Here is a 72,089-nt window from a genome sequence, read left to right as displayed (position 1 = left end):
AAATGCTTATTAATTAATTTTTTAGGCAAATTGCAACTGTTTGGTTGTCGATTATCATTTTCTAAGAGTAGAAATTACTTCTATCCATTAAAAACAAATTTTGTGTTTGGTATTCATCACAGAACCGTACAGTAATAATCCAAAATCAGCACATCAAGAAATCCAAAATCGGAATTTTTACCTCTTCATATAAGCTAAAACAAGACTGAGAAAATTATTTTTCAAAGAAAAATAATTTCTTCCTAAAAGTTTCCAGGCTAGAGATACCAATCTTAGATAACATCCTGTTAAACATGTATTTGAAAAATAGAATTCATCTATCTCCCACTGTTAAAATTTCTGTAGAACTTAATGCATACACAGATAATTCAAAAATGAAAGATAATGCATGTAGTACTTTCAAGGCTTTTTAAGACAACATAAAGCTGCATAAATGCATTGCCAAATTTCAACAAGAGAAATGTATTCTATCTAGTTGAAACATGACTATTAAAAAAAAGTGTCCAGCAAAAAAAAAAAAAATAAAAAAAAAATAAATAAATAAAATAAAAAATAAAAAAAAAATCAGATGAAACATCAAACCCTTACAAATGAGGCTTTTTAACTTTGGTCATTTTATGATAAATAATTCTCCCAGTATATTATATAATATCTTTTTTATTTCATATGCAGTTTTGTGATAAATTAACGTTTCTATGCTCTTCATAAAATTTCTGGAATACATACGTATATTACTAATTTATGTGCGGTTGCTTTATTATGTATTATAATAAATATTTTTCTCTAGTGATGAAAATTTTTGTTGCTTTAAATTGATGCTGTTTATATCATGTTAACTTTTATTTATGAATTTAAGCCTATTTTTCAGTTTATTTTCACGGTTTTTCTTGTTTTTTTTTTGTTTGGATTTAGAAATCTGATCCTCCATTTTAGAAGTCACAATATTCTAGGAAACATATTAAACCAGTATGTGAATTTTTTTAACTTGTATAGATTTTTACATATCTGGATCCTCTTCCTCCTTTTATTCTGTAAATATTTCATGTGTGAGGTTACAGCTGAAAGTTCGATGGCCACTCTTCGTCACCAATTAAAAATAATTAAACAAACTAGATGATGTAAAATGCTAGAAATACTATTTCAGTAATAATTTTGTTATTGAAATTTTAAGAACTACTATGTTGTAAAAAGAATATAACGTTAAAATTTCTTTTCATGAAATTTTAGAATTTTTCTCCCTTTCTGCTAATATTTTTTTGAAAAAAAATATTAGCAGAAAGATTTTATCCATATCTTTTCTTTCTTCACACACCAACCTTAAACTGGTGACATTCTATCTATACATTGAAAAGCGGATGGGACCGGGTATAATCGAAGTATTTTGATTAAAAAGAATGTATTTTCACTAAGATAAATATTTGATCACTTTAATTAAATTTAAGATTTTATTTGAAATATGAAATCAATTTATAATAGCTAACAGCTTTAAGAACAGTTATTGTATCTTAGAATATATCACAGTTGCCCTAATATGTAGTCGATTAAAAAATTTTTTTAGAAAAGTTGAAATAAATATTTTATTATGATATTTAAACGAAAATTCGAATGAAAGCATTTAATATGTTCTTATGATACATCAATTTTAGTAATAAAATTTTAATAAATTAATTTTTATTAAACTCCCCACAGCGAAATAAAGTGTATCAATGTCTCCTAATTCCACTATTAATAATGATAAATTTCCTTATTATTTTCCATAATTATCTTTTATATTTCTATTCTTGGACGCAGGCGTATTTTTATTACCAAATTTGTGGATTATTCACAAAACTTATTTAAAATTTTCTTATATTATATTTTAGAAGTTTAAATTAATATTTTTGAAATGGCGAAATAGACATTAAATTCTTTTATTATTCTTTCAGCATTTTAATTTAGCTTTAGAAATTTTTAAATAAAGTACCTAAAGAAAGTCAAATTTTAAAAGTGGTTATATCTGAATTTTATTTGTGATTTTATACCTAAATATGTCTTCTAGTTATTCAAAACTTTTAAAGACCTCTTAATTTATTTATTGCGTCGTTTTGATTTTTCAGTTTTAGCTTTCATAATATGAAAAATTCTTTAAAACATATAAAAAATTCAGATCTTTCATTTAGATAGAAAGATACTATTACTTCAAAGCTAATTAATCAGATAGTTTTATTCATTATTATTAACATATAGAACAATTATGGATACATTAAATAACTAACAAGAGTAAAATGCTCACAGAATTTGGGTGAAAAAAATAACTAAAAATTAAACTTATAAATTCCATAAAAATTGGCATGACTATTGACTCTGATTGTATATACCGAAGAGTGGAACGGCTTCTTTCATTTGAAAGTAAATTAAAAAAAAAATATTAATAAAATATGGAATTGTAAACTAAATGTTTCTCTTAATAAACATTATAGTTAATGAAATAGTCTTACCTATTTATTAATATTATAATGACTTTCTAAATTTCCACTTATTATAGATCTTAGTTAAAGTTGTCTGCATATAAAATGAAATAATGTCATATATACTTTCTCTGTAATAAAATATGAAAGGATTTTAACCCTTGTAATTTATAAAAGATTATTTTTTAGCAATTTTGAAGTATTAGAAAGTTTTTGATATAGGTTTATAAAGTGATTCAGAAAGTTCAAGTAAAGAAAATGCAAATAAAAAAATCTGCATAATAAAAGAAATCATATTCCATGTTGCAGTGCTGCAGTTTAAATAATTATTCTATTTTTAACCAAAGATTTCTATAATAGTTTAATGAATGTGTTAAATATTCATAAGATTCTGAACGAAAATTTTTTAAATCATGAACCAAATATTGTACTTTTCTGCACTTTAATTTCCAAATTACAGATTTAGCATAGAATCAAAAACATTTTAGTGATTACTCCTTTTTAAAATAACTCAAAGAGTGGTTCTAAAATATGAGATATATTTTTCAAGGTTCATCAAAGAAAAATGATTATTTTTGCAATAAAATATTAATTAATTATTTTGTAAACTTTAGGAAAAATATTTAGCACATATATTTAATAATCATTTAATTTTTTAGCTGCATATGTAATGTTTACATCTGTTTATTCTAAATGGAATATTAATATTGCGAATAAAATTATTTTATTTATTTTTGACATACTTCTCTTTCAATTAAAAGTGCCGATTTCTAAGATAAAATTGTTTAATGGCCTTTAATACGTTCTTCGTTCTGAGCAGTCTTCTTTATATAATCGTTTAATTTTTATTTCCCAGCTTGTACTTAAGAATTTGCATTATTTTTTGTATTTCTATAATATATGTTTTAATACTGTTTTATATCATTAAATGTAATTATTTCAAATTCTGAATTTTAATTTTTTTTTTATAAAAAACATTACAAGTTCAAATCTAATGCATATTCTTTACTCAAATTTGGTATGAGAGTTTCTAATTATATTCTTAAATTCTCTGAAAAGTGAATAATAAATACAATTGGGTTGTTTATTAGTCAAACCCTAATATGTATACAAAGTAAGCTTTTGTTTTAGTTAACTAAGAAATATATTTATTATCCACAAGTGTTTGAGCAAATCATTAAACAAACTTTTAAAGTTCAAGAGTTTTACTTTATATCTTTTTTTAAAACATAAACAAAACCAAATTTGTTTCCAATTTTTTTTCAATGACATTTAGTGGAATATTTTTAATACTTTTGGTTCAATTTATTTTCTGCAAACTTTTTTAAAAAAAATTACAGTTTGTTGATTAATAATAATAATAATAATAAAAATCATTTCCTCGAACGTAGTCACTTGCCGTATACCCAATTTTTAAGCAAGATTTTGAATATACCTTCGGAATTTGGTTGAAAGGGAGTTTTAATCACATATTTGTTCACCGATATAATCAAACAAGTGATATTTGATAGTAACCGAAGTGATTTCATTTTTGGTCCCCTGGGCTTTAGTTAAAACTAGAATTCTTTAGAATATTTAACTTGCTTTATAACTTAAGTTATATCTTTCAGAAATTTCTTTTTCAAATTATTTCATCTCGTGTATTTAATTGCAAAGTAAAGCATGTAATTATAAATATTCAAAAAATTTGCAAATTTTTAATACTTAAAACAAATAAAAATTATCGTACAGATTAAATATATTAAATATTATCTGATACATTTAATCTATAAATACATTTTATAATGAAAATAAGTTTTTGTTTATTGTTAAGTTTCGCCTCACTGCAGATCAGATTATTTGATCTAGACTGGCCCATACATACTTCAGTGAGTTCAAAGTTCTGTTTAAAATTTTGATTAGAATTTTAATGAAAAACAAAATAAAATTTTTGTTCTTTTCATGATCATTTACAAAATTATTACTGTGCAAAGCGGATTTTTGTAACATTTGATTAGAATTCTGATCGAAAATAAAATATTATTTTTACGTTTCCAGAGATAAATTACAAATTCATTACAGTGAAAAAATGATTTTTACAGCATCTTAAAATTCAATATATATATATATCTTTTCGTTAATACCAAATTGTTTTCCACATAATTTTTTTTAATTACTTATAACTATATATTAAGCGTATTTTGCAACAAGATATATCATTGTTAAAATGACACGTTAAGTCATGCGTTTGGATTGTTGCTATTAATATTTCATCAGGCCTTTTTTTAAAGACATGAAAACTCGGTTTATTTTTCCGTGTTGAAAAGGTTTCAGTGTAAGGCAAGATTTTAATTTTTTGCTTTGATTTTCATGCTTTGTTAATTTTTTCCATTACTCCATTGATGTTAAAGATTTTTAATTTTGATACAGAAATATGTAAATAATTAAAAAGGATTATTTCCGAAGAAAAGATTGTTAGTAAAGTTTGTTTCATTTTTAAGTAGGATTTTCAAATAATATTAAGATTTGGTGAAAGCTTAGAATTGCTAGAAAAGGAAAGAGCAAATTTTTTTAATTCATTAATAGATGATCAAAAAATTGTCTCTATTTAATACAGTAGACTCCCGATTATCCGCGCCTACCACACTAAGTTTTTTTTTTTTTTTTTGCTTCCAAGCAAAGAGAAAATGCTTTCAAAGCAAGAAGCAAACACAAATGACTGATTTCTTCAAAAAGATGTAGTTTTACAGTTATGCATTTGTAATTACATAATACATTACAGTATTAAACAGTACATATGTATTTATTTTTCTGTGCATCCTTGACGCATCTCGTAAGTTCAAAGAACTTTTCCGTTTTCATTAACAAAATGCATTTTAGGTTAGTTTTGAGTGATATACTAAAATATTAAGCGTTAGTTAAACATTTCCTGCTGTTTATTTTACGTTTTATTGTACATAATACGATTTTTCAAAGTTGGAATGACTGTTTTCTCTTTTGCTATACCCGTTTTTAACTTTTTAAGGATTATCCACGATTTTTGATAGCCGCAGCGGCAGCGCCACCCAATTCCGCGGATAATCGGGACTGTACTGTACAATTAATTGCTAAACCATCTATTAACTCTTATTTTCAATGAAGTAAATGAAAACGTTTAAGTGAAGATTCTGTTAAGAATGTTCATCAAATTGTTGTAAAAATTAATTTAACAAAAAAAAAAAATGTGAATGAAATGTTTATAATTTTTTTTATGTTACACTGAATGATTTTTCTAATATTCTTGAAATTTTAGAAACATATTCCATAAAATCTTTTGAATTGAATTTCAGCAAAAAGAAATGCAAGACTGCAAAGCAGAAACAAATTTTATTTCAAGAAATCCAGAATTGATCCAGCTTTATCTCATACTTAGCCGAGAAATCCATTAATGGTGCTAGCAGCTCTATCAAAGATACCTGAATAAATATATAAAAATGTTTAAAATGTGAAATAATTAAAGCTGTTTACTCTGCTCTAAGAAATTAGAAAAAATACAAAAACATAGCAGTATCTAAAAAATTCATATACATAACAAAAATTGAAAAAGTTTTACTCTTTCATTGCAAAATAATTGTAGTAGCTAAATAAAAGAAATATTTCTTCAAGATTTGAATATATATATATATATACATATATATATATATATATATATATATATATATATATATATGCAATTGATTTAGCATCTATTTATCATGTTGATGGTCAACTTTATTTAAAACATTAATTTATTAAAAATTAATATCTTGACTGGATTATGTTTCTTTCTATATCAATAATAAGGGAAGGTTTTCGAATTTACATTGCATGAACAGTTATTTTTAATGCTAAGTGGTGCTGAAATATTAAAAAAAAAAAATAGCAATTGGAGTTTTTATTGCAGTTTATTTAGTTTTTAAAACAATATAATTAATTATGTAAATAAATATATTCTAAAGTAGAAAGCATAGAACGAAATCCTGTCATATGACTTATTGAGAACAATTATTTCTAGAATAAGCAAGCCAAAATAATATCTTTGATTCTTGGGTTCATGTTGGCATATATTGTATAATCAAACAAAATATGTAATATAAAGTTTTATGCACTGTATTATTTCCTTTATTTCTCGATCATGATAAAAAGCTTTGTAGTTTCAAATTTAATTTTTACTAAACTAGATGACGATGTTAAAATTTACTTAAATTTTTATCATTATTTTCTTTGACTAATTCCGCTTCTAATAAATGAAGACCATTAGTATCTATAACGCCTTATTAATCATTTTGTTTCTTCAAAACGATAACACCATTGCCTTACACAGTCGTATTTAAACAGCTGCTCTATGAGCATTTAATCAACAACTACAATTAACTTTATTATTAAGGCATTACAATAAAATAATGATTGTTATTTGCCAAGAAAACAGTCTCATCTTTTAATTTTAATTTTACTGACTGTTTCATAAAATCACATGCACTAAAAGTCTTTTGTCTAAATATTTTAATCATGATGCATAAATATTCACATCTAACATCTTACTGCAACTAAAAAATATTTATTCTAAAATGATTGTAAAAGCCACATTTGTATTGTTGCAAAATATACTGTCCAGTTTACAGCCCAAATATTTAATAAAGTCCTAGATTCCTAGTCCTATGCTATTTTTCTTCTGTAGGAATAGTTGTGTTTTTGGATTTCTCATGCTTTCATTTAGAAAACTGTTTGTCAGTCATACAGGCAAATAACAAACTATCTTTTAAAAAGATTTGAATATCGAAATTAGTCAAACAGTTCTGAAAATTGAAAGCGAATACACACAGTCATTATTTAATTATCATTGTATCCTAATCAAATACTGATTAAATTTAAGAGTTCAGAGTAAGGTTGTTCAGAAAAATGAAGAGGTAAATATATAAGAGAAATTCTTACTTCCATGATGGCCAGACTCTGATATTGTAGAAAGAAAGAAAGAAAAAAAAATATATAAATGGAGCAAATAAAAATGATCATAGAAAAAAGCATGAAAGTACATAAAAGCAAAAGAAAGCATAGTGGCCAAAAATAAATGAAATCATCAATCATTATTTATAAAATAATATATATTTCAAAAAAAAAAATTAACTGCAAAATCTTTTTTATCCTTTTTTGTGTTTCGATATACATTAATTTAGAATCAATGATAATATATTTATTTCATATAAAACAAATTTATTGTACTAGAATTCCGATTTTGAGATGATTTAAAATCAGATAACGTTTTTAAAAATTATTGTTTCAATTAGACATTAGTAACGCATCATTACTTAGGAATTCAATTTTAAATTATAACCTCAATTGAACTAATATTTTAAATATCATTAGGAAATTGTTAGGGTCTAGTAAAAATTTATTTATTCTTTTAATTTTAAATAATATGTAAATATTTAAATATCTTAAATTTTAAGGCGATTTCATTTTTCACATTTATTGCATACATTTGATATTCAGAATGATCAAAGTGGAGCTTTAATAGACAAAGATTTGTTTCCTGATCAATCAATGGGTTTCAACGATCTGGACTTTGTAGGAGATTAAAATATAACGATAATTTGTTATAATTCAAACACATTCATTTGCTTTTCAACATTTTTAATAATATTTTGTTATGTATAAATGATTTTATCATCTAAATCATTAAAACGAAATACGAATAAATGAAAACACTCACCATATTCAGGAGCTGTTATAACGAAGCAAATATTTTGAAATATTATTGCAGAATTTCTGTTATTAATAAATGAATATGCTAACTATTATAAAACTGCACATGCTGTTAAAATTAAAGCTTTCAATAGTTATTATTCTTAAAAGCATCATGAAAAATAATTATGTTTTCATTCAATAATTAGAAAATTACAAACATATAAAATTACTAAAATAAATCTATTTCTTATTCTGAAGCGAAAATTAAAAAGGAAGAGATTATTTCAATTATCTTTAAAAAGGTTGCACTTCGTAAACAGCATGAACAAAAATATGCTCATCGTAATTGCTAACCAAATTCTTATTATGTTTCTCAAGATACAAAATCAAGCTGTATAAACATCATTTAGACAAAATAAAAATAATTTTTCTTTCCTGTTTCCTTTAACACAATTTTCTTACTATGAAAATTAATGCTTTTAAAAATATATTCAATCATTAATCACTAGCCTCTTATATTATATAAAATATATTATGCAAGGTGCATCGAACCATATCTATGTATATTAATGATATTTTGGGCACATTTCAAAGTGCTTTAACTTTGAAACATAGCTGCATTTATTAAATTCTACAATGCAATATTCACACATTGGAATATTAGTCACATAATTATGAAAAAATATTAATCCATTTTACTCATTTTTATTTCCGTTTCTACATAGATTAATGATTAAAAATTAATAACTTTGGGATTTTCTTTTCTTTCCACAAATTTCAAAAAATAGATGTCAAACATAAAGGAAACACATCACAACGTTCACTTTTCAATTTATTTTTCTTTATGCGTGTAATATCCCTTATAGAAGTAAGCGGTTGAAATGCTTTCGCTTATTTCGTATTTTCTAACTGATGTAATTTTATTAAAGCATCAGTTGTTTAAAACAGAGAGACAATAAGAAAATTTATAATTTGTGTTAAATATTCATTTAAATAAACTATTGTTTCCTGTGTCGAATTTTGCCTTGCATTTTTAATTTTTAAAATTATACACAATTAATTAATAAAAATATTTATATGATTTTCAAGATACAAACATAATATCTTTATACTTCAAATATTGTGTTCTTTATCTTAATAACTAAATGAATATTTTTGCATGTCTGCTCTTAATTTTCTGTTTTTACTACCAATCCAAGGGAACTGATTAAAAAATTGGGGGAAAAATCTTATTATAAAAATATGTTAAATAATTTTTTTTATGCTTATGAGTCTTCAATATAATATGTTTCTTTTAGAATTTCTTGTGCTGAAATTATAATTTAATTTATTTCGCTTAATTTTATTTTGATGAAAATATTTACTTCTCTGTTCTTTGTAAGAGAATTTTTTCAAAATTTGGAATTTCTTATGAAAGAAATAATGTTGCGATGTACTTATTCATAAAACAACACTCTTACTCAAGCAAGTCTTAAGGATTTATACAATTAAATGATCTTACCATGAGTAACTTTGTAATCTGCAAAAGAAATGATAGACAGTAAATATAAATTTATAATGCGAATATTAGTTTAAAAAAGTAGTAAAAAAAGAGTATTGCTTTATTTTCCCCTTTCTTTTCTGGAAAATTACTCTTTCATTTGGCTAATTATCGGCTATAGATCACAAGATATTTAAATCTTATAAAATGGAAACAGTCTATACACTTTTTATATCAAGACCTACTTTCCTTTCTGACATTTTTCAAATCTATATTTTTGTATATTATTGCTATTCAAATGCATTCCACATTTTTTGAAAAATGTAAATATTTACCACTTATAATTATTTCTTTATAACTTTATTAAATGTTATTAGCAACAATGTAACTAATGAAAAAATAAAAATTTCTCTATTTTTTTATTTTTATTTGCAATTTTTTAAACCTTTCTTTCTTATTTCTGAAAAATTTTAAAAATTAAAAAATATTTCTTTGACAACTGTTAAATTTATTTTTGAATTCAAAATAATTGAAACTTCGAAATTTCGGGGAAGTAGTAACATTAAAAAAAATTGTGTCAATATACGTGTAAAATGGCTCTTTTTTGTTCTTCGATATGCCATTCCTGAGACAAAGAAGCATGGTAATAATAATATTAATAATAATGGATTTCTGAATATCATTAAAATCTATATATATAAAAAGCTAATGTACGTGGCACAGAAATTGCTCTTATTACTTATAGTCGAATGGCAATAGTCAAATGTGAACAAAAATTGCTTCATAGAAAGTTTTTTAGCTGTACTGATTTCAAAGCTTCGTTTAAATAATTAATGGAAGTGAAAAATACTATTAAAGTTTCTCGAGTGTAGTCTTGCCTTGTCACTAAAAACTCCATTCAATGAGAGGAACAAACATGCAAAAGAAGTCTTGATGATAGAAGAATATGCCAAAGTTTAATTGAACGTGAAAGGGGATTTAACAGTCGCCAGATGGAAAATCGGTGTAACTGTTGTTCTTATCTAACAAAACTATTATCACACAAAATAAATTTGGTAATCGCAAAATTTAATTATTTTGCTGATATTAATTTTGTTTCAATACATTTTCCAACTCATATATATAGCTTTTAATTTTCTTTGGTATCAGTTTGAATCAATACTATAATGAAATTCAAATTCATCTATCAAAACACTCAATCGTATGCTTTTGACAGTTAATAAACTAAAAATTTAAAAGTTGTCTTCTTTTGATATTACCTTGAAGTGGGATTTTATTTGGTAGCATGTAAATGTTTTTTTTTTTTTTTTTTTTTAATTTTGCACACCAGTAATTTATAGCAGACCGATTTAATAAAATTCATTTCTTTTAGTTGCATCAAGTAACTAAAAAAAACTTAAAAAAATACATTCAATATTATTTGCTTCACTGACTAAAAATTCGAAAGTCAAGGCGAACAAGCGGGCCCCCAAAGTCGGCTAGTTTTATATATTTCAGTTTTTAGAATACATATTGGAGTACATAAAAATGTGCTTTCTAATTGAGTATTTCTTTCTAATTTAGAAAAATACAGACTTCAATATAATGCAACATTTTTTTTTAAATATGCAACATCAGATATACACATGAGTCAAAATTTGATGATTCAACATATTATTTGCTTAGATATGTATATTAAAAAATAAATGACGAAATCAGAATTAGTTTATAAATGACATAGAACTGAAACATGATAATGGAACTTACGGTGAACGCCACCCATTGCTGTAAATAAAAGAGTAATATTAAGAGTGGTATAAAAACACATGCAACTTTTAAATCAATTTTATATTTACTAATGATTCGTTTAATGCAATGATTCGTTTATTGCAATAATATAAATTTGATGTATAGTCAAATAATTTATTACGTTGAAATTTCTTACTTCCAAATTTTAAAATTTATTTTAAGTTTTATATAATCTCTTCGATTCTTGGTAAATACAACGTTTCTAAGATAGTTTAATGATATTTTCTCATCTTTTCAAATTCATATACCCTTTACTGAATTTTTTATTTCCTAAAATAATAAGAAATTAAAGTATAAAATTTACAGAAATTTTAATAGATATTTTAAAAATCATAAACCGATGAATTTCAACACCTTAAAATGAAATTAATATATAAATAAATAAAAAAATGATATGATTCATTTCAAAATGTTAATTTTGAATAAAAATATCAAGCAAAGTCGCCATTAAAAAAATAAACACATTTGTACTTTGATATTTATTTACGCTTCTTCAAAACATAACGATGCAAATTTATCGATGGAAAACATGTTGATCGGCTTGTTTAGATCTAAAAATGGAATTACCGAGTTAATTAAAAATGATTAATCGATATACTAATTAATTCATAGAATTGATTCATTAGTATCTCGAAATTTTTCAATTATAGAAATCGAGATTTTTTTTTGATAATTCGATCTAGAATGTCTTTATATGTGTATCAAATTTCACTCAAAATTTCCAGTAGTTTTTTAGATATAATTAATTTAGTTGACTTAACACCATGAAAGAGTAAATCTTTTAAGGATCATATATTAAGTGAATCTAAAATTACTAAAAGCAACAAATGCATTTCTTTTTTTTTATTATTTCTCAGATATTCCTAAGAGTTAATCAGGCATGATTCAGACTGATTTTTAACATAAGACCACGAAACATTTTTTTCAGGCTGAAATTTTATATGAGTGGGATGGTTATCTTCAGTTGATAAGTTTATAAATATGTTTTAGGTTTAATATTTGATTGGTATAAGTTGTCAACCTTGGCTCATGTGCCAAGGTTGACTGCAACCCACATATTGAATTTTCACAGGCATTACAACTTACCCTTGCCCCCCCCCCCCGTAAATAAATACATAAAAAATAAATAAAACATGAAAGGCATTTACTTTTGTAATATTTTAATCTACAACATTTACAATTTATATAATTTGAGGATTTTCATAATAAAGAATAAGTTTTTTTTAACAAGAGAAATGTTCGGCTAGAGAGCTTTTAGTAACATTTCATTTTATAAAAATATAATTCTGTTTATATTCTTTTAAAAAAAACGTGAAAAAGTTTAAATAATTATGTTTTTTTTAAAAAGTTTAACATTATTATTTTAACTTTTATTAAACAAAATATTTCTTTAAAATTTCGATATAAATACTGAATGCCAACTCACATAGAGGTCCAATTTAAGTAGGCAAGCAATTCCAAATGGATAAATACTTTTAATGACATAAAGGATCAAAATCTGTGCTTATTCAGACAACAAATGTAAGGCTGAAAAGATTACGGAACCTAAATACCCCCAAATTTTATCTTATATAAAGCATTCTTTCCTATGTTAATACTCCAAAAGTTCGTTTAAATAAAAATCACAATTTATCATCTTGTTTTATTAATTATACTGAAAAAAGAAGAAAAAACTTGATACATGTACATTTAAATACAGAGTAAAAAAACTCCTCTTTTCTGAACTGATCCAGTCAAAAAAGTGTTCAATTTCTTTATTTCAGATCAGTCAACAACATTATTGAGAAACAAGAGTTTGTTGATAATTTTATCTATCTCGAGGCAGCAATTGAAATATTGAGAGCTATTTTAAGAGTTTTAATTGATCATTTGATGTATTTCAATCAAATGATAAATTTAAAATCTCTTAAAATAGCTTCATTCAAAGCTTCATAATTTAATCAGATATAGAGGAATACTTAAATTTTCTATTTTGAAATATATGTTTAACAAATATATTTCACTAAATATGATTAATTGGCTTGTGAGAATAATAAATTCATATTTTTTTTTAATTTATTCCAACGAAACTTTTTTGACAGTGTTAAAACAAAATAAAATTATTTACAACATTTGCCTGTTAAGGTTATAAGATTATTCTCTAATTATTTTGAAATTAATTATTGTCCCGCAATTATAAAGGGCTTGGTTTGGTTTTAGTTGTATTAACGTCCCCTTTTTTAAAGCAAAACTAGGGCTATTTTGGGAAGGATCTCGCAATATTGAACAGTAATAACACATAAGCAGGTACACCCTCTCCGCACCACCGCAGCTGGAAGACGTTTGGCCTGGATGGAGTAAGGGTGCACCAGACACGCTTTCACAACGATTCTTCGGTGATATAGTTGGGTCTCGAACTTGAAACCCTCGGGTTCCGAAGCGGAGACATTATCACCAGGCCACGATGGCCCTCGAAAGTATAAATAGTATCTTGCTCCTTAGTACATGTAGGAATATGCAAATATAATAGTTCAAAAATTATAGAGTTTTTTTAAAACTGTCATCAAAATTTTTAAATGTATATATATATATATATATATATATATATATATATATATATATATATATATATATATATATATATATATATATATATATGTTAAAAATTTAAAATTGAAGGAAAAAAATATTAAAAAAATGTTCCTAAATGCAATTTTACGAAATAAATTTATAGAATTTGTATGAAAAGATATATTTCAATATTTACCCATTGCGATGATGGCGATAATCAAGCAGAGAGCAAAAATGGTTCTCATTGTAAAGCTTTGTTTTGTTCAGATAAAACGTAGATAGATAGAATATTGTACTACTTATATAGGAAGATTTCGATAAAAAATGACAGCTGCATTTTATCAAATACTATAAAACTTCAAGTTTTTTACATCAATTACAATTTATGTAATAGAAAAAAGGCCATAAATGGATCAATTAATATTAATGTCCTTTTTTTTTGTGTTTGATATTAGAAGACACAGATCATATTTATAACTCGCAGTACTATGTTACATCTCAAATAAAATAAAAATTGTTCATTGAAAATATTTGCTAACGTTATCGAAAAATTTTAGCAACCAAAGGAGTTTTTTTTTATAAAATTCTTATATTCAGGTATTATGAAAAATCAATTAGAGCAGTTTCTAAATGATATATTTAATGAAACAAATCTTGGAGGAGCCTGTTTAATGCATATTGATGCACATCTTTATAAAATTTGCATTTTTTTTAGTTTAAATTTTATGTTTGGAGGAAAAACAAAATACAGATCCCAGAATGCAGATTACTACATATAAAATAAATACCTCGTAAATGATTTTGCATTTGACTTCATTATTTTCTGATTATTAATAAATATTTGTAATATTAATTCTATTATAAAGTATGTCCTTCTGTTTTAATTTTAATTTTTCAGTTTTGATGGGTTTTTTTTAAAGTTTTTACGAATATATCTTTTTGAAACGTTTACTGATCACTTCATCATATCCACGCATATGAAAGTACTGTAAAAGAAAATTAAATCGTTAGTCCAGACTATGGCCTTCAAAGTCAACAATTAATCGGCCACCATGCTACATAATTTTGTACAAATCGTGACAAACTAACGAAATTATGATGAAGCCATATCGATCATTTATAGGAAATTGCCACTGATGATGGAATTCTTAAATGAAAAATGAATTTTAATACTCCCTAACTCGTCATTTTCACTGAGGCTTCCATCAAAATTACAACAAAATGTATTTGGCCAGTAATTTTTAAACTATTTAAATATTTTCTTTTATAAATGTAATACCAGAATATCAAAACTCTATATAAAAATTAAAAAGCAGCAAAATTGAAAACATAATTGATTTTATTATGTTATATAATTTTTTTCTCTTACATCAGTGTTTCTCAATCTTTCAGTATTTGCGGAGCTGTTTTCAATCATAATTTCATCTTGCCCCCCGCTTACAATAAAATGTATATAACAATAATGTATATTGAGTATTTTGGATTCTGTTTTTAAATTATTTTTAACTAACTGCCAAAATAATAGCAAAAGCGAGTCAACGTTAGCGAGAAACCACATTTTTCATTTTGGACAAGCCGGCAGTAAAAAGATAAAACGAATGAAAGCGGGAAAAATTTAAATATTATATTTGAAATGAAAGACAAACAGGGAGATAACGTTAAAAGAATATGAAAGTAAAAAAAAAAAAAAAAAAAAAAAAAAAAAAAAAAAAAAAAAAACGTTAATGAAAGTTACCCTAGAAGGGATGAGATAAATTTAGAAACTAGGAATACATTTCTTCAAATAATAAAAGAAATAAAACAGAACCGTGACTAAACAAAAGTGAAAAAAATAAGCAATGTTTGTGGAAGGGAATCCACAGGACCTATGCCGTCTCGAGCATGCGGGGAGCAAATGTTTTCTCATAGGAAGAAGGAAAATGTTCGATAACGCAAGTTTTAATTCCAGCCAGTCTCATTCGAGTCGATCCTTTTATCGCTATGGAATCTATAGTGAATGTGTATGTTATATATGTTTTCGTGTTAATTGCAATTCACCATATTAAATATTCACGCACTAGATTTATGCAGACTCATGGATAAATTTTTAAACGGAAGTAAGCAAGCACTAGACGACAATCAAGCATCAACAAGTACACAGACGAGGGTGGTTCCGAAAATTAAATGAAGAAAATATTTTCAAGAATACTTAAATTATGGGTTTACTAGTGCTGAAGTAAATGAAGAAGAAAGGCTCCTGTGTATCTTTTACACAAAAATGTTGGCCGCAGATAGCATGAAACCTAATAAACTTAAACGACATTTGGAAACACTTCATATTGAGTAAGGTTTGGGATTAATCCTGTGGCTTAGATAAAAATTGAACTTTCCTTGCATATTAGATCACTCAATAGATGGAACTGCGAGTCTACATTTGTTTACATAATTTACCGTTAGTATTTTAAAAAGCAGGAATCACAATCGATAGCTTAAAATTTCCTTGACTGTTGAAGGTATGTTCCTGGCCTTTACCTTTTTTTCTTTAGTGCTATTTTTTGTTTTTATTGTTATTTTTGTTATTGTATTTTCACTTTGTAGTGGTTATTTTCTTCTAATTTGTTTTTTTGTATTTTCCTTTCTGTTAAAATGGTATATCTCTTGTACATAATTTCAGGGGATTTTCGGGTCACGAGGAATCATTATTAGACAAATGTCTGCATTTCCTCACAGAAAAAATCCCTTTCTTTGAAACCCTGTCTGAGGGTGACCCTTGAAAAAGTCTTCAGGCCGGATTCTTTTATAATTTTTTTGGTTTAATTTTTATTTGATTTTTTTTGATTTTTCTATTAACTTGATTCTAATACTTTTGTATATATATATATATATATATATATATATATATTATTTATTCATATATATATATATATATATATAACTTTTTCCATACTCGCTTTTGAGTTTAACTTTACAAATACTAACTAATACATTGGTTAAAAATTTGATAAAAATTATTTATAACGCCTGTTCTTAAACAAATTATAAATTTTATTATAAAATTAAATAATTTAATAATAAGTAATGGGTGGTTTTTATTACTGTTGGAAGCGTGAACGCAATGGATTCTAAATTTGAAGCAATGCCATTCATATTAAGTTTCCATTATATTTAAAAGAAGAAATAAGGCGGCCTCCTGAACTAGAGGTAGTGCGTCTTCGTGATCTGAATGTCCCGGATTCGAGACTTGGTTCGGCATGTTGTTCTTTACGCTTTGTTCTATCTGCGAAGTGTGTGAAATATATATTTGTACTAAAATTGGGCCCTTCTTTCGTCCCATATTTTTTAATTTTACCACTAATTTTGTTTTAGAATATACCACTAAATGCGTGTTAAAGGTTTAAAGTATATTTTAAGATAATCAAAGAATAAAAACGTTTTTCTTGGGGGGGGGGATTCTGTGATTTTCTTCGCGAAGTAGCAATGATGGGTGCATCATATGTTTAACTATGAAACAACTGAACATTATTAGAAAGAATGCGTTATTTTTAAATCTTTATATAATTTTGGATCATATACTCATGTACAATATATAGTATTTTAATAGTTAGAACTGAAAAAATTAACTTTAATAAAGTACGAATTACAAAAAAAATTGATGAAACTGCAATACTTTATAGAAAGAATTTTAGATTAGAAAAAATTTAAAAGCTCCATTTTATGATTGAAATGCCTATAAAAGAAATCGAGATAATGCTGTTAATATGAAATTCAAAGTTATTGATACTCTTAAAGAGAGATATGGAACACATAAGTTAACAATTCTGATAATAATGGTAATCCAGATGTGAACAGTCATATTTTAACGTTTTACTAAGATTATCAATGCCAGAAGGTAGGTATCAAAGGATCTATCAAAACGGTATCCTCTTTACATTTCAATTTTGAACTTTACAGCTACAGAGTGTAGAATTAAATGTAATAATTACTTTTTTCCTACTCTTTTTTAACTTTATTTTGTCATTAGTATGCTTCTTAATGTAAGGAGAAAAGGAATTATCAATTTTATAATTTTAATTACATGTGGTTTTATATCATGTCCGAGTGTTTTAGTTATTACACATGTATTAATTTTTTTAAATGCTTATTAATTAATTTTGTAGGCAAATTGCAACTGTTTGGTTGTCGATTATCATTTTCTAAGAGTATAAATTACTTCTATCCATTAAAAACAAATTTTGTGTTTGGTATTCATCACAGAACCGTACAGTAATAATCCAAAATCAGCACTTCAAGAAATCCAAAATCGGAATTTTTACCTCTTCATATAAACTAAAACAAGACTGAGAAAATTATTTTTCAAAGAAAAATAATTTCTTCCTAAAAGTTTCCAGGCTAGAGATACCAATCTTAGATAACATCCTGTTAAACATGTATTTGAAAAATAGAATTCATCTATCTCCCACTGTTAAAATTTCTGTAGAACTTAATGCATACACAGATAATTCAAAAATGAAAGATAATGCATGTAGTACTTTCAAGGCTTTTTAAGACAAGATAAAGCTGCATAAATGCATTGCCAAATTTCAACAAGAGAAATGTATTCTATCTAGTTGAAACATGACTATTAAAAAAAGTGTCCAGCAAAAAAAAATAAATAAATAAATAAATAAATAAAATAAAAAATAAAAAAAAAATCAGATGAAACATCAAACCCTTACAAATGAGGCTTTTTAACTTTGGTCATTTTATGATAAATAATTCTCCCAGTATATTATATAATATCTTTTTTATTTCATATGCAGTTTTGTGATAAATTAACGCCTCTATGCTCTTCATAAAATTTCTGGAATACATACGTATATTACTAATTTATGTGCGGTTGCTTTTTCATGTATTGTAATAAATATTTTTCTCTAGTGATGAAAATTTTTGTTGCTTTAAATTGATGCTGTATATATCATGTTAACTTTTATTTATGAATTTAAGCCTATTTTTCAGTTTATTTTCACGGTTTTTCTTGTTTTTTTTTGTTTGGATTTAGAAATCTGATCCTCCATTTTAGAAGTCACAATATTCTAGGAAACATATTAAACCAGTATGTGAATTTTTTTAACTTGTATAGATTTTTACATATCTGGATCCTCTTCCTCCTTTTATTCTGTAAATATTTCATGTGTGAGGTTACAGCTGAAAGTTCGATGGCCACTCTTCGTCACCAATTAAAAATAATTAAACAAACTAGATGATGTAAAATGCTAGAAATACTATTTCAGTAATAATTTTGTTATTGAAATTTTAAGAACTACTATGTTGTAAAAAGAATATAACGTTAAAATTTCTTTCATGAAATTTTAGAATTTTTCTCCCTTTCTGCTAATATTTTTTTGAAAAAAAATATTAGCAGAAAGATTATATCCATATCTTTTCTTTCTTCACACACCAACCTTAAACTGGTGACATTCTATCTATACATTGAAAAGCGGATGGGACCGGGTATAATCGAAGTATTTTGATTAAAAAGAATGTATTTTCACTAAGATAAATATTTGATCACTTTAATTAAATTTAAGATTTTATTTGAAATATGAAATCAATTGATAATAGTTAACAGCTTTAAGAACCGTTATTGTATCTTAGAATATATCAATGTTGCCCTAATATGTAGCCGATTTAAAATTTTTTTTAGAAAAGTTGAAATAAATATTTTATTATGATATTTAAACGAAAATTCGAATGAAAGCATTTAATATGTTCTTATGATACATCAATTTTAGTAATAAAATTTTTATAAATTAATTTTTATTAAACTCCCCACAGCGAAATAAAGTGTATCAATGTCTCCTAATTCCACTATTAAAAATGATAAATTTCCTTATTATTTTCCATAATTATCTTTTATATTTCTATTATTGGACGCAGGCGTATTTTTATTACCAAATTTGTGGATTATTCACAAAATTTATTTAAAATTTTCTTATATTATATTTTAGAAGTTTAAATTAATATTTTTGAAATGGCGAAATAGACATTAAATTCTTTTATTATTTTTTCAGCATTTTAATTTAGCTTTAGAAATTTTTAAATAAAATACCTAAAGAAGGTCAAATTTTAAAAGTGGTTATATCTGAATTTTATTTGTGATTTTATACCTAAATATGTCTTCTAGTTATTCAAAACTTTTAAAGACCTCTTAATTTATTTATTGCGTCGTTTTGATTTTTCAGTTTTAGCTTTCATAATATGAAAAATTCTTTAAAACATATAAAAAATTCAGATCTTTCATTTAGATAGAAAGATACTATTACTTCAAAGCTAATTAATCAGATAGTTTTATTCATTATTATTAACATATAGAAAAATTATGGATACATTAAATAACTAACAAGTGTGAAATGCTCACAGAATTTGGGTGAAAAAAATAACTAAAAATTAAACTTATAAATTCCATAAAAATTGGCATGACTATTGACTCTGATTGTATATACCGAAGAGTGGAACGGCTTCTTTCATTTGAAAGTAAATTAAAAAAAAATATTAATAAAATATTCAATTGTAAACTAAATGTTTCTCTTAATAAACATTATAGTTAATGAAATAGTCTTACTTATTTATTAATATTATAATGACTTTCTAAATTTCCACTTATTATAGATCTTAGTTAAAGTTGTCTGCATATAAAATGAAATAATGTCATATATACTTTCTCTGTAATAAAATATGAAAGGATTTTAACCCTTGTAATTTATAAAAATTTATTTTTTAGCAATTTTGAAGTATCAGACAGTTTTTGATATAGGTTTATAAAGTGATTCAGAAAGTTCAAGTAAAGAAAATGCAAATAAAAAAATCTGCATAATAAAAGAAATCATATTCCATGTTGCAGTGCTGCAGTTTAAATAATTATTCTATTTTTAACCAAAGATTTCTATAATAGTTTAATGAACGTGTTAAATATTCATAAGATTCTGAGCGAAAATTTTTTAAGTAATGAACCAAATATTGTACTTTTCTGCACTTTAATTTCCAAATTACAGATTTAGCATAGAATCAAAAACATTTTAGTGATTACTCCTTTTTAAAATAACTCAAAGAGTGGTTCTAAAATATGAGATATATTTTTCAAGGTTCATCAAAGAAAAATGATTATTTTTGCAATAAAATATTAATTAATTATTTTGTAAACTTTAGGAAAAATATTCAGCACATATATTGAATAATCGTTTAATTTTTTAGCTGCATATGTAGTGTTTACATCTGTTTATTCTAAATGGAATATTAATATTGCGCATAAAATTATTTTATTTATTTTTGACATACTTCTCTTTCAATTAAAAGTGCCGATTTCTAAGATAAAATTGTTTAATGGCCTTTAATACGTTCTTCGTTCTGAGCAGTCTTCTTTATATAATCGTTTAATTTTTATTTCCCAGCTTGTACTTAAGAATTTGCATTATTTTTTGTATTTCTATAATATATGTTTTAATACTGTTTTATATCATTAAATGTAATTATTTCAAATTCTGAATTTTAATTTTTTTTTATAAAAAACATTACAAGTTCAAATCTAATGCATATTCTTGGCTCAAATTTGGTATGAGAGTTTCTAATTATATTCTTAAATTCTCTGAAAAGTGAATAATAAATACAATTGGGTTGTTTATTAGTCAAACCCTAATATGTATACAAAGTAAGCTTTTGTTTTAGTTAACTAAGAAATATATTTATTATCCACAAGTGTTTGAGCAAATCATTAAACAAACTTTTAAAGTTCAAGAGTTTTACTTTATATCTTTTTTTAAAACATAAACAAAACCAAATTTGTTTCCAATTTTTTTTCAATGACATTTAGTGGAATATTTTTAATACTTTTGGTTCAATTTATTTTCTGCAAACTTTTTTTAAAAAAATTACAGTTTGTTGATTAATAATAATAATAATAATAAAAATCGTTTCCTCTAACGTAGTCACTTGCCGTATACCCAATTTTTAAGCAAGATTTTGAATATACCTTCGGAATTTGGTTGAAAGGGAGTTTTAATCACATATTTGTTCACCGATATAATCAAACAAGTGACATTTGATAGTAACCGAAGTGATTTCATTTTTGGTCCCCTGGGCTTTAGTTAAAACTAGAATTCTTTAGAATATTTAACTTGCTTTATAACTTAAGTTATATCTTTCAGAAATTTCTTTTTCAAATTATTTCATCTCGTGTATTTAATTGCAAAGTAAAGCATGTAATTATAAATATTCAAAAAATTTGCAAATTTTTAATACTTAAAACAAATAAAAATTATCGTACAGATTAAATATATTAAATATTATCTGATACATTTAATCTATAAATACATTTTATAATGAAAATAAGTTTTTGTTTATTGTTAAGTTTCGCCTCACTGCAGATCAGATTATTTGATCTAGACTGGCCCATACATACTTCAGTGAGTTCAAAGTTCTGTTTAAAATTTTGATTAGAATTTTAATGAAAAACAAAATAAAATTTTTGTTCTTTTCATGATCATTTACAAAATTATTACTGTGCAAAGCGGATTTTTGTAACATTTGATTAGAATTCTGATCGAAAATAAAATATTATTTTTACGTTTCCAGAGATAAATTACAAATTCATTACAGTGAAAAAATGATTTTTACAGCATCTTAAAATTCAATATATATATATATCTTTTCGTTAATACCAAATTGTTTTCCACATAATTTTTTTTAATTACTTATAACTATATATTAAGCGTATTTTGCAACAAGATATATCATTGTTAAAATGACACGTTAAGTCATGCGTTTGGATTGTTGCTATTAATATTTCATCAGGCCTTTTTTTTAAAGACATGAAAACTCGGTTTATTTTTCCGTGTTGAAAAGGTTTCAGTGTAAGGCAAGATTTTAATTTTTTGCTTTGATTTTCATGCTTTGTTAATTTTTTCCATTACTCCATTGATGTTAAAGATTTTTAATTTTGATACAGAAATATGTAAGTAATTAAAAAGGATTATTTCCGAAGAAAAGATTGTTAGTAAAGTTTGTTTCATTTTTAAGTAGGATTTTCAAATAATATTAAGATTTGGTGAAAGCTTAGAATTGCTAGAAAAGGAAAGAGCAAATTTTTTTAATTCATTAATAGATGATCAAAAAATTGTCTCTATTTAATACAGTAGACTCCCGATTATCCGCGCCTACCACACTAAGTTTTTTTTTTTTTTTTTTGCTTCCAAGCAAAGAGAAAATGCTTTCAAAGCAAGAAGCAAACTCAAATGACTGATTTCTTCAAAAAGATGAAGTTTTACAGTTATGCATTTGTAATTACATAATACATTACAGTATTAAACAGTACATATGCATTTATTTTTCTGTGCATCCTTGACGCATCTCGTAAGTTCAAAGCACTTTTCCGTTTTCATTAACAAAATGCATTTTAGGTTAGTTTTGAGTGATATACTAAAATATTAAGCGTTAGTTAAACATTTCCTGCTGTTTATTTTACGTTTTATTGTACATAATACGATTTTTCAAAGTTGGAATGACTGTTTTCTCTTTTGCTATACCCGTTTTTAACTTTTTAAGGATTATCCACGATTTTTGATAGCCGCAGCGGCAGCGCCACCCAATTCCGCGGATAATCGGGACTGTACTGTACAATTAATTGCTAAACCATCTATTAACTCTTATTTTCAATGAAGTAAATGAAAACGTTTAAGTGAAGATTCTGTTAAGAATGTTCATCAAATTGTTGTAAAAATTAATTTAACAAAAAAAAAATGTGAATGAAATGCTTATAATTTTTTTTTTATGTTACACTGAATGATTTTTCTAATATTCTTGAAATTTTAGAAACATATTCCATAAAATCTTTTGAATTGAATTTCAGCAAAAAGAAATGCAAGACTGCAAAGCAGAAACAAATTTTATTTCAAGAAATCCAGAATTGATCCAGCTTTATCTCATACTTAGCCGAGAAATCCATTAATGGTGCTAGCAGCTCTATCAAAGATACCTGAATAAATATATAAAAATGTTTAAAATGTGAAATAATTAACGCTGTTTACTCTGCTCTAAGAAATTAGACAATACAAAAACATAGCAGTATCTAAAAAATTCATATACATAACAAAAATTGAAAAAGTTTTACTCTTTCATTGCAAAATAATTGTAGTAGCTAAATAAAAGAAATATTTCTTCAAGATTTGAATATATATATATATATATATATATGCAATTGATTTAGCATCTATTTATCATGTTGATGGTCAACTTTATTTAAAACATTAATTTATTAAAAATTAATATCTTGACTGGATTATGTTTCTTTCTATATCAATAATAAGGGAAGGTTTTCGAATTTACATTGCATGAACAGTTATTTTTAATGCTAAGTGGTGCTGAAATATTAAAAAAAAAAAATAGCAATTGGAGTTTTTATTGCAGTTTATTTAGTTTTTAAAACAATATAATTAATTATGTAAATAAATATATTCTAAAGTAGAAAGCATAGAACGAAATCCTGTCATATGACTTATTGAGAACAATTATTTCTAGAATAAGCAAGCCAAAATAATATCTTTGATTCTTGGGTTCATGTTGGCATATATTGTATAATCAAACAAAATATGTAATATAAAGTTTTATGCACTGTATTATTTCCTTTATTTCTCGATCATGATAAAAAGCTTTGTAGTTTCAAATTTAATTTTTACTAAACTAGATGACGATGTTAAAATTTACTTAAATTTTTATCATTATTTTCTTTGACTAATTCCGCTTCTAATAAATGAAGACCATTAGTATCTATAACGCCTTATTAATCATTTTGTTTCTTCAAAACGATAACACCATTGCCTTACACAGTCGTATTTAAACAGCTGCTCTATGAGCATTTAATCAACAACTACAATTAACTTTATTATTAAGGCATTACAATAAAATAATGATTGTTATTTGCCAAGAAAACAGTCTCATCTTTTAATTTTAATTTTACTGACTGTTTCATAAAATCACATGCACTAAAAGTCTTTTGTCTAAATATTTTAATCATGATGCATAAATATTCACATCTAACATCTTACTGCAACTAAAAAATATTTATTCTAAAATGATTGTAAAAGCCACATTTGTATTGTTGCAAAATATACTGCCCAGTTTACAGCCCAAATATTTAATAAACTCCTAGATTCCTAGTCCTATGCTATTTTTCTTCTGTAGGAATAGTTGTGTTTTTGGATTTCTCATGCTTTCATTTAGAAAACTGTTTGTCAGTCATACAGGCAAATAACAAACTATCTTTTAAAAAGATTTGAATATCGAAATTAGTCAAACAGTTCTGAAAATTGAAAGCGAATACACACAGTCATTATTTAATTATCATTGTATCCTAATCAAATACTGATTAAATTTAAGAGTTCAGAGTAAGGTTGTTCAGAAAAATGAAGAGGTAAATATATAAGAGAAATTCTTACTTCCATGATGGCCAGACTCTGATATTGTAGAAAGAAAGAAAGAAAAAAAAATATATAAATGGAGCAAATAAAAATGATCATAGAAAAAAGCATGAAAGTACATAAAAGCAAAAGAAAGCATAGTGGCCAAAAATAAATGAAATCATCAATCATTATTTATAAAATAATATATATTTAAAAAAAAATTAACTGCAAAATCTTTTTTATCCTTTTTTGTGTTTCGATATACATTAATTTAGAATCAATGATAATATATTTATTTCATATAAAACAAATTTATTGTACTAGAATTCCGATTTTGAGATGATTTAAAATCAGATAACGTTTTTAAAAATTATTGTTTCAATTAGACATTAGTAACGCATCATTACTTAGGAATTCAATTTTAAATTATAACCTCAATTGAACTAATAATTTAAATATCATTAGGAAATTGTTAGGGTCTAGTAAAAATTTATTTATTCTTTTAATTATAAATAATATGTAAATATTTAAATATCTTAAATTTTAAGGCGATTTCATTTATCACATTTATTTCATACATTTGATATTCAGAATGATCAAAGTGGAGCTTTAATAGACAAAGATTTGTTTCCTGATCAATCAATGGGTTTCAACGATCTGGACTTTGTAGGAGATTAAAATATAACGATAATTTGTTATAATTCAAACACATTCATTTGCTTTTCAACATTTTTAATAATATTTTGTTATGTATAAATGATTTTATCATCTAAATCATTAAAACGAAATACGAATAAATGAAAACACTCACCATATTCAGGAGCTGTTATAACGAAGCAAATATTTTGAAATATTATTGCAGAATTTCTGTTATTAATAAATGAATATGCTAACTATTATAAAACTGCACATGCTGTTAAAATTAAAGCTTTCAATGGTTATTATTCTTAAAAGCATCATGAAAAATAATTATGTTTTCATTCAATAATTAGAAAATTACAAACATATAAAATTACTAAAATAAATCTATTTCTTATTCTGAAGCGAAAATTAAAAAGGAAGAGATTATTTCAATTATCTTTAAAAAGGTTGCACTTCGTAAACAGCATGAACAAAAATATGCTCATCGTAATTGCTAACCAAATTCTTATTATGTTTCTCAAGATACAAAATCAAGCTGTATAAACATCATTTAGACAAAATAAAAATAATTTTTCTTTCCTGTTTCCTTTAACACAATTTTCTTACAATGAAAATTAATGCTTTTAAAAATATATTCAATCATTAATCACTAGCCTCTTATATTATATAAAATATATTATGCAAGGTGCATCGAACCATATCTATGTATATTAATGATATTTTGGGCACATTTCAAAGTGCTTTAATTTTGAAACATAGCTGCATTTATTAAATTCTACAATGCAATATTCACACATTGGAATATTAGTCACATAATTATGAAAAAATATTAATCCATTTTACTCATTTTTATTTCCGTTTCTACATAGATTAATGATTAAAAATTAATAACTTTGGGATTTTCTTTTCTTTCCACAAATTTCAAAAAATAGATGTCAAACATAAAGGAAAGACATCACAACGTACACTTTTCAATTTATTTTTCTTTATGCATGTAATATCCCTTATAGAAGTAAGCGGTTGAAATGCTTTCGCTTATTTCGTATTTTCTAACTGATGTAATTTTATTAAAGCATCAGTTGTTTAAAACAGAGAGGCAATAAGAAAATTTATAATTTGTGTTAAATATTCATTTAAATAAACTATTGTTTCCTGTGTCGAATTTTGCCTTGCATTTTTAATTTTTAAAATTATACACAATTAATTAATAAAAATATTTATATGATTTTCAAGATACAAAAATAATATCTTTATACTTCAAATATTGTGTTCTTTATCTTAATAACTAAATGAATATTTTTGCATGTCTGCTCCTAATTTTCTGTTTTTACTACCAATCCAAGGGAACTGATTAAAAAATTGGGGGAAAATCTTATTATAAAAATATGTTAAATAATTTTTTTTATGCTTATGAGTCTTCAATATAATATGTTTTTTTTAGAATTTCTTGTGCTGAAATTATAATTTAATTTATTTCGCTTGATTTTATTTTGATGAAAATATTTCCTTCTCTGTTCTTTGTAAGAGAATTTTTTCAAAATTTGGAATTTCTTATGCTAGAGAAATAATGTTGCGATGTACTTATTCATAAAACAACATTCTTACTCAAGCAAGTCTTAAGGATTTATACAATTAAATGATCTTACCATGAGTAACTTTGTAATCTGTAAAAGAAATGATAGACAGTAAATATAAATTTATAATGCGAATATTAGTTTAAAAAAGTAGTAAAAAAAGAGTATTGCTTTATTTTCCCCTTTCTTTTCTGGAAAATTACTCTTTCATTTGGCTAATTATCGGCTATAGATCACAAGATATTTAAATCTTATAAAATGGAAACAGTCTATGCACTTTTTATATCAAGACCTACTTTCCTTTCTGACATTTTTCAAATCTATATTTTTGTATATTATTGCTATTCAAATGCATTCCACATTTTTTGAAAAATGTAAATATTTACCACTTATAATTATTTCTTTATAACTTTATTAAATGTTATTAGCAACAATGTAACTAATGAAAAAATAAAAATTTCTCTATTTTTTTTATTTTTATTTGCAATTTTTTAAACCTTTCTTTCTTATTTCTAAAAAATTTTAAAAATTAAAAAATATTTCTTTGACAACTGTTAAATTTATTTTTGAATTCCAAATAATTGAAACTTCGAAATTTCGTGGAAGTAGTAACATTAAAAAAAATTGTGTCAATATACGTGTAAAATGGCTCTTTTTCGTTCTTCGATATGCCATTCCTGAGACAAAGAAGCATGGTAATAATAATATTAATAATAATGGATTTCTGAATATCATTAAAATCTATATATATAAAAAGCTAATGTACGTGGCACAGAAATTGCTCTTATTACTTATAGTCGAATGGCAATAGTCAAATGTGAACAAAAATTGCTTCATAGAAAGTTTTTTAGCTGTACTGATTTCAAAGCTTCGTTTAAATAATTAATGGAAGTGAAAAATACTATTAAAGTTTCTCGAGTGTAGTCTTGCCTTGTAACTAAAAACTCGATTCAATGAGAGGAACAAACATGCAAAAGAAGTCTTGATGATAGAAGAAGATGCCAAAGTTTAATTTAACGTGAAAGGGGATTTAACAGTCGCCAGATGGAAAATCGGTGTAACTGTTGTTCTTATCTAACAAAACTATTATCACACAAAATAAATTTGGTAATCGCAAAATTAAATCTTTTTGCTGATATTAATTTTGTTTCAATACAATTTCCAACTCATATATATAGCTTTTAATTTTCTTTAGTATCAGTTTGAATCAATACTATAATGAAATTCAAATTCATCTATCAAAACACTCAATCGTATGCTTTTGACAGTTAATACACTAAAAAATTAAACGTTGTCTTCTTTTGATATTACCTTGAAGTGGGATTTTCACTTCCGATTTTATTTGGTAGCATATAAATGTTTTTTTTTTTTTAAATTTTGCACACCAGTAATTTATAGCAGACCGATTTAATAAAATTCATTTCTTTTAGTTGCATCAAGTAACTAAAAAAAACTTAAAAAAATACATTCAATATTATTTGCTTCACTGACTAAAAATTCGAAAGCCAAGGCGAACAAGCGGGCCCCCAAAGTCGGCTAGTTTTATATATTTCAGTTTTTAGAATACATATTGGAGTACATAAAAATGTGCTTTCTAATTGAGTATTTCTTTCTAATTTAGAAAAATACAGACTTCAATATAATGCAACATTTTTTTTAAATATGCAACATCAGATATACACATGAGTCAAAATTTGATGATTCAACATATTATTTCCTTATATATGTATATTAAAAAATAAATGACGAAATCAGAATTAGTTTATAAATGACATAGAACTGAACCATGATAATGGAACTTACGGTGAACGCCACCCATTGCTGTAAATAAAAGAGTAATATTAAGAGTGGTATAAAAACACATGCAACTTTTAAATCAATTTTATATTTACTAATGATTCGTTTAATGCAATGATTCGTTTATTGCAATGATATAAATTTGATGTATAGTCAAATAATTTATTATGTTGAGATTTCTTACTTCCAAATATAAAAATTTATTTTAAGTTTTATATAATCTTTGCGATTCTTGGTAAATACAACGTTTCTAAGATAGTTTAATGATATTTTCTCATCTTTTCAAATTCATATACCCTTTACTGAATTTTTTATTTCCTAAAATAATAAGAAATTAAAGTATAAAATTTACAGAAATTTTAATAGATATTTTAAAAATCATAAACCGATGAATTTCAACACCTTAAAATGAAATAAATATATAAATAAATAAAAAAAATGATATGATTCATTTCAAAATGTTAGTTTTGAATAAAAATATCAAGCAAAGTCGCCATTAAAAAAATAAACACATTTGTAACTTTGATATTTATTACCGCTTCTTCAAAAAATAACGATGCAAATTTATCGATGGAAAACATGTTGATCGGCTTGTTTAGATCTAAAAATGGAATTACCGAGTTAATTAAAAATGATTAATCGATATACTAATTAATTCATAGAATTGATTCATTAGTATCTCGAAATTTTTCAATTATAGAAATCGAGATTTTTTTTTTGATAATTCGATCTAGAATGTCTTTATATGTGTATCAAATTTCACTCAAAATTTCCAGTAGTTTTTTAGATATAATTAATTTAGTTGACTTAACACCATGAAAGAGTAAATCTTTTAAGGATTATATATTAAGTGAATCTAAAATTACTAAAAGCAACAAATGCATTTCTTTTTTTTTATTATTTCTCAGATATTCCTAAGAGTTAATCAGGCATGATTCAGACTGATTTTTAACATAAGACCACGAAACATTTTTTTCAGGCTGAAATTTTATATGAGTGGGATGGTTATCTTCAGTTGATAAGTTTATAAATATGTTTTAGGTTTAATATTTGATTGGTATAAGTTGTCAACCTTGGCTCATGTGCCAAGGTTGACTGCAATCCACATATTGAATTTTCACAGGCATTACAACTTACCCTTGCCCCCCCCCCGTAAATAAATACATAAAAAATAAATAAAACATGAAAGGCATTTACTTTTGTAATATTTTAATCTACAACATTTACAATTTATATAATTTGAGGATTTTCATAATAAAGAATAAGTATTTTTTTACAAGAGAAATGTTCGGCTAGAGAGCTTTTAGTAAAATTTCATTTTATAAAAATATAATTCTGTTTATATTCTTTTAAAAAAAAACGTGAAAAAGTTTAAATAATTATGTTTTTTTTAAAAAGTTTAACATTATTATTTTAACTTTTATTAAACAAAATATTTCTTTAAAATTTCGATATAAATACTGAATGCCAACTCACATAGAGGTCCAATTTAAGTAGGCAAGCAATTCCAAATGGATAAATACTTTTAATGACATAAAGGATCAAAATCTGTGCTTATTCAGACAACAAATGTAACTCTGAAAAGATTACGGAACCTAAATACCCCCAAATTTTATCTTATATAAAGCATTCTTTCCTATGTTAATACTCCAAAAGTTCGTTTAAATAAAAATCACAATTTATCATCTTGTTTTATTAATTATACTGAAAAAAGAAGAAAAAACTTGATACATGTACATTTAAATACAGAGTAAAAAAACTCCTCTTTTCTGAACTGATCCAGTCAAAAAAGTTTTCAATTTCTTTATTTCAGATCAGTCAACAACATTATTGAGAAACAAGAGTTTGTTGATAATTTTATCTATCTCGAGGCAGCAATTGAAATATTGAGAGCTATTTTAAGAGTTTTAATTGATTATTTGATGTATTTCAATCAAATGATAAATTTAAAATCTCTTAAAATAGCTTCATTCAAAGCTTCATAATTTAATCAGATATAGAGGAATACTTAAATTTTCTTTTTTGAAATATATGTTTAACAAATATATTTCACTAAATATGATTAATTGGCTTGTGAGAATAATAAATTCATATTTTTTTTTTAATTTATTCCAACGAAACTTTTTTGACAGTGTTAAAACAAAATAAAATTATTTACAACATTTGCCTGTTAAGGTTATAAGATTATTCTCTAATTATTTTGAAATTAATTATTGTCCCGCAATTATAAAGGGCTTGGTTTGGTTTTAGTTATATTAACGTCCCCTTTTTTAAAGCAAAACTAGGGCTATTTTGGGACGGATCTCGCAATATTGAACAGTAATAACAGTAACACATAAGCAGGTACACCCTCTCCGCACCACCGCAGCTGGAAGACGTTTGGCCTGGATGGAGTAAGGGTGCACCAGACACGCTTTCACAACGATTCTTCGGTGATATAGTTGGGTCTCGAACTTGAAGCCCTCGGGTTCCGAAGCGGAGACATTATCACCAGACCACGATGGCCCTCGAAAGTATAAATAGTATCTTGCTCCTTAGTACATGTAGGAATATGCAAATATAATAGTTCAAAAATTATAGAGTTTTTTTAAAACTGTCATCAAAATTTTTAAATGTATATATATATATATATATATATATATATATATATATATATATATATATATATATATATATATATATATATATATATATATATATATATATATATATATATATATATATATATATATATATATATATATATATATATATATATATATATATATATATATATGTTAAAAATTTAAAATTGAAGGAAAAAAATATTAAAAAATTGTTCCTAAATGCAATTTTACGAAATAAATTTATAGAATTTGTATGAAAAGATATATTTCAATATTTACCCATTGCGATGATGGCGATAATCAAGCAGAGAGCAAAAATGGTTCTCATTGTAAAGCTTTGTTTTGTTCAGATAAAACGTAGATAGATAGAATATTGTACTACTTATATAGGAAGATTTCGATAAAAAATGACAGCTGCATTTTATCAAATACTATAAAACTTCAAGTTTTTTACATCAATTACAATTTATGTAATAGAAAAAAGGCCATAAATGGATCAATTAATATTAATGTCCTTTTTTTGTGTGTTTGATATTAGAAGACACAGATCATATTTATAACTCGCAGTACTATGTTACATCTCAAATAAAATAAAAATTGTTCATTGATAATATTTGCTAACGTTATCGAAAAATTTTAGCAACCAAAGGAGTTTTTTTTTTATAAAATTCTTATATTCAGGTATTATGAAAAATCAATTAGAGCAGTTTCTAAATGATATATTTAATGAAACAAATCTTGGAGGAGCCTGTTTAATGCATATTGATGCCCATCTTTATAAAATTTGCATTTTTTTTTTTGTTTAAATTTTATGTTTGGAGGAAAAACAAAGTATAGATCCCAGAATGCAGATTACTACATATAAAATAAATACCTCGTAAATGATTTTGCATTTGACTTCATTATTTTCTGATTATTAATAAATATTTGTAATATTAATTCTATTATAAAGTATATCCTTCTGTTTTAATTTTAATTTTTCAGTTTTGATGGTTTTTTTTAAAGTTTTTACAAATATATCTTTTGAAACGTTTACTGATCACTTCATCATATCCACGCATATGAAAGTACTGTAAAAGGAAATTAAATCGTTAGTCCAGACTATGGCCTTCAAAGTCAACAATTAATTGGCCACCATGCTACATAATTTTGTACAAATCGTGACAAACTAACGAAATTATGATGAAGCCATACCGATCATTTATAGGAAATTGATACTGATGATGGAATTCTTAAATGAAAAATGAATTTTAATACTCCCTAACTCGTCATTTTCACCACTGAGGCTTCCATCAAAATTACAACAAAATGTATTTGGCCAGTAATATTTAAACTATTTAAATATTTTCTTTTATAAATGTAATACCAGAATATCAAAACTCTACAGTATTATTTTCTTTTCGGATAATAAAAACGAAAAAAATAAGTATAAACACAATTTTCAGCAATGTTACTTCATTTACAGATTCTTATTCAAATTCTAAAAAATATAAAAATTAAAAAGCAGCAAAATTGAAAACATAATTGATTTTATTATGTTATATAATTTTTTTCTCTTACATTAGTGTTTCTCAATCTTTCAGTATTTGCTTCCCAGTTTTCAATCATAATTTCATCTCGCCCCCCGCTTACAATAAAATGTATATAACAATAATGTATATTGAGTATTTTTGTTTCTGTTTTTAAATTATTTTTAACTATCTGCCAAAATAATAGTAAAAGCGAGTCAACGTTGGCGAGAAACCACATCTTTCATTTTGGACAAGCCGTCTACATTTGTTGAGTCTACATTTGTTTACATAATTTACCGTTAGTATTTTAAAAAGCGGGAATCACAATCGATAGCTTAAAATTTCCTTGACTGTTGAAGGTATGTTCTGGCCGTTTCGTTTTTTCCTTTAGTGCTATTTTTTGTTTTTATTGTTATTTTTGTTCTTGTATTTTCACTTTGTAGTGGTTATTTTCTTCTAATTTGTTTTTTTGTATTTTCCTTTCTGTTAAAATGGTATATCTCTAGTACATAATTTCAGGGGATTTTCGGGTCACGAGGAATCATTATTAGACAAATGTCTGCATTTCCTCACAGAAAAAATCCCTTTCTTTGAATCCCTGTCTGAGGGTGACCCTTGAAAAAGTCTTCAGGCTGGATTCTTTTTTATATTCTTTTATAATTTTTTTGGTTTAATTTTTATTTGATTTTTTTGATTTTTCTATTAACTTGATTCTAATACTTTTGTATATATATATATATATATATATATATATATATATATATATATATATATATATATATATATATAACTTTTTCCATACTCGCTTTTGAGTTTAACTTTACAAATACTAACTAATACATTGGTTAAAAATTTGATAAAAAATATTTATAACGCCTGTTCTTAAACAAATTATAAACTTTATTTTTAAATTAAATAATTTAATAATAAGTAATGCTTGGATTTTTATTACTGTTGGAAGAGTGAACGCAATGGATTCTAAATTTGAAGCAATGCCAGGCATATTAAGTTTTCATTATATTTAAAAGAAGGAATAAGGCGGCCTCCTGAACTAGAGGTAGTGCGTCTTCGTGATGTGAATGTCCCGGATTCGAGACTTGGTTCGGGCATGTTGTTCTTTACGCTTTGTTCTATCTGCGAAGTGTGTGAAATATATATTTGTACTAAAATTGGGCCCTTCTTTCGTCCCATATTTTTTTTAACTTTACCACTAATTTTGTTTTAGAATATATCACTAAATGCGTGTTAAAGGTTTACAGTATATTTTAAGATAATCAAAGAATAAAAACGTTTTTCTTGGGGGGGGGGGATTCTGTGATTTTCTTCGCGAAGTAGCAATGATGGGTGCATCATATGTTTAACTATGAAACAACTGAACATTATTAGGAAGAATGCGTTATTTTTAAATCTTTATATAATTTTGGATCATATACACATGTACAATATATAGTATTTTAATAGTCAGAACTGAAAAAATTAACTTTAATAAAGTACGAATTACTGAAAAAATTGATGAAACTGAAATACTTTATAGAAAGAATTTTAGATTAGAAAAAATTTAAAAGCTCCATTATATGATTGAAATGCCTATAAAAGAAATCGAGATAATGCTCTTAATATGGTATTCAAAGTTATTGATACTCTTAAAGAGAGATATGGAACACATAATTCTGATAATAATGGTAAAAAAACCCTTTTAAACAAGCTATATCTTTCAAATCGTTTCTGTACTTTTTAAATTAGATTACTTATTAAATTGAAAATGAAAATATAAGCTTATAAATAACTATTTATATAAAAATTTTCTATTAATTTTAGAACCATTGAAATAAAACTAATACGATATGTTCGTTCCAATATTGTACCCGTACTTTAGGAATTATCAACGACATTTTGTTGTTTCTCTCTACACTTGAAACTGTTAAATATAAAATAATTGCAAGGCGCCACTCTGATTATTCTTTTTTAAAGAATTTCTTAGAAATTTTCTTCTTAATTTAGGTTTGAAAATAAAAGAAAATTTTATCCTCATATTACATCCCCATCTCTAGAAAATTTACCTACATTTCTTTGATATTATATATATGGTTTGTATTTTGTACCTGAGTAACTTTATTGCAAAGCTTACTAGAATATTCTTTCTTTCATTTCAAGGAAATAGAAATTTGCATTTATCGTCGATTTTTCCTATGTCACCTAATATAAATAACTTTATCTTCAGATTTGTTTTATATAAATATTAGAATAGGTGTCAACGCTATTTGAAACAATCCTCTTATTATAATGCATTAAAATGTTTTACAAGGACTAATATTTATACCGAGCAGTGAAATTTATTAATGAACTAACCTGCCTCTTTTAGCATTTTTTAATTCCAGGTTCCAATGTATTCAATTCTGATCAATTATTATTCTGTTATTATTTAATTATTATCTGATTATTGAATTCTTCATGTATATATATTTTTATTGAGGCTATTTCATTAATAAAGAAGGCACTGCAATTAATCATCGCCTCTTAGTTGACAACCAAATCATTCCAGTCGGTTTCTTTACGCTCTGAATATGGAAATGTATTAAATATGAACTCAAAATATTTTAAAACTCTTTTCAATGAACCCAGATATGATGCAACATATTCATTTCCACTAAGCAATATTAATTTTTTATGCTTCTTTTTAATGATTCGACAAATATTTTTAATTGCTACGAATTTTTTATATGAGACGTGGAACATTTTTGCAACAGATAAGAAATTCTTTTAAATATTTCTAACGAAAATGAGTCAATATCTTTTTTTCTTGTCATTTGGACGTTCTTATGTACATTCCTTCGTTAGAAATATGAATGAATAATTTAAGTGGGAATGTGTAAAAAGTTTAGGTTCGCCACTGCAATTCATACCCATCATATCCATCACTTCTACAAGAAAGTATTGTTTCTAACTAAACAACGACACTTTTTAAAACATTTGAAAGGAACAGATTAGATAAATTAGATCCATTAGTGACATTAAGACGTGATTGCGATTTTAAGACAAAATATTTTTTATTAACATATTTAATCTTAAACTTGAAATTATTTTACATTTCAGGTACAAAAATGGAGCCATTTGCTACATTTTTAGATTACTCTCAGACCCAATTAAAATTTTTATTACTACTGCATCGATAATTATCTTTTTTAATTTGGATTTGAATTGTCTTATCAGCATCTTCAAAAATGGTACTATTTTAAAATAAGGCACGAGTTTATTGTAAAATGTAGGACATATTCTTTCAAAGCTTGAATTTATGAGGCCTTTTCCACAGATTTTGATATCAGTGAGAGAGAGTAGAAAATGTGAAAAATGTAATAAAAAAAGGAGATGAATTTGTATTAACTCTTCCGAAAAACAAAGTTTGAAAGAATTGCATCGAAAACCATCTGAAATAGCAGCTAATTAGAAACATGAAATGCATTGGAACATTTTGAATCTATGTAACCTAAATGCATTTTAACATTTTGCATCTATGTATCCTACATGCATTCGAACATTTTGAATCTATGTGCGAAATTATTTTTTTTAAAGAGGATCTCGCAAACAGACACAGGATGGGTAGGTTGCTGACGAAATAAAGAAAATTTCCATACTCAAAATCAGTCATTCAGGTAATGATTATTCTAATTACATTTTGCTATTTTTTACAAAAGGTGATTATTTTAGATAGTGATCTTAATTCTTATGAAGTTCCAAAGAAACAAAAGCTGAAAGATTTTGTTGGGAATTTTTTTCTAAATTCAATGGTCAATGTTATTTTATTCTTGATCCAACACAGAAATTAAGTATGAGTTATTTTTCCAGATGTGAACAGTCATATTTTAACGTTTCACTAAGATTATCAATGCCAGAAGTTATCAAAGGATCTATCAAAACGGCATCCTCTTTACATTTCAATTTTGAACTTTACAGCTACAGATTGTAGCATTAAATGTAATAATTACTTTTTTCCTACTCTTTTTTCAACTTTATTTTGTCATTATCATGCTTCTTAAAGTAAGGAGAAACGGAATTATCAATTTTATAATTTTAATTACATGTGGTTTTATATCATGTCCGAGTGTATTAGTTATTACACATGTATTAATTTTTTAAAATGCTTATTAACTAATTTTTTAGGCAAATTGCAACTGTTTGGTTGTCGATTATCATTTTCTAAGAGTATAAATTACTTCTATCCATTAAAAACAAATTTTGTGTTTGGTATTCATCACAGAACCGTACAGTAATAAACCAAAATCAGCACTTCAAGAAATCCAAAATCGGAATTTTTACCTCTTCATATAAGCTAAAACAAGACTGAGAAAATTATTTTTCAAAGAAAAATAATTTCTTCCTAAAAGTTTCCAGGCTAGAGATACCAATTTTAGATAACATCCTGTTAAACATGTATTTGAAAAATAGAATTCATCTATCTCCCACTGTTAAAATTTCTGTAGAACTTAATGCATACACAGATAATTCAAAAATGAAAGATAATGCGAGTAGTACTTTCAGGGCTTTTTAAGACAACATAAAGCTGCATAAATGCATTGCCAAATTTCAACAAGAGAAATGTATTCTATCTAGTTGAAACATGACTATTAAAAAAAAGTGCCCAGCAAAAAAAAATAAATAAATAAATAAATAAATAAAAATTAAAAAAAAAATCAGATGAAACATCAAATGGCTTTTTAACTTTGGTCATTTTATGATAAATAATTCTCCCAGTATATTATATAATAGATTTTTTTATTTCATATGCAATTTTGTGATAAATTAACGCTTTATGCTCTTCATAAAATTTCTGGAATACATACGTATATTAGTAATTTATGTGCGGTTGCTTTTTCATGTATTATAATAAATATTTTTCTCTAGTGATGAAAATTTTTGTTGCTTTAAATTGATGCTGTTTATATCATGTTAACTTTTATTTATGAATTTAAACCTATTTTTCAGTTTATTTTCACTGTTTTTCTTGTTTTTTTTTGTTTGGATTTAGAAATCTGATCCTACATTTCAGAAGTCACAATATTCTAGGAAACATATTAAACCAGTATGTGAATTTTTTAACTTGTATAGATTTTTACATATCTGGATCCTCTACCTCCTTTTATTCTGTAAATATTTCATGTGTAAGATTACAGCTGAAAGTTCGATGGCCACTCTTCGCCATCCATTAAAAATAATAAAACAAACTAGATGATGTAAAATGCTAGAAATACTATTTCAGTAATAATTTTGTTATTGAAATTTTAAGAACTACTATGTTGTAAAAAGAATATAACGTTAAAATTTCTTTTCATGAAATTTTAGCATTTTTCTCCATTTCTGTTAATTTTTTTTTGAAAAAAAATATTAGCAGAAAGATTATATCCATATCTTTTCTTTCTTCACACACCAAACCTTAAACTGGTGACATTCTATCTATACATTGAAAAGCGGATGGGACCTGGTATAATCGAAGTATTTTGATTAAAAAGATTTGATTTTCACTAAGATAAATATTTGATCATTTTAATTAAATTTAAGATTTTATTTGAAATATGAAATCAATTGATAATAGCTAACAGCTTTAAGAACCGTTATTGTATCTCAGAATATATCAATGTTGCCCTAATATGTAGTCGATTTAAAATTTTTTTTATAAAAGTTGAAATAAATATTTTATTATGATATTTAAACGAAAATTCGAATGAAAGCATTTAATATGTTCTTATAATACATCAATTTTAGTTATAAAATTTTTATAAATTAATTTTTATTAAACTCCCCACAGCGAAATAAAGTGTATCAATGTCTCCTAATTCCACTATTAATAATGATAAATTTCCTTATTATTTTCCATAATTATCTTTTATATTTCTATTATTGGACGCAGGCGTATTTTTATTACCAAATTTGTGGATTATTCACAAAATTTATTTAAAATTTTCTTATATTATATTTTAGAAGTTTAAATTAATATCTTTGAAATGGCGAAATAGACATTAAATTCTTTTATTATTCTTTCAGCATTCTAATTTAGCTTTAGAAATTTTTAAATAAAGTACCTAAAGAAAGTCAAATTTTAAAAGTGGTTATATCTGAATTTTATTTGTGATTTTTTACCTAAATATGTCTTCTAATCATTCAAAATTTTTAAAGACCTCTTAATTTATTTATTGCGTAGTTTTGATTTTTCAGTTTAAGCTTTCATAATATGAAAAATTCTTTAAAACATATAAAAAATTCAGATCTTTCATTTAGATAGAAAGATACTATTCCTTCGATGCTAATTAATCAGATAGTTTTATTCATTATTATTAACATATAGAACAATTATGGATACATTAAATAAGTAACAAGTGTAAAATGCTCACAGAATTTGGGTGGAAAAAATAACTAAAAATTAAACTTATAAATTCCATAAAAATTGGCATGACTATTGACTCTGATTGTATATACCGAAGAGTGGAACGGCTTCTTTCATTTGAAAGTAAATTAAAAAAAAATATTAATCAAATATGGAATTGTAAACTAAATGTTTCTCTTAATAAACATTATAGTTAATGAAATAGTCTTACTTATTTATTAATAATATAATGACTTTCTAAATTTCCACTTATTATAGATCTTAGTTAAAGTTGTCTGCATATAAAATGAAATAATGTCATATATACTTTCTCTGTAATAAAATATGAAAGGATTTTAACCCTTGTAATTTATAAAAGATTATTTTTTAGCAATTTTGAAGTATCAGCCAGTTTTTGATATAGGTTTATAAAGTGATTCAGAAAATTCAAGTAAAGAAAATGCAAATAAAAAAATCTGCATAATAAAAGAAATCATATTCCATGTTGCAGTGCTGCAGTTTAAATAATTATTCTATTTTTAACCAAAGATTTCTATAATAATTTAATGAATGTGTTAAATATTCATAAGATTCTGAACGAAAATTTTTTAAATCATGAACCAAATATTGTACTTTTCTGCACTTTAATTTCCAAATTACAGATTTAGCATAGAATCAAAAAAATTTTAGTGATTACTCCTTTTTAAAATAACTCAAAGAGTGGTTCTAAAATATGAGATATATTTTTTAAGGTTCATCAAAGAAAAATGATTATTTTTGCATTAAAAATATTAATTAATTATTTTGTAAACTTTAGGAAAACTATTCAGAACATATATTGTATAATCGTTTAACTTTTTAGCAGAATATGTAGTGTTTACATCTGTTTATTCTAAATGGAATATTAATATTGCGCATAAAATTATTTTATTTATTTTTGACATACTTCTCTTTCAATGAAAAGTGCCGATTTCTAAGATAAAATTGTTTAATGGCCTTTAATATGTTCTTCGTTCTGAGCAGTCTTCTTTATATAATCGTTTAATTTTTATTTCCCAGCTTGTACTTAAGAATTTGCATTGATTTTTGTATTTCTATAATATATGTTTTAATACTGTTTTATATCATTAAATGTAATTATTTCAAATTCTGAATTTTAATTTTTTTTTATAAAAAACATTACAAGTTAAAAGCTAATGCATATTCTTGGCTCAAATTTGGTATGAGAGTTTCTAATTATATTCTTAAATTCTCTGAAAAGTGAATAATAAATACAATTAGGTTATTTATTAGTCAAACCCTAATATGTATACAAAGTAAGCTTTTGTTTTAGTTAACTAAGAAATATATTTATTATCCATAAGTGTTTGTGCAAATCATTAAACAAACTGTTAAAGTTGAAGAATTTTACTTTATATCTTTTTATAAAACATAAACAAAACAAAATCAGTTTCCAATTTTTTTTCAATGACATTTTGTGGAATATTTTTAATACTTTTTTTTCAATTTATTTTTCTGCAAAATTTTTTTTAAAAAATTACAGTTTGTTGATTATTAATAATAATAATAATAAAAATCATTTCCTCGAACGTAGTCACTTGCCTTATACCCAATTTGTAAGCAAGATTTTGAATATATCTTCGGAATTTGGTTGAAAGGGAGTTTTAATCACATATTTGTTCACCGATATAATCAAACAAGTGACATTTGATAGTCACCGAAGTGATTTCATTTTTGGTTCCCTGGGCTTTAGTTAAAACTAGAATTCTTTAGAATATTTAACTTGCTTTATAACTTAAGTTATATCTTTCAGAAATTTCTTTTTCAAATTATTTCATCTCGTGTATTTAATTGCAAAGTAAAGCATGTAATTATAAATATTCGAAAAATTTACAAATTTTTAATACTTAAAACAAATAAAAGTTATCGTACAGATTAAATATAATAAATATTATCTGATACATTTAATCTATAAATACATTTTATAATGAAAATAAGTTTTTGTTTGTTGTTAAGTTTCGCCTCACTGCGGATCAGATTATTTGATCCAGATTTGCCAGACTGTCCCATACATACTTCAGTGAGTTCAAAGTTCTGTTTAAAATTTTGATTAGAATTTTGAAAAACAAAATAAAATTTTTGTTCTTTTCACGATCATTTACAAAATTATTACTGTTCAAAACGGATTTTTGTAACATTTGATTAGAATTCTGATCGAAAATAAAATATTATTTTTACGTTTCCAGAGATAAATTACAAATTCATTACAGTGAAAAAATGATTTTTACAGCATTTTAAATTCAATATATATATCCTCTTCAGTCCCGAGGTACACATATATGTACCTGCCTTTTTTTTTCTTAACCGGTAAAGTTAAATTTTGACGAAATAATGTATGGATTTCAACGTTTATGAATTTAGATTCCATTTTGCATCAATAAATAGCACTACAGTTCGATATTTTTTTCATATCCATCGCTGTTAATTAGAAACATAACGAAAATGGCGTTGAACAGAAAACGCAGCAAATATAAGTACATTTTTTAAATATTTATTATTAAAATTAACGCTTGTATATTTTTTTATAAAATACGAAGTGTCTTGTTAAAGTCATTACAAAATTATATCTTGTTATCTATAATAGAATCGATGAAAATACAAATTTAACTAAGGTACACATATGTATACCTCGGGTGTTTTCGCGCCCGTTTGCTGTCTGCTTGCGATCCATTGCGCTGCTTATCTTTTGAGCGCTTGTTTTCAAATTGCCATTTCTTGTCCTTGAATATATTGTATAACTTTTTATAATAAATAATTCTTATGTTCTGCAATGTAATAAAATATAAATTTAAAAATATTTATTTTTTAACTTTAGTAAGATATTTAATTTTATAGCTGTCTTGAAGCTAGTAATTGATATTTCAAACCGACATCATGTATAGAATATACATAATTTTATAAGCTAATAATATTTTTTCCCGTCAAGTGGCTTTAACTCAAAAGGAGGTTTTTGAACTTTTGAAAAGAGATTTTAGGGGAAACAACAGGATTTTTCATGTATCAAAAATAATGAAACCTGGCAAATAGGATGAATGGGTCACAGACGATAGTCAAATGTGCCTTGTCAAGTAGAAAGATAATAAATCCGTGACTATTATCCACATGTATAGGTAATGAGTCAATTGGAATAGGCAGAAGATAGACAAAATAATAGAAACAAAAAGCTGATATAAAATAATCTGCTTTTATAAAAACATATAATATCGGTGGCATCGATCATTATTTTGCATATTACGGGTATGCAGTAATTACAAAAAAATGATCGACGCCAGCATTCAAGAATTTTGTAGATTTAGTAGTTGTCAATTGCTTGATATACTATAAAATGGTGGCAAAGCGACAAGCTGAGTGGTCAGGAATGAAAGTGAAAATCTTATGACCTTATTGCAATTTCAAATATATATATATACACATATTTTTTTTAATTACTTATAACTATATATTATGCGTATTTTGCAACAAGATATATCATTGTTAAAATGACGCGTTTGCATGACACGCTAACTCACGCATTTGGATTGTTGCTACTAATATTTCTTTTTTTACTTTAATACTAATATTCCTCTTTTTCAAGACATGAACAATCGGTTTATTTTTCGGTGTTGAAAAGGTTTCAGTGTAAGGCAAGATTTTAATTTTTTGTTTTGATTTTCATGCTTTGTTAATTTTTTCCATTACTCCTTTGATGTTAAAGATTTTTTAATTTTGATACAGAAATATGTAAGTAATTAAAAAGGAATATTTCCTAAGAAAAGATTGTTGGTAATGTTCTTTTCATTTTTAAGTATGATTTTCGAATAATATTAAGATTTTGTGAAAGCTTAGAATTGCTAGAAAAGGAAAGAGTAATTTTTTGTAATTCATTAATAGATGATCAAAAAATGTCTCTATTCAATACAATTAATTGCTAAACCATCTATTAATTTTTATTTTCAATAAAGTAAATGAAAACGTTTAAGTGAAGATTCTGTTAAGAATGTTCATCAAATTGTTGTAAAAATTAATTTAACAACAAAAAAATATGAATAAAATTATTATAATTTTTTTGTATGTTACACTGAATGATTTTTCTAATATTTTTGAAATTTCAGAAACATATTCCATAAAATCTTTTGAATTGAATTTCAGCAAAAAGAATAGCAAGACTGCAAAGCAGAAACAAATTTTATTTCAAGAAATCCAGAATTGACCCAGCTTCATTTCACACTTAGCCGAAAATTCCATTAATGGTGCTAGCAGCTTCATCAAAGATACCTGAATAAATATATAAAAATGTTTAAAATTTGAACTAATTATCGCTGTTTACTCTGCTCTAAGAAAGTAGACAATACAAAAACATAGCAGTATGTAAAAAATTCATACACATAACAAAAATTGAAAAAGTTTTACTCTTTCATTGCAAAATAATTGTAGTAGCCAAATAAAAGAAATATTTCTTCAAGATTTGAAAAATAATATATATGCCATTGCTTTAGCATCTATTTATCATGTTGATGATCAAATTTATTTAAAACATTAATTTGTTAAAAAGTAATATATTAACTAGATTATGTTTCTTTCTATATCAATAATAAGGGAAGGTTTTCGAATTTACATTGCATGAACAGTTTTTTTTTAATGCTAAGTGATGCCGAAATATTAAAAAAAATAGCAATTGGAGTTTTTCTTGCAGCTTATTTATTTTTTAAAACAATATAATTAATTATATAATTAAAGCCAAGTAATAATATATAAGTATATAAGTTAGCCAAAATAATATCTTTGATTCTTGGGTTCATGTTGGCATATATTGTATAATCAAACAAAATATGTAATATAAAGTTTTATGCACTGTATTATTTCCTTTATTTCTCGATCATGATAAAAAGCTTTGTAGTTTCAAATTTAATTTTTACTAAACTAGATGACGATGTTAAAATTTACTTAAATTTTTATCATTATTTTCTTTGACTAATTCCGCTTCTAATAAATGAAGACCATTAGTATCTATAACGCCTTATTAATCATTTTGTTTCTTCAAAACGATAACACCATTGCCTTACACAGTCGTATTTAAACAGCTGCTCTATGAGCATTTAATCAACAACTACAATTAACTTTATTATTAAGGCATTACAATAAAATAATGATTGTTATTTGCCAAAAAACCAATCTCATTTTTTAATTATACTGCCTATTTCATTAAATCAAATGCACTAAAAGTCTTTTGTTTAAATATTTTATTCGTGATGCATAAATATTCACATCTAACATCTTGCAGCAACTAAGAAATATTTATTCTAAAATGATTGTAAAAGCCACATTTGTATTGTTGCAAAATATATTGCCCAGTTTACATCCCAAATATTTAATAAACTCCTAGATTCAATCAAGTAATTTTTTAAACAATTCTCTTTTATTTGAAAGATGTTTTCTAAAATATGTTAAATTGATTTAATATATGCAGAAAATTGTATGCTATTTTTCTTCTGTAGGAATAGTTGTGTTTTTGGATTCCACATGCTCTCATTTAGAAAACTGATTGTCAGTCATACAAGCAAATAACAAACTATCTTTTAAAAAGATTTGAATGTCGAAATTAGTCAAACAGTTCTAAAAATTGAAACAGAAAACACACAGTCATTATTTAATTATCATTGTATCTTAATCAAATACTGATTAAAGTTAAGATTTCAGAGTAAGATTGTTCAGAAAAATAAAGAGGTAAATGTATAAGAGAAATTCTTACTTCCATGATGGCCAGAATCTGATATTGCAGAAAGAAAGAAAGAAAAAAAAATATAAATGGAGCAAATAAAAATGATCATAGAAAAAAACATGAAATTACATAAAAGCAAAAGAAAGCATAGTGGCCAAAAATAAATGAAATCATCAATCATTATTTATAAAATAATATATTTTGAAAAAAAAAAGTAACTGCAAAATCTTTTTTAGCCATTTTTATGTTTCGATATACATTAATTTAGAATCAATGATAATATATATATTTCATATAAAACAAATTTATTGTACTAGAATTCCGATTTTGAGATGATTTAAAATCAGATAACGTTTTTAAAAATTATTATTTATATTATACATTAGTAACGCATCATTACTTAGGAATTCAATTTTAAATTATAACCTCAATTTAACTAATAATTTAAATATCATTTGGATATTGTTTAGATCTAGTAAAAATTAATTTATTCTTTTAATTTTAAATAATATGTAGATATTTAAATATCTGAAATTTTAAGGCGATTTCATTTTTCACATTTATTGCTTACATTTGATATTCAGAATGATCAAAGTGGAGCTTTAATAGACAAAGATTTGTTTCCTTGTCAATCAACGGGCTTCAACGATCGGGATTTTGTAGGAGATTAAAATATAACGATAATTTGTTATAATTCAAACACATTCATTGCTTTTCAACATTTTTAATAATATTTTGTTATGTATAAATGATTTTATCATCTGAATCATTAAAATTAAATAAGAAAAAATGAAAACACTCACCATGTTCAGGAGCTGTTAAAACGAAGTAAATATTTTGAAAAATTATTGCAGAGTTTTTGTTACTTATAAATGAATATGCTAACTATTATAAAGTTGCTCATGCTATTAAAATTAAAGCTTTCAATAGTTATAATTCTTAAAAGCATCATGAAAAATAATTATGTTTTCATTCAATAATTAGAAAATTACAAACATATAAAATAACTAAAATAAATCTATTTCTTATTCTGTAACGAAAATTAAAAAGGAAGAGATTATTTCAATTATCTTTAAAAAGGTTGCACTTCGTAAACAGCACGAACAAAAATATGCTCATCGTAACTGCTAAACAAATTCTTATTATGTTTCTCAAGATACAAAATCAAGCTGTATAAACATCATTTAGACAATATAAAATCAATTTTTCTTTCCTGTTTCCTGTTACACAATTTTCTTACTATGAAAATTAATGCTTTTAAAAATATATTCAATCATTAATTACTAGCCTCTTATATTATATAAAATATATTATGCAAGGTGCATCGAACCATATCTATGTATATTAATGATATTTTGGGCACATTTCAAAGTGCTTTAACTTTGAAACATAGCTGCATTTATTAAATTCTACAATGCAATATTCACACATTGGAATATTAGTCACATAATTATGAAAAAATATTAATCCATTTTACTCATTTTTATTTCCGTTTCTACATAGATTAATGATTATACATTAATAACTTTGGGATTTTCTTTTCTTTCCACAAATTTCAAAAAATACATGTCAAACATAAAGGAAAGAAATCACAACGTACACTTTTCAATTTATTTTTCTTTATGCGTGCAATATCCCTTATAGAAATAAGCTGTTGAAATGCTTTCGCTTATTTCGTATTTTCTAACTGATGTAATTTTATTAAAGCATCAGTTGTGTAAAACAGAGAGACAATAAGAAAATTTATAATTTGTGTTAAATATTCATTTAAATAAACTATTGTTTCCTGCGTCGAATTTTGCCTTGCATTTTTAATTTTTAAAATTACATACAGTTAATTAATAAAAATATTTATATAATTTTCAAGATACAAACATAATATCTTTCTACTTCAAATATTGTGTTCTTTATCTTAATAACTAAATGAATATTTTTGCATGTCTGCTCTTAATTTTCTGTTTTTACAACCAATCCAAGGGAACTGATTAAAGAAGTGTGTGTGGGGGGGGGGAAACTTATTATAAAAATGTGTTAAATAATTTTTTTTATGCTTATGAGTCTTCAATATAATTTGTTTATCTTAGAATTTCTTGTGATGAAAATATAATTTAATTTATTTCGCTTAATTTTATTTTGATGAAAAGATTTCCTTCTCTGTTCTTTGTAAGAGAAATTTTTCAAAATTTGGACTTTCTTATGTTAGAGAAATAAGGTTGCGATATACTTATTCATATAACAACATTCTTACTCATGCAAGTCTTAAGGTTTTATACAAAAAATATGCATTATATTTCTCAAATTAAATACTTAAGAAAGTATATTATAAGAAATTGAATTATGCTTTTTTCACTAACAATTATGAATGGGCATTAAATTATCTTACCATGAGTAACTTTGTAATCTGCAAAAGAAATGATAGACAGTAAATATAAAATTATAATGCAAATATTAGTTTAAAAAAGTAGTAAAAAAAGAGTATTGGTTTATTTTCCCCTTTCTTTTCTGGAAAATTAGTCTTTCATTTGGCTAATTATCGATTATAGATCACAAGATATTTAAATCTTATCAAATGGAAACATTCTCTGCACTTTTTATTGCAAGACCTACTTCCCTTTCTGACATTATTCAAATCTATATTTTTATATATTATTGCTATTCAAATGCATCCACACTTTTTTTTAAATGTAAATAGTTACCACTTATAATTATTTCTTTATAACTTTATTAAATGTTATTAGCAACAATGTAACTAATGAAAAAATAAAAAATTCTCTAATTTTTTTTATTTTTATTTGCAATTTTTTAAACCTTTCTTTCTTATTTCTAAAAAATTTAAAAAATTAAAAAATATTTCTTTGACAACTGTTAAATTTATTTTTGAATTCAAAATAATTGAAACTTCGAAATTTCGTGGAAGTAGTAACATTAAAAAAAATTGTGTCAATATACGTGTAAAATGGCTCTTTTTTGTTCTTCGATATGCCATTCCTGAGACAAAGAAGCATGGCAATAATAATAATAATAATAATGGATTTCTGAATATCATTAAAATCTATATATATAAAAAGCTAATGTACGTGGCACAAAAATTGCTCTTATTACTTATAGTCGAATGGCAATAGTCAAATATGAACAAAAATTGCTTCATAGAAAGTTTTTTAGCTGTACTGATTTCAAAGCTTCGTTTAAATAATTAATGGTGGTGAAAAATACTATTAAAGTTTCTCGAGTGTAGTCTTGCCTTGTCACTAAAAACTGCATTCAATGAGAGGAACAAAAATGCAAAAGAAGTCGTGATGATAGAAGATGTCAAAGTTTAATTGAAAGTGAAAGGGGATTTAACAGTCTCCAGATGGAAAATCGGTGTAACTGTTGTTCTTATGTAACAAAACTATTATCACACAAAATAAATTTGGCTATCGTAAAATTAAATCTTTTTGCTAATATCAATTTCATTTCAATGCATTTTCCAGCACATATATATAGCATTTAATTTTCTTTGGTATCAGTTTGAATCAATACTATAATGAAATTCAAATTCATCTATCTAAACACTCAAATAAATGCTTTTGACAGTTAATAAACTAAATATTTAAACGTTGTCTTCTTTTGATATTACCTTGAAGTGGATTTTCACTTCCGATTTTATTTGGTAGCATATAAATGTTTTTTTTTTTAATTTTGTACACCAGTAATTTATAGCAGACCGATTTAATAAAATTCATTTCTTTTAGTTGCATCAAGTAACTAAAAAAAAACTTAAAAAAATACATTCAATATTATTTGCTTCACTGACTAAAAATTCGAAAGTCAAGGCGAACAAGCGGGCCCCCAAAGTCGGCTAGTTTTATATATTTCAGTTTTTAGAATACATATTGGAGTACATAAAAATGTGCTTTCTAATTGAGTATTTCTTTCTAATTTAGAAAAATACAGACTTCAATATAATGCAACATTTTTTTTTTTAATATGCAACATCAGATATACACATGAGTCAAAATTTGATGATTCAACATATTAATTGCTTAGATATGTATATTAAAAAATAAATGACGAAATCAGAATTAGTTTATAAATGACATAGAACTGAAACATGATAATGGAACTTACGGTGAACGCCACCCATTGCTGTAAATAAAAGAGTAATATTAGGAGTGGAATAAAAAAACATTCAACTTTTAAATCAATTTTATATTTATTAATTTTCTTTTGAATTTTTTTATTCTTCTATTTTACCTTTAATGATTCGTTTATTGCAATGATATAAATTTGATGTATAGTCAAATAATTTATTACGTTGAGATTTCTTACTTCCAAATATTAAAATTTATTTTAAGTTTTATATAATCTCTGCGATTTTTGGTAAATACAACGTTTCTAAGATAGTTTAGTGATATTTTCTCATCTTTTCAAATTCATATACCCTTTACAGTAATTTTTATTTCCTAAAATAATTAGAAATTAAAGTATAAAATTTAGAGAAATTTTAACAGAGATTTTCAGAATCATAAATCGATGAATTTCAATACTTAAAGTGAAAATAAATAAATAGATTACTGATATAGTACATTTCAAAGTGTTAGTTTTGAATAAAAATATCAAGCAAAGTCGCCATTAAAAATAATAAACACATCTGTAACTTTGATATTTATTACCGCTTCTTCAAAACATTAATAACGATGCAAATTTCTCGATGGTAAACGATGTTGATCGTTTACCATCTAAGATCTAAAAATGGATTTACCGAGTTAATTAAAATTGATTAATCGATATACTAATTAATCCAGAATGTCTTTACATATGCATCAAATTTCACTCAAAATTCCCAGCAGTTTTTTAGATATAATTAATTTAGTTCACTTAAACAGCACCATAAAAGAGTAAATCTATTAAGGGTCATATATTAAGTGAATCTGAGATTACTAAAATGAAAAAATGCATTTCTTTCTTTTTATTTCTCTGAGATTCCGAAGAGTTAACCATGCATCATTCAGACTGATTTTTAACATAATACCACGCAACATTTTTTTCAGGCTGAAATTTTATATTAGTGGGATGGTTATCTTCACGTGATAGGTTTATAAATATGTTTTAGGTTTAATATTTGATTGGTATAAGTTGGTAAAGCTTAGATCTTGTGCTAATGAACCCCAACCAACATATTGAATTTTCGCAGGCTTTACGATTTATCCGTTGACCTCTCTCTCAAAGAAACATAAAAATAAGTAAATAAAACATGAAAGTCATTAGTTTTGTAATGTTTCTATCTAAAATATAAGGAATATATTATATGTGAACATATTTTAACTGTTGCGTGGCCGAGAAGGGGAAACATTTGAAATTTTCTACTCAATTCTTTTTATCAAGGGAGGCACATTATGTACAAGGAAGAAGAACTGAGATACGTCTATCTACATCGCGGTACAAGAGCAGAAGGGCCGAAGTTTTTCCCACTGATGGTTTTATAATGAGATTTTTAAAGGGATTTCTTTGACATGTGTCGATTTAGGATAGAGTCATTTAAGTATTTCAAAAGAATATTGAAAGCATTAAGGGTTTTTATCCCTTCACTTGGAAGTTGGAAAAATACTAAAATAAGCATTTTTATAAAGCTCGTTTTTAATTAATTAAATAAAAAGAGTGGAAATCGGATCAGAAAATAAGAGACCCTTTTAGAATGGAATTATTATGCGCTAAATTATGTTGAAAATTTGGAAATTAATTAAGAAGTAAATAATTAGATTAAGAGATATCATTACATATATATATTAAAAAGTTTCGTAAAGGAGCATTAATTTGAACTTTGCCTTTAAACAATATATCCGTCTATATAATTTTTAAATGCTTCTGCGACTAGAACTGAAAAGTCTATTGAAATAATTATGGCAAAATAGCGAATAATGTTTGTAGAATTTTATATTAAAAATCAATTAAAGTTACAACTTTTCCAAAGAGTATAAAAAGCTTAAAGACGTTAAATAGATGTGAATATCAGATACACATTTAAAAAAATCCAATTACAATTTATATGATTTAAGGATTTCATAATAAAGAATAAGTAGTTATTAACAAGAGAAAGTTGACGCTAGAAAGCTTTTAGTAACATTTCCTTTCATTAAAATTCAATTTTGTTTTATTCTTTAAAAAAAACGTGAAAAAGTGTAAATAATTATGTTTTTAAAAAAAAGTTTAACATTATTATTTTAACTTTTACTGAACTAAATATTTCTTTAAAATGTAGATATAAATACTGAATGACAACTCATATTGAGGTCCATTTTAAGTAGGCAAGCAATTCCAAATGGATAAATGCTTTTAATGGCACAATGGATCATATTATGTGCTTATTCAGACAACAAATGTAAGAATGAAAAGATTACGGAACCTAAATACCCCAAATTTTATCTTATATAAATCATTCTTTCCTATGTTAATATTCCAAAAGATCATTTAAATAAAAATAACAATTTGCCATATTGTTTTATTAATTATATTTACTGAAAAAAGGAGAAAAAACTAGATACATAAACATTTAAATGCATAGTAAAAAAAAAAAAAAAAAAAAAAAAACACTCCTTTCTTCTGAACTCATCTAGTCGAAAAAGTGTTCCATTTTTTTAATTCAGAACAGTCAACAACAGTATTGAGAAAAATGAGTTTGTTGATAATTTTATCTATTTCGAGGCAGCAATTGAAATATTAAGAACTATTTTAAGAGTTTTCATTGATCATTTGATGTATTTCAATCAAATGATAAATGAAAATCTCTTAAAATAGCTTCATTCAAAGCTTCATAATTTAATCAGATATAGAAGAATACTTAAATTTTCTTTTTTGAAATATATGTTTAACAAATATATTTCACTAAATATGATTAATTGGCTTGTGAGAATAATAAATTCATATTTTTTTTAATTTATTCCAACGAAAATTTTTTTGACAGTGTTAAAACAAAATAAATTTATTTACAACATTTGCCTGTTAAGGTTATATGCTTATTCTCTAATTATTTAGAAATTAATTATTGTCCCACAATTATAGAGGGCTTGGTTTGGTTTTAGTTATATTAACGTCCAATTTTTTAAAGCAAAAATAGGGCTATTTTGGGACGGATCTCGCAATATTGAACAGTAATAACAGTAACACATAAGCAGGCACACCCTCTCCGCACCACATCAGCTGGAAGACGTGTGGCCTGGACGGAGTAAGGGTGCACCTAACACGCTTACACAACGATTCTTCGGTGATATCGTTGGGTCACGAACTTGAATGCATTAAAAAATGTTCCTAAATGCAATTTTATGAAATAAATTTATAGAATTTGTATAAAAAGATATATTTCAATATTTACCCATTCCGATGATGGCGATAATCAAGCAGAGAGCAAAAATGGTTCTCATTGTAAAGCTTTGTTTTATTCAGATAAAACGTAGATAGATAGAATATTGTACTACTTATATAGGAAGATTTCGATAAAAAATGACAGCTGCATTTTATCAAATACTATAAAATTTCAAGTTATTTAAGTCAATTACAATTTATGTAATAGTAAAAAAGGCAATAAATGGATCACTAAATATTAATGTTCTTTTTTATTAGTGTTTGATATTAGAAGACACAGATCATATTTATAACTAGTAGTACTGTGTTACATCTGAAATAAAATAAAAATTGTTCATTGAAAATATTTGCTAACGTTATCGAAAAATTTTAGCAACAAAATGGAGTTTTTCTAATAAAAATCTTATATTCAGGTATTATGAAAAATCAATTAGAGCAATTTTAAAATGATATATTTAATGAAACAAATCTTGGAGGAGCCTGTTTAATGCATATTGATGCACATCTTTATAAAATTGGTATTTTTTTTTGTTTAAATTTTATGTTTGGAGGAAAAACAAAATACAGATCCCAGAATGCAGATTACTACATATAAAATAAATACCTCGTAAATGATTTTGAGTTTGTCTTCATTATTTTCTGATTATGAATAAATATTTGTAATATTAATTCTATTATAAAGTATATCCTTCTGTTTTAATTTTAATCTTTTCAGTTTTGATGGTGTTTTTTAAAGTTTTTACAAAGACATCTTTTTGTAAAGTTTACTGATCACTTCATCATATCCACGCATATGAAAGTACTGTAAAAGGAAATTAAATCGTTATTCCAGACTATGGCGTTCAAAGTCAACAATTTTTCGACCACCATGCTACATAATTTTGTACATATCGTGACAAACTAACGAAATTATGATGAAGCAATATCGATCATTGATAGGAATTGCCACTGATGATGGAATTCTTAATTGAAAAATGAATTTTAATACTTCCTAACTCGTCATTTTCACCACTGAGGCTTCCATCGAAATTAAAACAAAATATATTTAGCCAGTAATTTTTAAACTATTTAAATATTTTCTTTTATAAATGTAATACCTGGATATCAAAACTCTACAGTATTATTTGCTTTTCGGAGAATAAAAACGAAAAAAATAAGTATAAACTCAATTTTCTGCAATGTTACTTTATTTGCAGATTCTTATTCAAATTCTAAAAAAATATAAAAATTAAAAAGGAACAAAATTGAAAACATAATTGATTTTATTATGTCATATATTGTTTTTCTCTTACATCAGCGTTTCTCAATCTTTCAGTATTTGTGGCCCAGTTTTCAATCATAATTTTCATCTCGCCCCCCGCTTACAATAAAATGCATATAACAATAATGTATATTGAGTATTTTGGATTATGTTTTTAAATTATTTTTAACTAACTGCCAAAATAATAGTAAAAGCGAGTCAACGTTGGCGAGAAACCACATCTTTCATTTTGGATAAGCCGTAAGTAAACAGATAAAACGAATGAAAGCGGGTAAAATTTAAATATTATATTTGAAATGAAAGCCAAACACGGAGATAACGTTAAAAGAATATGAAAGTAAAAAAAAAAAAAAAATCGTTAATGAAAGTTAACCTAGACGGGGTGAACTAAATTTAGAAACTGAGAATACATTTTTTCGAATAATAAAAGAAATAAAACAGACGCTTGATTAAATAAAATTGAAAAAAATAAGCAATGTTTGTGGAAGTGAATCCACAGGACCGATGCCGTCTCGAGCATGCGGGGAGTTAATGTTTTCTCATAGGAAGAAGGAAAATGTTCGATAACGCAAGTTTTAATTCCAGCCAGTATCATTCGAGTCGATCCTTTTATCGCTATGGAATCTATAGTGAATGTGTATGTTATATATGTTTTCGTGTTAATTGCAATTCACCATATTAAATATTCTCGCACTAGATTTATGCAGACTCATGGATAAATTTTTAAGCGGAAGTAAGCAAGCATTAGACGACAATCAAGCATCAACAAGTACACAGACGAGGGTGGTTCCGAAAATTAAATGAAGAAAATATTTTCAAGAATACTTAAATTATGGGTTTACTAGTGCTGAAGTAAATGAAGAAGAAAGGCTCCTGTGTATCTTTTACTCAAAAATGTTGGCCGCAGATAGCATGAAACCTAATAAACTTAAACGGCATTTGGAAACGCTTCATAGTGAGTACATCAACAAACCCAGAGAATTCTTCGAATTAAAATTAAAATCATATAAAAAGCAAAAATTTCATTTTTAAAGAAACTTTGTCTTTGAATAAAAAAGCTTTCATTGCATCTTACAAAGTTCATATAAAATAGCCAGATGTAAAAAATCCTCATACCATTGGTGAAGAGCTTATTTTGCCAGCAGTAATTGAGATTGTAGAAGCTATGTTTGGAGATAATTTTTCAAAATAATTGCAGTCCATACCTCTTTCAAATGATACTGTTTCTCGTCGAATTGGCGATATAGCCGAAGATGTAGTGTCAGCTTTTCTCGAAGTTGCGTGACACAGAGAAGCTTTGTCTTCGAAAGCAATCAGTCCTGGTTCTGAATATTGTGTTAACTACGGTTGTAACCGTAGTAAATTATGTAAAAATGAGACCGCTGAAATCGAGAATATTTTCCTCACTTTGTATAGACATGGGTTTCAATGCATTCAGCTTTACTATTTTATTGCGAGGCCAGATGGTCATCACGTGGAAATTTTTTGCAACGCGTTTAGGAATAAAGAGAAGAAATCGCCAATTTCCTAGCAGAAGAAAACGGACCGGGGGCCGAGAATTTTCGCGATTGTTTATTTGTGATGAAATTGAGGTACTTGGTCGACATATTCGAGAAATTAAATAACTTGAATCTTCAACTCCAAGGAGCAAATATACATACAGTGGGTAAAAAAAGTTTCCGTACGGAAGACTAAAATAAGAATAAACTAGCATAATTTCTAATCTTTGCTTTTTATCTTTATAGACTACTTATATATTGTTAATATGAGTCTTTAAAAGAGAATTTATAATAAATTTCTCTTTTTTACAAAACTCAGCAAGTCTGTTTGCAGTTTTTAAGATAAATGACGAAGTATCATGCCAAAAACGTTTCCGTACGCAATATGCAAATTCCTCCTTACGTGTTCTACAACTAATCCACAGTAAATATTAGAAGTTTGATGGTTTGTCAAAGTGAAGAATACGACATAACAACAGTTGTTTAATTCTAATGTTTCGCTGATCGTCTTAAAAAGAAAATCCAGAAATCCATTCGAGAGTTAGTGATTCAGTTGCGAAAAAATAGATTAGTGATGAAAAAAAAAAAATCAGTGAAATGACTTACAAACCAAAGTCTACAGTGCAGTATATTATTGAAAGATACCGTGATGTGTAAACATTTGAGGATGGAGATCGATCCGGAAGAACTCCGAAGTTAAATCGCTTGCATAAAAGAAATATCATGTGTTAGGTGCAAGATAATCCCTCGGATTAGTGCATCTCAACTTGCAACTGATTTAACGTTTAATTACAACATTAAATTCGCATCTTAAAGTGTAAGAAATTCCATTTTAAAAAGCGGTTATAATGGATGTATGGCCCGTAAGAAGCCTGTTATTAGTCTCTGCTACAGAAAAAGCGTCTCGAGTTTACAAAGAAGCATATAAGCAAGCCTCTATCTTTTTGGGAATCGGTCCTTTATCCTTAAAAATCCTTTTAAATAGTAGGTTTTTAGTCCTTTTAAATTTAATATCCTTGGGTAAGATGGTCGAGTTATGATTTGGAGGGAATCAAAACAGCATATGTTACTTAAGAATTTATGTGGAATTGTGAAGCACGGTGATGGTTGGAATATAGTATGGGGGTGCAGAAATGCTGCTGGTGTCGGATATTTATGTTTTATAAATAGAAATATGTATAGGTACATACATCTTGACATTCTAAAACAAAACGTTTTAACCAATGCAGATAAACTGTCCCTTGGAATAGACTTTATTTTTCAACAGGACAACGATCTTAAGCATACCTCCAAGATTTGTCAAGAGTAATATCTCTATAATGTTAAAAAACAGCTTCATAGCCCTCCCCAGTCACCCGATTTGATCCTTATAGGACATTTATTGGAAGAAATCGGAGGTGAAATAAAAAATATGACATAAAGAACAAGGTTGAACTCAAAAAGTTCATTTAAGACATTTGTAGTCGTATTTCTCCGGAAACAATAAAAACACAGATGGGGATTATGCCCCAACATTTGAGAGAAGTGATAAAGGCTAAAGGAAGGCCTACCGATCATTAAACGCAAGTTGGTCAGCATGAAAAAGGTTTTTCATGCACTATATAAATACCTTCTTCTTCTTGTGTACAGCCGACCACCCCGTCACCATTGAACGTAGCAGTATCGACAGGATTTGTTGTGGCAGACTACTGTCTTTAGCATTGTCCATCCTTGCAGTGACCGATTTTTCAAATTGATATTCTCTTCGAAGTAATTGACCACAAAGTGGTCAATTACTGTCTTTCTTCTTTATCAACAAACTCTCAAATAGTTGGTAAAAAACTGAAAATTTTTGACATCATGTCCTTCAGAGTTTTAAGATTACCTGTTACCATCAGTACTGTACTTAAGTCATTATTTATAGTTTTCAAATTCTTTCTTAACTCCGAGATTTCAATACATTCCTTTAAATAGTGGTAAACAGTACCGATTCCTCCACAAATGCATTTATTTTTCTGCATTCTTCAAAATCTTTGGAAATATGCAGGAAATCTCCCATGTCCTGATATAATTTGAATTATCAGTGGATGGTATATTCTTATTTTTATTTCTGGATTAGGAATTTTTGGATTAATTAGAAATCGAAAGTTACTCTTCCGTTTTTGGACATATACCATCTGTCAAACCATTGCTGCTTTATTTCTTCTCTTAATTTCCATTTTAAGACACCATACTATATAAATACCGTACGGAAACGTTTTTGTTCCTTATTAGTGGCATTTTTTTATTCTTTCAATTTAAGCATTTAATTTTCGTCATTTTTCTTTTATAATATTCATAAATAATAAATGGCATTGTGTTAAACCAATTTTAATATTTTCATTTTCATAACAAAATATTTTTGCCAAAAATAAAAATTTTATTAACAGTCATAGCTGCGTACGGAAACTTTTTTTACCCACTTTATGTTGGGTACGAGTCATAAAATTAATGCTTTTTGTAGAAAATTGGAATTGTGGAGCAGAAGTTTAAAGCAAAAAAACCTAACAATGTTTGCAAATGAGGATGATTGTACTAAAACTTACAAGGCTGAGGAAGAACATGTAAAAGTTGTTTTTGTAACCATTGAAAATCTTTTAGTCATGCTGGCAAAGAATTTTAAAAAGTATTTTCTTGCTGAAGACAAACTGATAGTAAGTTAAGAGTGGGTTAGGGATCCATTTAATAAGACTCCGAAGGACTCTCAATTGATGAGGAAGAAACATTCATAAACTTCACAATAAGTGACGAAACTAAAAGACAATTTAGTAATAAATCGCTATTATCATTTTGGGCAGGAGTAAGGATGATTTTTCTGCACTAAAAACAAGTGCGTTTCACATACTATTACCATTTTCAACAACCAACTTTTGGGAAACTGGATATTCTGCTGTGGCTTCTTTGAAGACAAAATATACAAACAAAACTGAGAATGGCTATTTCTAATATTAAGCCTTCCTTCGAAAAACTTTGCTTTGCAAGACAGGCACAAGAAAGTCACTAATAATTATTAAATTTGTTTTTAATTTAGTATGTTTTGATTAAGTAAGTTGTTTTACTTTAATAAATTATTAAATATGTCGAAATGTATTTTGTTTCCTATGTGTATGTGGGCTTTCCTTTCAGTCAGTTAATCAATTTTTTTTAAAACAATATTTTCTCTTGGGTAATCTCATCCCCCAATAGGGAGGCGCGCCCCACAGGTTGAGAATCGTTATCTTACATGATTAAATCTCTTAGGGGTTATTTTCAAGTGTGGAAATCTTCTATAAAAATATCTTGCACCCATGTTAATTATGAAAATTAATTTTCAAACATAAGGATGATATAGTCTCATTTATCATTTTAGTTATTAAATGTACAACGAAATATATGTTTACTCAGTTTCATAATAATTGCTCCTGTCATATTAAAAATAATCCATTTCTTGCATTAGATGCAAATTTTGTACTATTGATTTCTGTAGGAAAAAATTACTACATTAATTGCTATCTTATTTTTTATAATTGAATCATGATAATTCAGATTAATCAGACAAATTTCTAAACTATATATATTATTATTGCTATCAATATCCTTTTTCATTCTGAAATTGAAAATATTTTAGTTTTGAATGAGATATCACCAGCTAAAATTTTTAATCACTCAATTTTTATTTCTTTTAGAATTTTCTTTTTGATTGTAAAAAGATTGGTTAGTATATAGAAAATGAAAATATAAAAACAAAAACACTCCTTAATTCTATAGTTGTTTGAAAAATCAATGTACATAATTTTAGAGAAATTGCCTTCAGTCTTATGATTGCATTTTTACATTAAGTGAAATCATTAGGAGCATTTTTTTAGTTAATGTTTTGAAATCAGTTCAAAGTGTTTTTTACCTATTATTTGTTTTGTTATTTTTCTAATAGACAAAGTAATATATCTTATTAGATGGCTTTTTTCAAAGGAATAATTGAACTATGTTAAAGTACCCTTAAGCAAAGATTCCACCAACTAATGTTTTCCTCCAATGTCAGTGGTGATTTTCCAAAAGGAGAATTGAGCAAGGGTAAATTTATATTCCTATTTATTACTGGAAAATCAAGTCTCATTTCATGAATATATTATAAATAGCTTGAACAATTAAAGTAATAAACAAAACTGTAAATGCAGTAATATATTTTATTTCAAAATATGAAATATCATACATCTTTTATTACAGTATTGTCTTCATATTATATAATGCATTTCTTTAACCGATAATTCCATTAATGCCACTAGCAACAGCATCAAAGATACCTGAAATACAATTATTTAAAATGTGAACAAAATAATGGCATTTTCTATTGTATAACATATTCTGCATTTCAAACAAAGTAGAAAATAAACTTTATGAGTTATAAAAAAAACATGAATTTTAACAGTAACAGCAAAAAACTTAACTACCCGAAAGGGATCTACGTTTAAAGAATTTATTAGTTAGTTGGTTAGATATATTTTCTTCACTCTTTAAATATATATCGAACTTTATTTGAACCACTTAAAAACTACACCATATTCCTTTCTAATTGCACTTAACAATAAATTTATGGACATTAGATGCATGAAAATACCTTTAAATATGATTATATGGTAAAAGTTCCTTATAATCTAGAATTTTTTTATATAAAATGTTATAATTAAAAAAATATTATATTTTTAATTTTGAGAACTGTCTAATTATTAATCAAAGAAACATAACTGAAGAAATCTTTATTTATTTTTTTTTTTTACTTTATACTCTTTTTTGTCGAAATTAGAAAATTTATAATATTAAAATGTTCATTATATGCTTAATTAATAATTTTCTATACTGCAGCAAAAAATTGACAAACATTATGCAAACAATGCAGTTAGGTTATTTTGATCACGATATCATTTGGAAATTCTATGTGTTTATAAATTTTTTAGATCAATCTTTCATCTTTATTATTTGTTTAGAATTGTTGTAAATGAAACATTGTTTCACATTATTTTGAGGAATAGAGACAAGAGAGAAATATCCATTAAGTAAGCTTCATTTGAAAACGATATTGCTTCACAATGTTCATAAGTAGCCTCAGTATACTTTAATCGAAGTCAGTCATTCGAATTTGCAGATATTTTATAGACACATTTATTAATTCAACATTCTTTTGATGTTTTTACTTTATTTTAGTTTTTAAGCGGAAGTTGAATTATTACTCATACTATTTAGTACTGTTACTTTTAAAATTCTTGCTTTAATTTTAAAATTTGCAATGTTTGCTAATAATAAATATGGATATTAAATGAAAAAATTAATCTAAATAAACTTGCAACCATTTATTCAGGTAATTCTTCCTTAAGTGCAGATATGAAGAAAAGAGGACGTTAGATCAATCCTTTAAAAAAAATTTTTATAACATAATATATAATATTAAAAAAGATATTTTGATTGAATTAAAATACAATATAAATAGAAGTTAATTTTTTTCTTAAAAATAAATTGGTTTCTATGTAATATTTAGAAGCAATTTTAAGACTTAACCTTTCTATGAATGATATTAACATGAAACTATTTATTGTTTAAGAAAGAAAAACATAATAAATTCAAAATAAATATCTTTAATACAATAAATAATATTGACTGAATGCCTTTTTTAAGTAAATGCTTTTAAAAAATAGATTGATTTTCGTATTTATTTCGTAAATCGTATTTATTCCCAACTATATAATTCTTTTTATGTTGACATAAATGATTTATTATTTGCGTTTTGAAACGAAATATATTTATTCGAAATCTCTCTCTCTCTCTCTCTATATATATATATATATCCTATAAAAGATACTAAACTGCTTTTCCTTTCGCGTCAGTTAGTAATCACTTCAAAATGTTGATATTCTCTTTTGATTATTTTGAAAATAATGAACTAATATAATCTTTAGATGACAGCTTATTTGAGTGAAAACTAATTTTCTCAGAATTCAGCAATGTTTATAAAACTTTTATAACTTCGGAAAATTTGTATTAAAATTAATTAATTTTTTTTGTTTCCTCTCAGCGGATTATCTACACATACAAGGACAAAAACATTCATCAGAAATACTGAAAATTTGATAGCGAATTTCGATGCTTTCTTTAGGTATCTTTTCAAGTGAAAACTTAAAATTGTTGAAAGATCATTCTTTAAAAAAATATAAATAGTTCTTACTTCCACCATGATGGGCTGAGTCTAAATATTGAAAAGAATGGAATATTTAAAAGAATGTAAAAATAAAATTATTAAAAAAATATTTTAGAACAAAATAGTGTAAAATATATTATAAAAGTAAAATAATTCGATAATCATTATTTACCAACAACTGAAAGTTTCCAAAAAAGTGTGAATTAAAAATAATTGTATCACAAATTAAATAAATTTTTTATAATAATATATAAAATAATAAAATATATTTTTTTTTAACTTTAACATTTCCATAATTAGTTTTTTCAAATTCAAAGTCTAATACTTTCTTACATCATTTAAAATTTTTCTTCTGGATTGTAAGATTTTGCAAGTTAAATTTGTTTTACACAAAAAGACTTGAAAATGCTTTTATTTTTCAAGAAAGAAATTGTGGATGATTAAATAATTTCTCTGGAAAAAGAGATTATATTTTCTATATTATTTGAAATTCAGTTGAAATTCTGAATTGGTTGAACAAAAAGGTAATTTTTTTAGATATTGTTTAATTTTCTAACGAACGGTATATTCGTTATAAATTAAACTAATTCGTTACTAATTGGCATTTTTTTCAAATCTAAACCTTAAGTACTTTTAAAAATGGTAAAAAATATTTAGTTGGAATAAAGATAAATTTATTAGAATATTTTTTTGCACTTACCAGTTCCATGCACTTAAGAAAAAGAAAAGATGCCAATTAATTAATAATTTGGTTAGCTTAGAAAATTTGTATTGGGAAGAATGATTTAATAAAATAAATATCATAAGTTTTTTTTCATTTTGTATATTTAATATTCAAAATTATGAATATTTAAGACTCTTAAAGGAATGCATTTTGAATGCAATGCATATTCACTAGTTTAAGAAAAAAATCCAATAACATTTTCTTATGATAAACTGGTAATAAAATAATTTTTGATGAAAATTGAAAAAAACATTTTTGTTAATTTTAAGGCTGTCAAACATTTTGACATTATATTTCCAATAAAATTTAAAATTAGAAATTTTCTTTGAATGTTTATAAGTTCATACACATTCTAAGACAAATATTTTAACAACATTGAAATGTTAAAACTTTTATCCAAACTTATGCTCTATTTTCTAATCTTTGAGGCTTCTTGTTGAGCAGATTAATATTCACTAATTTACAAAACATTTTGTCAGGGACTTTTTCACCAGCAATAATTTTAAATCAGAAATTTAATACATGGCCCATAATCAGAAGTTATTTTGCTTCATTCGTGTTTCACTGCATACTCGAATATGAATTTAAATTTTTCATTTCATTTTTAGTTTATTTGGTTTTTTTAAGGTAATATCAATATTTCATACTGCAAGATTTATTATTAATATCATATAACAATCAATAATGAAATTTACCATTAAATTTCAAGTTAATTTTTGAATTAAAAATATTTAATACATATTTTATGTTTATTTTTATAATAACTTTTCCATATAAAAATATGTTCATAAAAATATATTCCATAAACAATTAATCCTAGAAATTATTGCCGTAACGGTCTTAGTTTAAGCATTGTTTTAGCCATGTTCCATCAGAGAAAATTATTTCATTTAAGAAGAGTTCTGCGTACTTTCAAATATGTTTAATAATATTGATATCATAACCAATTCATACAACATTACTTTACTAATATAAATAATGAAAACATATTTTCAAATAATGATATTGTGATTAATGTCAGTATTTTGAATTTTAATTAATAAAATTTGACATTTTAATCTATTTTTAAAAAACATACAAATGCATTTAAAGCCTTACCATGACCTCCTCCATTACCATTAACTTTGTAATCTGCGAAATAAATGATAGACAAATATTTATTTTTATGTAAACATTTTATTAAATACTGAATTGTTTATTTTTAATACATAAAAGGAAGTTTTCGATAGTTTTATTGAGTATATATTCAGTTTACCATTTTAAAATTTGACTTCTTACTACACTATTTAGATAAAATTCAAATTCTTATTTTATAAAGAATTTGTAAGATTCAAATTCTTTTTCCATATATTATATAAAAATAATTAATATATATATATATATATATATATATATATATATATATATATATATATATATATATATATATATATATATATATATATATATATATATATATATATATATATATATATATATATATATATATATATATATAACTCTTACGTTAAAAAACAATAACTATTACAAATATTTGAAAATCAGATTTATTTTATGATTCTCTAAAATTTATTAAGGAAAGAGAAATCCTTGCAATAAATTTCTTAAAGAAGAGGGGTTATGAATATATTTCAAATTTATTATTTTAAATAAGACGTCTTTTTTTTATAAGCTGTCTTAACTTTCTTTACTTTTATACCTCTTTTAACTTCCTCGAGGTAAGTATTTTGTATACTTTACATACATAATAAAATATAGTATGATTCATCATAAAATACTGCAGAGTTGAAATAAAATCGAAATACAACTTACGGTGAACTCCAGCCATTGCTGAGAATAAAGAGATAAATACATGATAAGTTTCATCAAAAGTAAACAAGTATGCACATATAAAATAAAATACGTATTATTTTATTATACGTATACGTAATACAAAATGAAATGTACTTACGGAATTTAGTTATTTTAAAGGATCTATTAACACATCTGAGATTGGCCAATACTTTACAGCCATTAAAAAATTTAGAACAAAGCCCACGAAATAAATTAGTTATAACTGTGCAAATTGGAATATTGCAATTTATTTTACAGATTTTGGATTCTAATTTTTTTAAATTTGTTATGAAAAATAATTTTTGTACACATATTCTGTTTTGCACCTTTAATTTTTTACTAATTCTTCTGAAAGTACCATGAACACAAAAATGAGAAGATGTTGAATTAATGGTATGAGTCCGATTCTTGGTAATGTTGTGAGATCAAGTCATAATCATTTCGATGATGGAATTAAACTTCTGCGGTTTATCCTTCCGTTGACAGTGTTTGAGACGTAAATTAAATTTTCCATCTTTCTCTATCGTAACAAAATACTTTTAATTTCCCCGGGAATTTTATTAGGGTAAAGATGTGGTTCTTCTTATTTTCTTTTTTTAAGATTTTGACAATAAAAGTTTTTTATACAAACATAAAAATTAACAAAATTTATAGGTATTGTCGTTAAAAATCTAAAAGAACTGTAAACAACTAAAAAAGTTAAAAAAAATCATTTCTGATAAAAATAATATATAGTAATGAAGCTAAAGCTAAAACAAGAATTGAAATAAAATGATATGAAATTGAATTTTAAGATTTTTGGGATATAATATAGAATAAACATATGGGATTTGTTGGAAATGAAAAGGAAGACATAGTATAAAAACATACAAAATTACAAACTTAAAAAAATGTATGATTAATATCAATAAATTTTTAATTGAAATCATAAAGGAAGCCAAGCTGATAAAAATAATTTCAAGGCAAATAGATGGCTGGAATTCAAATATTGCAGACAGAAGAACTATTTATTTGAAAATGTCAACAATTCCAAAGTTATCTACGTTTTACTAAAATTAGCACGCAACTGATCTAGGTGCTTTTAAGGTTCAAAAGGTTAAATTTTGTTTTTACAAGAATGATAATATTCATATAAGAAAGTAGTAAGTACAATTCTAGTACTTATATAAGAGTGTGAGTTCCGGAATATTCAACCTGAAAAGTGCCTTATTGAATTAGCACTGAAAATCTTATTCGTATTCAAATTTATTAGGAACTTTGTCATCTTGATAGTAAAAGACTAAAGACTAATTTACAATATTCAATTGAATAATTATAGAAAGAATTTTTTGTATTTTTTACTCTTGCTTTTCTCCTAATTTATTTCTTTTTACTTAGACGTTGTAATCAATTTTATTTCTTTCAATGTTTTTTCATGGCTTGTATTTTATATAAATTCATTCTTTAAATTTATTTGTACCCTGATACGTACGGATAGGTTTGACTAAACTACGGTAGGAGTTTAGGAGTCTTTGGTAATTTAGTGGCTCTATGGGAGTTTTCTGTGTGATATGGTTCTGTATAAGGTATTCCAAAAGACCTAAGTATAAATGAGCTAACTTTCAATTCTCGGTTTTATCAAAAGGCGACCTTTCTACTAAGTGATTGTTTACATGCAAACTTTATTTTCAAATTTCTTGAAATTGGACGGAACTCGGAAATGTATGTAATTTAATATTTAAATGTATGAATAGATTTCCTAATGATGTTAAACAATTCAATGTATATAAGAAATAACTTATTTAATTTAAGGAGGTGGTAATTTGCTCACAGTTTGGCACTAAAATTTTCACTGAATTTCAGAGGAAACATTTATTATGCATTTCACAAAGAAATAATTGTATATTTAAAAAAAGTTTAAGCAGACAAGAAAATGCATATCTATTGCAACCATGTCATTGGAGAATAATTTAATTGCAACTTACTTTCAATGAATAAAATTCCGTCAAAAATTTTAAAGGAGCATAGAAGTCCTTAACATTTAATAGCAAATAATTCCTAACTTTGCAGCATGCAAATTTAGGCATTTTAGCAGAAAGAAAGACAATAATTTAGACTATTACTAAGGAAATCTATGACAAATGAATAAGGAAATGCCCTAATTATGCAATTATTGTAATAAGGAAAGTAGAAGGTTTCTAAATAATTAAAGTTTTGATATATATTATTAGAATGTCAAGTTCAATATATAATGCTCCTTTTACGCTAATTGCAAAAATATCCAATTCCACATGTTGAGAAATTATTATATATAAGACCGTTATTAAAAAAAAATTGCAGAACTTATTTCCTGCCCCCATGAACTTCCGATATTTACTTCTGAATCTTAAAAATTATTTATAATATATGTTCTACAGGTATGTAAAATTTCTTGTCGAATAAAATGTACAAGCGTTTGCATTTAAGTGATTTCCATTTTATTTAAAAAAGATAAGCAATTGCAAAGACGTAACTCTAGCATAATATAACAAAATATCTTTAGAGAAATTTACACCAATTAAATGAAAGTTGTAAAATGTATACCCATTCCAATGATGGCGACAATCACAAACAGAGCGAATATTGCCTTCATTGTAGAACTGAGACTTTAACTAAAACAAGGCACCATTGAAGGATTTTACAAAGCTTATATACAGTTCTTTGAAGTATAAAGAAAAAGGCAGTTAAACTTTATTTAATGGAAAATTCTTAAATTATATTATATCAAAATCAAGATAAGGTAATATAAGAAAATATGATATAAAAATAGGGGAATTCTTATTAAATTGACATTTTGAGTAAGTCAATACATTTTAAATTTTTTTTTTATCATTTTTTATTTTTCTGCGAATCTGAAGGCATAGATGACACATAAAGCTTCACAATATAGGTTAATATTGAATTTCAAATATGATGTATTCTCAATGTTTTATGATAAAACATTTTATTGAAAATATTTTATTGATATCAATTCAAATAAATTGATTTCAGAATTCATTATTTTGTACCATAAAATAAATATTCGTTTCTTTCTCACAAAACCTAACATTGAAAAATTTTATTATATTGATATTCGTAATTTATTTTGCAAACATTATTATATTTTATTTGATATATATATGATAGAAGGAATAACAAAGTGCCGAAACACGATGCAGTTTGTTTCTAATCTAAGTGAATTTGAAGAAAATGCTATCTCTGAAATATTAATTTGCTATGAGAGAACTTACTTGATATGTTAAAGATAATTTCAAAAATATGTTTTTCTAAAACTTAATCCTCTAATTCATAATATAATTATTAAATCAATTTTTGTGAAGTCTGTTGCAAATTATTGATTAGAAGTTTAATGGATATCATAACAAATTAAAAACGATTAAATGATAAATCCCTTCGAACCTTTTAGAACAAATTTTCAATTTAGAAAGTTTCACTATTCTTATTTTGGAAAGGAAATAAAAGCACAATATATTTCCATAATTCAAGATAATATTTATTTGCGTCTGTTTTCAAATATGCTACTAAAAACGCATACCAATTATTAGCAATTTATGTATTTGTATTTGTGTATTTTTTTTCAAAAAACAACAACAACAAAAAAACCCCCATTTATTCGATTCCTAATACTTTCATCTCGAGAGATGAGATAATTTGTCTTCCATGAATAATCCTTAGGCGCGAGAAATGACATAATTCTTTCTCTACTCAAGTTTTTTCTGTATTATTGCAGAGCATCTTCTATATATATATATATATATATATATATATATATATATATATATATATATATATATATATATATATATATATATATATATATATTAGGGTTATTATGATGCACATTCCATTTTCCTTACCTACTAGGGTTATTATGATGCACATTCCATTTTCCTTACCTACTAGGGTTATTATGATGCACATTCCAAGGAAATAAAAGCACAATATATTTCCATAATTCAAGATAAAATTTATTTGCGTCTGTGTTCAAATGTGCACTACCAATTTTTAGCAATTTATATATTTTTTATGTATTTTTATTTGTGTAATTTTTTCAAAAAAAAAAAAAAAAAAAACATTTACTCGATTCTTAACACTTTTATCGCGAGGGTCGAGATAGGGTTTTTTTCCGTTTGAAATATGGAACTAATTTGAAACAATAAATGAATTTTAATTATGATGCGCATTCCATTTTGTTGAAAAAAAATGCACCATCTTTCTCAGAAATTCATTTTTGTTCCACATGCATAGACGTTCTATGCCTCTTCAACAACAAAAAAAAAATTGATTTATTTTATTATCACTAATCAATAAGATAGTTAGAACATCATTGATTATAACTATTACGAATTAAATAGATTTTATACATATATAAATTATAATCTGAAGGTGTAAGATGTGTTTCAGTATGGAAATAGCATCACTTTCGAAAATATTCGGCAGTTTTCATGAATTTCTAAATCTATCCCTTCTCTGTGTCTCGAAAAATTGCTATCATGAAGCTTGATTCCTATGCAATTAATCAATGTGGGATATATTTCTTCATGAGAAAAATTTCAATATTTCATCTAAATTGCACTCTGGGTATAACTAAAACTTAATAGTATTTATAATTCAAGCAAATTAAAAGCACACTCCTGCTTTTGATTCAATTATTCGAATTTGTTTGTAATAGCTCAACATGATTTCTCAAAGACATTTTTAATTTTTTTTTTGATATGACCCCCATAAATTCATTACTTTTTATTATTAGTTGTAAAACGAATCTTTTTAAATTTGGTTTTACGTGGAGTATAAGATAATATAATATATATTTTTGTTTTTGATTGAATAAGAGGTTAAGTTTTAATTAATTAAGAGGCTTGTAGTTTGATTGAGGCATCTGGAATGTGAAGTTCTTATGATTTATTTATGAACTAAATAATTCATATTTTCGAAGATATAAGTAGTATTTACAAAAGCTGAACCTTATCTTTACAGTCTAGATATTCTTACATTTACATCTAAATATATGAACGAGACCGGCCATTTTGGGAGGTGGGGGGGGGTGCAGAGGATACTAGGCACCGGTCTCCGTGATTGAAGAGGGGGGGGGGCAACATGATCAAGAGCTAAAATAATGTTTTGACCGATTATACTTCGATGGAAAGAAGAGAGGAAGAAAGTTAGCTTGAGAAATCGACGAGTTTGGAAATATATGAAGTTTACAGACAGAGTTTAGTGCTAGTGTGCTATAAAGTTTAGTGATAGTGTGCCACATATTATAAACTTTTATGTAAATTTACGGTCTTTTACCTTACCTACTAGGTTAGATTGCATGTTGTATTTTGAAAATTAATACAATAAAATATTTGACATTGTTAAATATAATCAAGTCCATATAAGAAAATTATCAGTTCGGATGTCCAAAAAAAAAAAAAAAAATTAGCAAGGGAAAAAAAAAGCTGAATTCCAATTAGTCATAAGTACATATGTTTTCTTTTCTACGAAGTAATTCTGGCAATGAAATTGATTCGACTTCAGAAGTTACAATTCAAGCTTAAACTGGAGGAGAAAGTTACACAGAAACTGCTCTCAATCTTGCAATAAAATTGTGTAAACTGTGAAATCCGTTGATGAACCATAGGTGTACAGGAACAGATACCGTCGAATCAGAATATAATCCAGGTAAATGTGCAAGTATTATCACTGATAAGTTTAGAATGTTTTGCGTTAGAAGCGAAAAAATTCTATATGGCAAAGGAGTTCCCGCTAAGAATGCTGAAGGTAATTATACAACTTTTAAAAAAACGGCAAATAAAGCAACACAGCTTAGTAGCTTGTTAATTTATTCAAAAAATCAAGACACGGTGTTGTTGTTATATACTTTTTTCCGAATGAGCAAGAAATGGAAAATCTACACGATTTGTAGGTGGCTGTAACAACAAGAGAAATATATCAATTTTAATTCAAGACAATAAGCGTTTTATTGATCGCTTTAACTTGCTTATTGCTTGGAAAGAAATACTAAACGATTAAATTTACATTCGATTATTTATAAAACAAATCATGTTACCTGTAAATGTGAAAATGCAATGACTTAAACAACTATTTCAAAGAACTGTAGATGTGATTCTAATTTTAGCAAGTAATAATCATCCACTTCGAAAAACCCTTGAAATAATAGGATTTTTTTTTTTTTGCCTTTATTCGAACTGTTAAGTAAATTCGACTCTGTGCTAATAGATCATATGAAATTTTTTTTAAATCGAAAAATATAATTGTGCATCATTTAGCACACACATTACAAAAACAAATCATTTCTGCGTTAGGAAATGCAGTCCTTAACAAAATTAAAGGCGATATAAAAACCACCACCTTCTATATTATCCAAATGGATTGGACTCCTGATATTTACAAGGAAGAAATTTCAGTCATTAATAGGCATGAAAATTTTGAAGCTAAAATATTAATTATAAATGAATTATTTATAGGGTTTATTGAAATAACTGATGTGACTGGATAACGACTAGAAAAAACTCTATTGGAAATGTTAAATGAGCTTGATGTTATGAAATGTAGAGGACAAGTATGCGTCAATGGTAGCAACATGAAAGGGAAATATAAAGGCTTAAAATCTAGAATAACTCCTTTAAACCCGAAAGCAATTTATTTGCCTTTCTTCTCATACTCTTTTAATTTATTTATTTGTGATGCCGCTTCCAATAGTATATATTGTAAAAAAAATTTTGGATGCTGTAACTTCTATATGTCTTATTTTCTTCATCTATAAAAAGATGGTAAATTGTACAAAAACATTCAACTATTATGCGATACTTGTTAGGAAACCAAAATATATTCGATTAAAACAGTGTATACATAGTTTAAACAAACCTGAAATGTCCTAAAAGAATTTATTGATACAAATAACTATGAAAACGCTAAAGCTAAAAGTCTATCACATTCAATAAAAGTAAATACATTTATTTTAAGTTTAATTGCATGGTTTGCAATATTGCACAAAATTAATATTTTCAATAAGCTGTTTCAAGCAAAAACAATTGTTCTTTTTTTGATTAATTTAATTCAATAAAATTGAAACTGAAATCCAAAATTTTAGAACAAAGTTCAAAACATTTGCCTGCGTGCTTTTGCACATGCGTTAGGATGGGTTTAATTCGCCAAGATAAGGGTGATAGGAAGGATGAAAGGAGAAGATGTTTGTATCTGCATTTTGCAGAATAAATTAAACTAAAGTAGTCAGAAGCGAATTTTACGGCATTCAGTAAATTTGTTATATGTATATAAATTATTCACCCCCCCCCCCTTTTTTTTTCACTCTCAAATATATAATACGACAGAATTTTAATTTCGAAAAGTTGAAATAGAAGGATATCAATAAATCATTCGTAATTTCTTTGTTATTTATTAAAAAGTTTACTTCTACTATAATAAGAAGGTGATTTATGGGAAACTGAATTATATGTACTCTAACTTGCGAAAAAGTCCATCACGAATAGTGCAATTTCAGCTTGAAAATGATTACTGCATTTCATGTAGATACACAATTGGAATATTTATACATGGTTAATTTTTATATAAAGTTTATATGTGTTTCGATTAAATATGTGCTAATTAAATAATGGTTCATTACA

The 72,089-nt window shown here is 25.4% G+C and overlaps 4 long non-coding RNA genes across 5 annotated transcripts; all 4 read right to left on the bottom strand.

Annotated features, from left to right (window-relative positions):
• Positions 1–8,155: 8,155 nt before the first annotated feature.
• LOC129962087 (uncharacterized) lies at positions 8,156–14,212 on the bottom strand. Its single transcript, XR_008783886.1, has 4 exons — positions 14,144–14,212; positions 11,356–11,373; positions 9,631–9,648; positions 8,156–8,166 (listed from the first exon to the last, which is right to left on the bottom strand). It is a non-coding gene; the product is annotated as an uncharacterized LOC129962087 (long non-coding RNA).
• An 11,955-nt stretch (positions 14,213–26,167) lies between these two features.
• Positions 26,168–32,322, bottom strand: LOC129955774 (uncharacterized). The gene is made up of 4 exons (XR_008782684.1): positions 32,254–32,322; positions 29,375–29,392; positions 27,644–27,661; positions 26,168–26,178 (listed from the first exon to the last, which is right to left on the bottom strand). It is a non-coding gene; the product is annotated as an uncharacterized LOC129955774 (long non-coding RNA).
• Positions 32,323–44,046: 11,724 nt separating this feature from the next.
• LOC129960179 (uncharacterized) lies at positions 44,047–53,075 on the bottom strand. Its single transcript, XR_008783545.1, has 6 exons — positions 52,950–53,075; positions 49,709–49,726; positions 47,982–47,999; positions 46,402–46,413; positions 45,629–45,646; positions 44,047–44,154 (listed from the first exon to the last, which is right to left on the bottom strand). It is a non-coding gene; the product is annotated as an uncharacterized LOC129960179 (long non-coding RNA).
• A 6,785-nt stretch (positions 53,076–59,860) lies between these two features.
• LOC129960172 (uncharacterized) lies at positions 59,861–67,125 on the bottom strand. Of its 2 annotated transcripts, XR_008783543.1 has the most exons (6): positions 67,003–67,125; positions 64,420–64,437; positions 63,706–63,738; positions 62,584–62,595; positions 61,911–61,931; positions 59,861–59,997 (listed from the first exon to the last, which is right to left on the bottom strand). It is a non-coding gene; the product is annotated as an uncharacterized LOC129960172 (long non-coding RNA). The 2 variants fall into 2 exon arrangements; XR_008783544.1 differs by lacking the exon at positions 62,584–62,595.
• Between the last annotated feature and the right edge of the window lie 4,964 nt (positions 67,126–72,089).

The sequence above is a fragment of the Argiope bruennichi genome, chromosome 2 (assembly GCF_947563725.1).
Source record: "Argiope bruennichi chromosome 2, qqArgBrue1.1, whole genome shotgun sequence".
Classification (NCBI taxonomy): Eukaryota; Metazoa; Arthropoda; class Arachnida; order Araneae; family Araneidae; genus Argiope; species Argiope bruennichi.
Note: the sequence above shows the minus strand (reverse complement) of the source record. Positions and strands in the feature narration are given on the sequence as shown.